This window comes from Myodes glareolus, chromosome 27 (genome assembly GCF_982192425.1).
Source record: "Myodes glareolus chromosome 27, mMyoGla1.1, whole genome shotgun sequence".
NCBI lineage: Eukaryota > Metazoa > Chordata > Mammalia > Rodentia > Cricetidae > Myodes > Myodes glareolus.
The window spans coordinates 22,497,215-22,569,303 of record NC_142052.1 but is presented as its reverse complement, the minus strand read 5'-3'; the positions used below and the strand labels follow the sequence as shown (position 1 = coordinate 22,569,303).

Genomic DNA, 72,089 nt, shown 5'->3' with positions numbered 1-72,089 from the left:
ATAGCAATAAGACAGCATAAAGAGATGAAGTGGATTTGAATTGGACAGGAAGAAGTCAAACTTTCAATATTTGCTGATGATATGATAGCGAACATAAGCAACCCCAAAAATTCTACCAGAGAACTCCTACAGCTGATCCAAAAGGAATCTATAGATTCAATGCAATCCCCATCAAAATCCCAAGAAAATTCTTCACAGACCTTGAGAGAACAATAACCAACTTTATATGGAAAAACAAAAAACCCAGGATAGCTACAATAACACAAAGGACACAGAGGCATGAGAATTGTAGGTTTGATGTCATCTTGGGCTACATGGGGAATCCCAGGACAGATTTTCAGGTGATTCATTGATGTCATGCACTGTAATGTCACAGACACCATATTAAATGAGCTATGTGACATTGAGTGTGTTCAAGAACCAGGAATCTACTTTGTTCTACTGACTAAAAATTCAGAAAAGCAGAAGAAAGCATGACTGGTTGCAGGAAGGGAACAGAAGAGATCTGGGTTTTTGATTTCTGGCTTTTGTTCTTATTCTGCTCTGTGACCTTGGATAATTTCCTCCAACTCAGAAATGGAGACATTCAACTAGGTGATCACTGGTAATCTATAACCTTCCAACTATTCCCTTCCATTGTTCCAGAAAGCTTTAACCATGATGGTTGACTGATAGTATTACTCTGAAAGGTACTTATCATGTAAGTTTCATTGATGGTAAATCTAAGAGTAACCAATTAATTCTAAAACTTTCATTATTTGCAGATGATATGATAGTGTACAAAAGTGACCCCAAAAACTCTACCAGAGAATGCCTACAGCTGATAAACACCTTTAGTAATGTGGCAGAGTAAAAGATCAACTCCAAAAAATCAGTTGCCCTCCTATACACAAAGAACAAAGATACAGAGAGGGGAATCAGAGAGACATCACCTTTCACCATAGCCACAAATAGCATAAAGTATCTTGGGGTAAGGAAGGGAAAGATCTATTTGACAAGAACTTTAAGGTTTTGAAGAAAGAAACTGAAGAGGATACCAGAAAATGGAAGAATCTCCCATACTCTTGGATTGGGAGGATCAACATTGTACAAATGGCAATTCTACCAAAAGGAATCTGTAGATTCAATGCAATCCCCATGAAAATCCCAACAAAATTCTTCACAGGCCTTGAGAGAACAATAATCAAGTTCATATGGCAAAACAAAAAAACCCAGGATAGTCAAAACAATCCTATACAATAAAAGTACTTCTGGAGGCATTACCATCCCTAACTTCAAACTCTATTACAGAGCTACAGTAACGAAAACTGCTTGGTACTGCCACAAAAACAGAGATATTGACCAATGGAACAGAATCGAAGACCCAGATATTAATCCTCAAACCTATGAACACCTGATTTTCAACAAAGGAGATAAAACTACACAATGGAACAAAGAAAGCATCTTTAACAAATGGTGCTTGTATAACTGGATGTCACCTGTAGAAGAATGAAAATAGATCCATATGTATCACCATGCACAAAACCCAAGTCCAAATGGATTTAAGACCTCAATATTAATCTGACCATATTAAACCTGATAGAAGAGAAAGAAGGAAGTTGTCTACAAGACATGAGACCAGGAGACCATTTCATAGGTAGAATCCTAGTAGCACAGACATTAAGAGAATCAATGAATAAATGGGACTTGCTGAAATTGAGAAGCTTCTGTAAAGCAAAGGACATTGTCAATAAGATAAAAAGGCAACCTACTGATTGGGAGAAGATCTTCAGCAGCCCCTCATGAGACAAAGGTCTGATCTCCAAGATATACAAAGAACTCAAGAAACTAGACACTAAAACTCTAATTAACCCAATTTAAAAAATGGGGTACTGAAATGAACAGAGAATTCTCAACAGAAGAAGTTCAAATGGCCAAAAGACACCTAAGGTCATGGTCAACCTCCTCGGCAATCAGCGAAATGCAAATCAAAACAACTTTGAGATACCATCTTACACCTGTCAGAATAACTAAAATCACAAACACCAATGATAGCCTATGGTGGAGAGGATGTGGAGTGAAGGGAACACTCATCCATTTTTGGTGGGAATGTAAACTTGTGCAGCCACTTTGGAAATCAGTGTGGCAGTTTTTTTCAGGAAACTGGGAATCAATCTACCTCAGGACCCAGCAATTCCACTCTTGGAAATATACCCTAGAGATTCCCTAACATACTACAAAAGCATTTTTCTACTATGTTCATAGCAGCACTATTTGTAATAGCCAGAACCTGGAAACACCCTAGGTGGCCCTCAATAGAAGAATGGTGAAAAAAGGTGTGGAACATATTCACATTGGAGTTTTACTCAGTGGTAAAAAACAATGACATCTTGAATTTTGCATGCAAATGGATGGAAATAGAAAACACTTTACTGAGTGAGGTAACCAAGGCCCAAAAAGAGGAATATGGTATGTACTCACTCATAAGTGGATTCTAGCCATAATTAAAGGACATTGAGCCTATAATTCGTGATCCTAGAGAACCTAAATAAGAGGGTGCACACAAAGAAAACCATATAGTCATCCTCCTGGATATTGGAAGTAGACAAGATTGCCAGACAAAACTTGGGTGAACGGGGGTGAGGGGGTGGATGTAAGGGGAGATGGGTAGAAAGAAGGGAGAAGGGGCGGATTCCGGAGAGATTGGGGGAATGGGATGTGTGGGATGGAGGAAGGGTGGATATGGGAACTGGGAAGTAAATATCTTAATTAAGGGAGCCATTTTAGGGTTTGCAAAAGACTTTTTTCTAGAGGGGTTCCCAGGTCCAAGGAGAGGTCCTGAGGTTGTTCCTTGGGCAGCAGAGGAGAGGGTGCCTGAACTGGCCTTGTCCCTCAGCCACACTGATGAATATCTTGCATATCACCATAGAACCTTCATCTGGTGATGGATGGAGATAGAAAAAGAGATCAACATTGGAGCACTGGACTTAGCTCCCAGTGTCTAAATAAAGAGCAGAAGGAGAGAGAACATGAGCAAGGAAATCAGGACCATGAGGGATGCGTCCACCCACTGAGAAGGTGGGATTGATCTAATGGGAGCTCACCAAGGCCAGCTGGACTGGGACTGATGGAGCATTTGATCAAAATGGATACTCTGAATGTTGTTGGCAATGAAGGCTGGCTGAGAAGCCAAGGACAATGGCACTGGGTTTTCATTCCACTGCATGGACTGACTTTGTGGGAGCCTGGTTTGTTTGGATGCTCACCTTTATAGACCTGGATGGAGGGGGGAGGTTCTTGGACTTCCATGGGGCACGGAACCCTGACTGCTTTTAGGACTAGAGAGGGAGAGAGAGGTGGGGAAGGGGAGGGAAAAGGGAGGCAGGGAGGAGGTGGAAATTTTTAATAAATAAATTTATTAAAGGAAAAAATAAAGAAATAATTAAGTGTAACAAAAGCTTAATCCAAAATATCAATGAAATATGAGATATCATGAAAAGTCCAAATCAAAGAATAATAGTTATAGATGAAGGAGAAGGAACTTAACTCAAAAGCACAGAAAATATATTTAACAAAATCATAGAAGAAAACTTTCCCAACCTAAAGAAATATATGCCTATGAAGATGTAAGAAGCTTACAGAACACCAAATAGCCTAGATCCATAAAAAGTCCTCTTGAAACATAAGAATACAAACACTAAACATACAGTGTAAAGAAAGAATATTAAGAGCTGCAAAGGAAAAAAGGGAAGTACCATATAAAGGTAGACCTATTAGAACTACACCTGACTTTACATTGGAGAAAATGAAATCCAGAAGGTCATGATTAAGCATTATGCAGACATTAAGAGACCATGGATGTCATCCCAGACTACTATACCCAACAAAACTTTCAATCACCATAGAAGGACAAGACAAGATATTCCATGACAGAACTAGATTTAACCAGTACCTAGACACAAACTCAGCCATACACAAAATACTAAAAGCAAAACTCCAACCGAAGAAATAAGCAACAAAAACATGATTGTCTCATAGCAGCAAATCTCAAAGAAGGGAAAAACATACAAATTAGCATCACCAACAATGTATACTAAATTAACAGGAGATAGCAATCACTGGTCATTAATATCTTTTAATATAAATACACTCTACTGTCCTATAAAAAGACACAGGCTAACAGATTGGATATAAATACAGAATCCATCCTTCTTCTGCATACAAGAAAGACATCTCAAACTCATAGACAGCCATTGTCTCAAAGTAAAGAGTTGGGAAAAAGTATTCCAATCAAATGGAGCTAAGAAACAAGTGGATGTAGTGATCTTAATAGCTCACAAAATAGACTTCAAACTAAAATCAATCAAAAGAGACAAAGAAAGTAATTTTATATTAGTCACAGGAAAAATCCATCAAGAGAAATATCATCACTGAACATCTATGCCCCAAACACAATGACACTCTCATATGTTAAAGAAACACTTCTATAGCTTAAAACATATTAAACCTCACACAGTAATAGTGGAAAACTTCAACATTCTCCTTTCACGAATGGACAAGTCTGTCAGACAAAAAATGAACAGAGAAATAAGGGAACTAACAGATATTATGACTCAAATGGACTTAAAAGGTATCTATAAAATTTTCCATTCAAACAAAAAGAATATACTTTCTTCTCAGCACCTGATGGAACCTACTCAAAAATTGACCATATACTCAGGAACAAAACAAACCTCAACAAATACAAAAAGTTGGAATACCACAATGTACTCTGTCAGATCCTCATGGTTTAAAACTAGAATTCAACAGCAATACTAATTCCAGAAAACCCACGAACATATGGAAATTAAGAAATGCTCACCTGAATCATCAATGGGTCTAGAAAAAAAATAATGGAATAAATTGAAGACTTCCTAAAATTCAATGAAAATGACCATATTACATATCCAAATTTATGGGACACAAGGAAAGCACTGTTAAGAGGCAAGTTCATAGCACTAAATGCCTACATATAGAAGCTAAAAAAAATCCCACACTAGTGAATTAACAGAACATTGGAAAACTATGAAACAAAAAGAAGCCAACTAGGTGGTAGGAAATAATCAAATTAAGAGCTAAATTCAACAAAATAGAAACAAAGAAAAAATACAAAGAATCAATGAAACAAAGTGCATGTTCTCCTAGAAAATCAACCAAACAGACAAAGTAACCAAAAGACACAGAGAGAATATCCAAGTTAATGAATTTAGAAATGAAAATGGGGACATAAGAACAAACATGGAGGAAATACAGAGAATCATCAGGTCATATTTCAAAAACTTGTACTCCACGAAATTGGAAAACTTAAAGGAAATGGACAACTTTCTGGATAAATACCACTTACAAAAATTAAATCAAGACCAGAAAAGCAAATTTAACACATCTATAACTGCTAAATAAATAAAAACAGTCATAAAAAGTCTCCCAACCAAAAAAAAAAAAAAAAACAAAAAACGCCCAGAACCAGATGGTTTCAGCTCAGAATTCTACAAGACTTTCAAAGAAGAACTAATACCAATATTCCTCCCATTATTCCACACAACAGAAACAGAAGGAAAATTGCCAAACACTTTTTATGAGGCTACAATTACCCTGATACTCAAACCACAAAAAGACATAATATAGAAAGAGAATTACAGACAAATCTCACTCATGAACACTGATGCAAAATTACTAAATTAAATACTGGCAAATCAAATCCAAGAACACATCAAAACCATCATCTACCATGATCAAGTCGGCTTCATCCCAGAGATGCAAGGATAGTTCAACATACAAAAATCTGTGAACGTCATCCATCATATAAACAAACTGAAAAATAAAAACCACATGATCATCTCAATAGATGTCAAAAAAAATCTTTAGACAAAATACAACATCCCTTCATAATAAGGTCTTAAAGAGAACAGGGATAGAAGGAATATACCGAAACATAATCAAGGCAATATACAGCAAGACAACAGCCAACATCAAACTAAATGGAGAGAAATTCCCAGTGATTCCAATGAAATCAAGAACAAGACAAGATTGTACACTCTCCCAATATTTATTCAATATAGTTCTTGAGGTCCTAACTAGAGCAATAAGACATCAAAAGGATATTAAGGGGATACAAATCAAAAAGAAGCAGTCAAGCACCCAGTATTTGTTGATGACATGATAGGTTACATTAGCGATCCCAAAAATTCTACCAAGGAATTTCTACAACTCATAAACACTTTCAGTAATGTAACAGGATACAAGATTAACTAAACAAAACCAACATCCCTCCTATACACAGATAATAAAAGGGCTGGGAAAGAAATCAGAGAAAAAACACCCTTCACAATAACCACAAGAATCATAAAATCTCTAACCAAACAAGTGGAAGACTTGTATGACAAGAACATTGAATCTTTGAAGAAAGAAATTGAAGACACCAGAAAATTGAAAGAATTCCCATGCTCTTGGATAACCAGAATTAACATAATAAAATGGCAATATTACCAAAAGCAATTTACTGATTCAATGCAGTGCCCATCAAAATCCCAGCAAAATTCTTTACAGACCTCAAAAGAAAAATACTCACCTTCATACGGAAAAGCAAAAATCCCAGGATAGACAAAACAATCCTGTACAATAAAAGAACTTCTGGAGGCACCACAATCCCTGACTTCAAACTTTACTACAGAGCTACATAATTTAAAACAGCCTGATACTGGCATAAGAACAGACAAGAAGACCAATGAAACTGAATTGAATACCGAAATATTAATCCACAGTTCTTCAAGCACCTGATTTTTGACAAAGAAGCAAAAAATATCAAATGGAAAAAGAACACATATTTAACAAATGGTGCCAGCATAACTGAATATCAACACATAGAAGAAGGAAAATAGACCCATATCTATCACTGTGCATAACAATTAAGTCCAAATGGATCAAAGACCTCAACATAAAGCCAGCCAAACTGAAACTGATAGAAGAGAAAGTGGAAAATACACTTGAACATATTGGTACAGAAAACCACTTCCTCAATATAACCCCAGCAGCACAAACACTGAAAGAAACAATAAATGGGACCTCCAAAAATGAAAAGCTTCTGTAAAGCAAAGGACACAGTCAACAACACAAAATGATAGCCTACAGAGCAGAAAAATATCTTCACCAACCACATATCACACAGAGGTCTGATATCCAAAATATACAAAGAACATAAGAAATTCCTCAACAAAAGAACAAATAATCCAATTAAAAAACTGAGCACAGAACTAAACAGAGAACTCTCAGCAGAGGAATCTAAAATGGATGAAAGACACATAAGGAAATGTTGGGAGCCACCTGGAGGCACAGGTGGTCCTGCAGTTTGGAGGTAGCCGCATGGGGCTGAGCACCCTTGCCTGCACCCTTGCTTGCACATGCTCAGACCAGCAGAATGGCATTAACCAATCAGGACAGCATTCAAGCCTCTCCACCGTTTAAAAGCAGCTGCCTCTGGACTCTTACTTCCTCTCTCTAAGCTTTCTCTTGTCCCTGCTCTATCTTCCCTTCCCCCAATTTTCCTCAAGGGAATGCTCCGAATAAAGACGTGTACAGAGAAGGAATTCTCGTTTTTAGTGGCGTTCATTCCTGCCGGACAGGAAGCGCGCCGCAACTGGTGCCGAAACCCGGGACGCTGAGGGACCCTGACAATTACGCCGGGGGACCCTGAGAAGGAAGCGCCCAGCAACGTGCTGAAAGCCCGGGAGAAAAAGCCGAGATCAGACACCAGGACACAGAGAGCCGTGAATTTCAGAACTCTGAACACGTGGAGTGGTGAGTGACGTCAGTTAAATCCTCCAGAAAGGGGAGGAAAAAGAATGGAAAAAGTATAGGCCTAAAAAGAAAAGAAAATAGAAAGAATCAAAGTTAAGGTATCTGAAAGAAGGTACAGAAGGCAACGGGGAAGAAAAATCCCTTAAGTTCAGTGCAGGAGGAATGTAAATAAAAACAACAGCAAAAAAGGCGAGGTTTACGGTTGGGCGATCCACGGCTTCCTCCGTCCGTACTCGCTGTTAGAGACCGGGGCAACAGTCTCGTAGGGAGGCGAGTTTGATCATGCTTGAAGACTGCCTTTCCTGTTCTTAAAGAGCCACAGAGCTTTTGGAGGTGATTTTCGCCTAATTTTGTTAAGAGAGCTCAGTCTCTGGCTCTCACGTACAGAAAACTTTAATTTTGATTGAGGAAGTAGCCGGTGGTGGTGGCTCACGCCTTTAATCCCAGCACTCGGGAGGCAGAGGTGGAAGCTGCGTGGTGAGCAGCAGCGCTGCTAAAGACCTAAAGACGGAGAGGGGCCAAACTCTGAACCGCGTTTCCATAGCAACATGGGCGGGTGGAGGAAGCTCACCGGCGGGGCCACGTGTTGAGTGCTCGTCACTCCCCGGCCCCTGGGAAGGTCTGAGACTGGGGCCCCCCGCGGCCCTAACCAGGCCCTCCACGGGTGGGCGGATGCCCCCCCTCGCCGGAGCTTGGAAAAGGCTCACGGCCGGCGGTGCGAGTCCGATGCCTGAGGTGAGGCAGGGTGCACAGGATAAACCGGCGAGCCCGCACACGGCCCGGGGCGGAGCCATGCCTTTGGGCCATGCGGAGCGCGCCACGGTGGGCCGCGCCTCAGAGGCGGAGCTGCTGCTGCTGCCGCTCACAGCCACTGTCGCCAAAAATTTAGTCAGATAAAAACATTTGTCGCCAAAAATTCAGTCAGATAAAAACATTTATCCCCCAAAAATTCACAACGTCCCTTTGTCAGCAGGAAGTAGTCAGATCGAATGCCGACATCCATTTTCCCTCATAAACTTCAGGCAGAACTGGTCGTGATTATCATAATAAAGGCGCGTCAACCTGGTTACCGTATCCTAGGTAACAAAGGCGGACCTTTTGCCTGAGGCAACGGGTTAGAATAAAACAATGCTACCTAGAGGTTTTTTCATTTGAATGCAGGAGCTGGAGAGATGGCTCAGAGGTTAAGAGCACTGCCTGCTCTTCTAAAGGTCATGAGTTCTATTCCTAGTGACAACTGTTTTGGTGTTAGACAATAGAGGGGGACTACCAGTGACAGCTTCCCCCAGAGAAAGGATTTCTCTTGCATTCTTTACACTTAATTTTTAATTCAAAATATTGCTGGAAAAACAGCATCAGACAGACATGCTCTGTTTGAAAGATTTGCTTTTTGAAACAGAGACCTGCAGATCTCTAAGTTCAAAACCAGCCTACTTCCAGTACTGATTGTGCTGAATTTCTACACTGAGAGTTTTTAATACTCTTAAATGTTAATTTGGGAGGAGAGTTTTGTTTATGTTTTTCTAGGAATGCTGACATACATCTGGATGCCAGCAAGACTGACAAGAGAAATAAAGAAGAGAGATGACCCAGTGGATGCTGAGTGTCCTGCTGTGGAAGATTCGTGCGGAGGCAGCAGAGATGACCTTCTGGGCGATGTCAAGAGCAGCTGTCTCACGTTATCGCCTTGAGCAACACCCTGTGCAACCTCTTATCTCTTAACAATTTTCTGACTGACTCTATTTTGCCTTTTCCTTCCTTAGGAATGGGTGGGAGCAGAGATATTCTTGGCATGCTGTGTCTAGGTGGAAATGCTGTATGTCTTTGATTGGTGTGCTACCTGCTGGCCCAAGTGAGGTGGGACAAGGTCTTTGTGGCAATGGCCTTGGCAGCCTTGGAATGTGTATCCTCACCCCAAGTTTGGCTCTCAGCCTCAAAAGAGCTCATAGGCAATTAGCCATACATAGCCTTTGCACCCTCTAGGGACCAGATAGTCCCACAAAGCACGGAGGAAGGTATGCATTGGCGGAGGGTGTGTCTTGTTTTTCTTTTCTTTAATCGGTCCACACATCATGAGGTGGGGACCAGATTGGAAAATAGTTTTGCCTTATTGCTCTTAAAGACAATAATAGGGGGAGCTGTTGGGAGCCACCTGGAGGCACAGGTGGTCCTGCAGTTTGGAGGTAGCCGCGTGAGGCTGAGCACCCTTGCCTGCACCCTTGCTTGCACATGCTCAGACCAGCAGAATGGCATTAACCAATCAGGACAGCGTTCAAGCCTCTCCACCGTTTAAAAGCAGCTGCCTCTGGACTCTACTTCCTCTCTCTAAGCTTTCTCTTGTCCCTGCTCTATCTTCCCTTCCCCCAATTTTCCTCAAGGGAATGCTCCGAATAAAGACGTGTACAGAGAAGGAATTCTCGTTTTTAGTGGCGTTCATTCCTGCCGGACAGGAAGCGCGCCGCAAGGAAATGTTCAAAATCCTTAGTCATCAGAGAAATGCAAATCAAAACAACTCTGAGATTCCATCTTATACAAGTAAGAATGGCCAAGATCAAACACACTGATGATAACTTATGCTGGAGAAGTTGTGGGGTAAAGGGAACACTTCTGCATTTCTGGTGGAAATGGAAGATGGTACAGCCCCTTTGGATGTCAGTGTGGTGGTTTCTCAAAAAATTAGGAAATAACTTTCCTCAAGACCCAGTAATAGCACTTCTGGGTATATATACAAAAAATGCTCAATGGTGCCATAAGGACATGTGCTCAGTTCTGTTCATAACAGCATTGTTTGTCATAGCCAGAATTTGAAACAACCTAAATGCCTCTCGATCAAAGACTGGATAAGGAAACAGTGGTACATTTACACAACAGAAAAAAAATAACGACAGCTTGAATTTTGCAGGAAAATGGATGGAGCTAGAAAACACTATTTTGAGTGAGGTAGCCCAGACAAAGAAAATTATCACATGTACTCACTCATAGGTGGTTTTTAAACATAAAGCAAACTAGCCTACAATCCACAATTCCAGAAAAATTAAACAGCAATGTGTACACTGAGACTTACATAGATCTAATCTACATGGGAAGTAGAGAAAGACAGGATCTCCTGACTAAATTGGGAGCATGGGGACCTTGTGGGAGGGTTAAAGGGGGTAGGGAAGAGGCAGGGAGGGGAGAAGAGAGAAATGTAGAACTCAGCAAAAATTAATAAAAAGTACATTTCTAAAAATATCATCTGGCCATAAAAATATATTAGAAACCAAGAACATTGGAGGGAGATAATAAGGGGGAGAAAATGGCTTTGAGCCTAAAAGGAAAGAAGGTCCAACTGCTCTTGAATGAGTGCTGATAATAACTGCCTCACAAGAAGTTCACAAGAAGAGTTTCTGGGATAGGGTTTATGGAATATTGAAACACACATTTGTCATTTGTGTGTGACTATGAAAGTGTGGGAGAAGGCTGGGAACTAGGCAGGCAGGCAGGCAGGTAGTTGCTATGAGAACTCCTTCAGTCAATAGCCTTTAAGATACCAATCCACTTGGGCATGGTCTCTTACATTATAAATGATTATGTAAAGTGTGTGGTTGCTATCTTGAATCCAGCTCTTGATTCTGGCTGCTAGATTTATTGGATAAAACATCCAGTGAACTGTAGATGTTCATCTGACCTATAAAAGTGCAAGATATTCTTACACTCTAACTTGATATTTTCAAAAGTCACAGATACAATTTGTATTCACATAGTTCAGGATCTGTTACGTTTTACTGGTACAGCCTTCAAAATTCATCATAAAAACATGAACTCAGTGTTGAATGATGAATTTAGAATGAATGAAGATATATTAAGTCAACTCAAACTTTTCTCTCTCATTTGTGTGTGTGTAATTATAGATTTGGGAACATGGGGAGATATGGTACAAATTTTCAATTTTCTTTTGGAAAACGTGTGGATTGTTTTTAATGAAATGTCATAAATCAGTCTGCCATAGCAAGAAGAATTATTTTATTCAGCTACAAAATTAAGCAAAGTTCCATATTTCAGCTATTTATACCCATGAACTGCTGTGTACTAAGGATTTTTTAACTGTTTTTTCCTACTACTCTCCCTTCCTCTCCCCTCCTTCCCCCATGATCCATATGCTCCCAATTTACTAAGATCTTGTCTTTCTCTATGTCCTATACAGAATAGATTTATGAATGTCTCTCTTTGTTTCCTTTTTGTTGTATATGTTCTCTGGCATTGTGAATAGTAGGCTGGTTGTCCTCTGTTTTATATCTAAAGGCCACTTAGGAGTGAGTACATATTATGTTTCTTTCTGAGTCTGGGTTATCTCAGTCTTTTATGATGTTTTCTAGATCCAGAAATTTGCCCATAAATTTCAACATGTAATTATCTTTATCTACTGTGTAGTACTCCATCGTGTAAATATAGCATAATTTCTTTGTCCATTTTTCAGTGGAGAAGATGTTTTCAGGTTCTGGCTGTGAACAAATAATGTTGCTGTGAACACAGTTGAGCACTTGTCCTTGTGGTATGATTGAGCCTCCATTGGGTACATATCCAAAGTGGCATTGCTGAGTTTTAAGATAGGTTGTTTCCTAATTTTCTTTCTACTTTTTTTTTTTAATTTTTGGTTTTCCACGACAAGGTTTCTTTGTAGATTTGGAGCCTGTCCTGGAACTAGCTCTTGTAGACCAGGCTAGGCTAAAAGTCATAGACATCTGTCTCTGACTCCCAAGTGCAGGGATTAAAGGTATGCACCACATCCAGGCAGTTTGCTTTCTAATTTTCTGAGAAATAACTATACTGGTATCCAAAGTAGCTGACTCTGCAACCCCATCAGCAATGGAAGAGTGTTCCCTTAACCCCACATCCTCTCCAGCTTAAGTTGTCATCAGTGTTTTTGATCTTGGCTATTGTTACAGATGTAAGAGGGGAATCCCAGTGTTGTTTGGATTTTCATTTCTCAAATGGCTAAGGAGTTTGGAAATTTCGCTAAGTATCTCTCAGTTATTTTAGATTCATATGTTGAAAGTTCTTTGTTTAGGTCTGTACTCCATTTTAAATTGGATTAGTTGTTCTTTTGATGACCAATTTTTTAATTCTTTGTATGTTTTGAAGATCAGTCTTTTGTCCAATGTGGGGTAGGTGAAGAACTTTTCCCATACCATAGGCTATCTTTTTGTATTGTTGAACATGTCCTTTGTTTTACAGAAACTTTTGTTTCAGTAGGTCCCATTTATTATTTCTCTCAGTGTGTGCTGCTGGGGTTATAATTTGAAAGTGATCTTCTTTGCCAATGTGTTGAAGTGTACTTCTGATGTTCTGTTTTAAATAGTTCAGGGTGTATGACTTTGTTATGGTCTTTGATACATTTGGACTTGAGTTTTGTTCATGATGCTACATGTGGATCTACTTTCATTCTTCCCCACATTAATATTTAGTTACACCAGCACCATTGTTGAATATGCTTTTTTTTTTATTTTATATTTTTTGGTGCTTTGTCAAAAATCAGGAGTAGTAGGTTAGTTGATTGATATTTGAGACTTAGAATCAGTTCCATTAGTCTTCTTGTCTCTTTTTTGCCAACACCAGGATCTCTTTAGTACTGTAGCTCTGTAGTAGCCTGAAGTCAGGGAATGTCACACCTCCAGAAATTATTTTTTATATGTGATTGTTTTGGTTATCCTGAATTTTTTTTTGCTTCTCTATATAAAGTTGAGTGTTTTGATTGTGGGGTCTGTGAAGAATTTTACTGCTACTTACATGGGAATGGTATTGAACTTGTAAAGTGCTTTTGGAAAGGTTTTTACTTTTACTATGTTGATTTGTACCTAACAAGGGCAAGGGACATCTTAACATTCTCTGGTGTCTACTTCAATTTTTTTCTTCATAGATTTAAGTTCTTTTCACACAGTTCTTTCATTTCTTTACTTAGTTATTCCATAATATTTTATATTATTTGTGGCTATTGTTAACCATGATGATTCCATCATATATTAATTCTAGCCATTTTTTTAAAAAAATATTCCTTGTAAACACCTTCTATCTACCTTCCTGATGACCACTTCCAATCTTCTGATAACCGTAATTATACCCCAACTAATAAGGGAACTTTTAAACAAAACATACAAGTAAAATTATGAGCAATTTGACTCTTCATGCCTCTCATATTTCACTTAATTGTATCCTTTGGGCTTAAAAACATTGTTGAAACTTTTAGGATTTTATGGTTCTGGTTTGAGAGCCAAATTGTATTTCTTTTACTGACCCATATTAATGTTTTGAGTGTTTTCAGGGAGATGTTGTTTCTTTACCTATTTCTAGATTCAGAAACAAAGTTCTTTCCTTTGCCTCTGGTTTTAGGACCAATGTTGGAATACCCTTTCTGTAACCCATAGTAGTTCATAAAAGGCTTTATCCATTACTTTGCAGGTTAAAACTAAAATAAAAAGTGGTATCATGATGCTTAAACAGATTGTTGACACTATCAAACTTTTTTCTACACAATAACTGCTGTTGGTTAACTCAATGTAAGTGGCTTAAAATCTTAAAGAATAATTTAAAATAAGCCCCCAGTTTTTTCCTCAGGTCAAAAAGATTATAGTAATATGTGCAAGCTTTATCAGATTGATTACACACAAAGTCTTACTACAATATGAAGCACAAGACATTATGACACTGAATTAATTTATAGAGTTTCAATATAGTATGATTTTTTCTCATGCTTTTGAAAAATACACACATTAACTTTAGAGTCTCTGCATAGGAGGACTCATATGATATATTTGGAGATGATTGTGAAAAAGAATTTACCACAGATTCCACTCACAGGTATCTCTACAGTATGTTCAGTTTTATGTATTTTAAGAGTACTGGGGTCTGCAAAGGCCTTACCACACTGATTTCATTCATATGGTTTCTCTCCAGTATGTGTTCTTTTATGCATTTGAATATTACTCTTAGTTGCAAAGGCCTTACCACACTGATTACATTCATAAAGTTTCTCTCCAGTATGTGTTCTTTTATGGCTTTGAAGTCCACTGTACCATGCAAATGCCTTACCACACTGATTACATTCATAGGGTTTCTCTCCAGTATGTTTTCTTTTATGCAATTGAAGATTACTGTAAGCTTTAAAGGCCTTCTGACACTGATTACGTTCATATGGTTTCTTTCTTGTATGTGTACTTTTATGGTTTTGAAGATTACTGTGTTGTGCAAAAGCCTTACCACACTGATTACATTCATATGGTTTCTCTCCACTACATGTTCTTTTATGGTTTTGAAGATGACTGTGCTGGGCAAGGCCCTTACCACACTGATTACATTCATAGGGTTTCTCTCCACTATGTGTTCTTTTATGCTTTTGAAGATGACTGTGCTGGGCAAAGGCCTTACCACACTGATTACATTCATAGGGTTTCTCTCCAGTATGCATTCTTTTATGCATTTGAAGATTACTCTTAGTTGCAAAGGCCTTACCACACTGATTACATTCATAAAGTTTCTCTCCAGTATGTGTTCTTTTATGCCTTTGAAGACCACTGTACCATGCAAATGCCTTACCACACTGATTACATTCATAGGGTTTTTCTCCAGTTTGTGTTTTTTTATGTGTTTGAAGAACACTGTATTGAGCAAAGGCTTTACTACACTGATTATATTCATAGGGTGTCTCTCTAGTATGTATCCTTTTATTCTTTTGAAGATGACTGTGATCAGCAAAGACATTACTAAGCAGATTACATTCATATGATTTCTCTCCAGTATGTGTTCCTTTATGACTTTGATGAGTTTCATAAAGAACAAAGTCTTTATCATCTTGACTATATTCATAGGGTTTCTCTCCAGTGTGTGTTCTTTTATGCATTTGAAGATGACTGTGATAAGCAAAGGATTTATCACATTGCCTCATTTCACAGGATTTTTCTCTGGTATGTGTTTTCTCATTCCTTAGAAGATGAGTATTATAAGACAAGGCTTTAGCATAGTGAGAATATATTGAAAACTTCTCTCCAGTTTGATTTCTTTCAATCCTGGAAGAATAATTTACACACATAAAAGCTTCACCACATTTAATGCACTATTGAACTTCATACCTATATGAATTAATTTCATATTTTTTTAAATTGTAAAAAGCAATCAAATTTTAAGGTTTTAAAACTGTTTAAAATCATGTTTTGTTCTCTCATTAGGGGTCATTTTGCATCTGGAAAAATATTTGTGATGATAAATTCCTTTGTGTCATGGTTTATCTTTTCATCTATATATAGACCTATATATTTTCTAGGATATTTGTCTAAGATAGGTTTGAAGAGAACTGTACATACTGAGTGCTTTCCAACTTTACTGCATTCATAAACTTTACTACATTGTGAATCATTATACATTTGGTAAGTGAACTAAGACACCTGGAAGTATAGGCACAGACTTAGAAATCATGGGGTTTTTTGGGTAATGTAAGTTTGTATCTATGTATTAACAATTATGGTAGAAAATAAATTAACTTTGTATTCTTGGATAAAATTCAACATGCATACTCTACTTGTTCTTAATTGTTCTTAAGGAGAGGCATACTAAATCTTTCCATATCCCCATGCTCATACACTGCTGACAAGAGCCCCTCCACCCTTGACTCTAACAGCTGCTTTCACTAAACAGCACAGTCACAAAAAGTATATGAGTAATACAAAACTTACCACAGGCTATTGTTTTAGTAGAAAGTTTTGCAGCTATATTCATCATCACTGAAATGTGTATACATTTTCTGTTATGAGTAGCAAGAAACCAATGGACAGGCAGATCTACAACACAGCTCTCATGGTGTTATGAATCAAATGGTGATATCTGTATAAACATTGCTTCCTTGACTTTTTATTAAATGAATGCCTTGCAAATGCAATTCACATACAGGAAATTGAGGTATATGGATTTGTGAGGATTTAATAACCATCAATGTATTTAAAGCTGTGCTTATTTACCCTATTGCTTTTGTTTAAAAGTTCCAGAACACATTTCAAACTCATCAGAGGCACATTGTTATGAACTTGCACAAGAGAATTACCTTGCATGTCTTCCACAAGATTGACTATGTTCTTCAGTGTTATGGTTTTCCCAAATGTATCCTAAAACACAGGACTGAAAGATGTATGTTATATCATTTAACAATGTGCAACATTTAGCTTATTATCTTAATTGCACCTAAGAACTATGACTTTGTTATTCACCTCATTCTTCTTCTTTCTAAGACAAATTACAGAACAAAATCATTTAACCAAGGAAAAGTTGTTTCTCTATTTTGAAACATGAAAGAAGTTCATTTTTACCTATAGTAGTGAGGCTTCTGAAGGTCTCCAGCATCACATCTTTGTAGAGATTCCTCTGGGAAGGATTCAGCAAATCCAACTCTTCCTCAGTGAAATTGATATGCACATCATCATAGGTCACACTGCCTTTAAAAATATATCACACGAGTACAATGTAAACATGACAGTGGCAACATCTGAAAAGCATACTTCTTTGAAAGCAAAGTTGTATGATTCTGGTGTTCCCCATTCTTATTCCATGACATAGGTAGTCACTTTAGAAGAAAATGGAAAAAGAGAGGCAATTCTGTCATTTCTCTACACTTTTGATGGGATTTCACCTTCTATAAGCAGTTTCTATTAACAGGGAGAGAAAAAGAAAGAAAGATCAACAGTACATTATACACATGAGAAAATTATATGAAAAATTACAGACCACAGAAAGGAAAAGAAAGATGGACAAACTGGGTGTATTGATGTATTAACCACAACACTCAGAAAACAGAGATGGATATATTTGTCTCTGAGTTGAATTCTAATCAAGTCTATGCCATCAGGTCCAGGAGAGGTGGTAGTACACAATAAGACCCTGTCTCCATTGCAAAACTCAATGAAAATAAGAGCAGGATAGAAAGAACTGAAAAGCTTTTTATTGAAGTTCCTTCAAAGAGTTGTTTTCACTCCAGTTCTGAATTCATCTTCCAGACCCCTAAAGTACCCTAATATAAACTGTAATACCAATAACATTTTGTAGAAAAAGAACTGCCTATATAAAACTGTTACCAGTGGACAGATGAAAACAATAGAAATATAAATATTGGTCATAAATAATCAACACAGAGCTGGAGAGAGGGCAGAGTAATACAGTGCTCTTCCTGATCTTGAATGGAGGTGGACACATTTGCCAGTACTTACATGGAGATCACAACTTTCCATTTTCCATGGTCAGGATTTCTGAGATCCTTTGATCACTCTGATGACCAGGTATCCATATGATGCATATCCATGCAGACATAGAAAATCATCATATTGACTTTTAAAAAATGAAAGCAAGCATAACAAGCAGGAAAAAGTTCATGCAACTGCAATTTAATGACTCAAAATACTCAGGCAGTATTAATGTTATCAATCCATGGCATCCTGGGAACCAGAGTGATACCTTCTGTCAAATTTTAAAACTCAAGATAAGCATGAAGCTCAGCACAGCAGCATATACTGACATGAACAAAACCTACATGTCAGGGCCATCATCCAATAACATAAAAACAAATAAAGTCAGGAATTATGCCTCCCTTTACTTTCAGAAATTGAAAGCCACACAGTTACTCAGATAAGCAAACAAAACAATTAAAACAGCAGGTTACCAAACTCCCGAGCACTGAATAACAACTGTTTCTGCTATGTTTTATGTGATTTAGAGATTGAGCCTATAATGATGACAAAAGCATTTCACTATAAGTAGGAAGTTGGCTGATTAATGTCAAACACAACCCAGTAGATATAAATGTCAGGAAATTACTTGAGGGTACTGAGACTCATAGCATACAATGAGGAATTTCATCTAGAAAGGCTTTTCCTAGTAAAGATGCACAGAAAATCGAAAGAAAATCACCCAGGAGAGAAACTTTTTCAAATACATGATATTTTCTGGGAGGTTGTTCATTAAGTCAAGTACATTGTGAACCCAGTCACTATTGGTTCATGGTCAACACTGGAAAAAGATGCATTTAGTCACTTCAATGATTCACATTTAATGATGCTTGAAGAAGGATGCTTAAAAGAAATACAACACCAGCTCAGAATTGAGCAATAAATGTTTATTCATTTAGGGATGGACTCACAAAGTAGAATCCTATGCTCAAACAGAGATCAGAATCTGAATCACGCAGCCAGAAAAGAGGCCAAACTCATGCTCTGCATTGGCAAATATAGTATAAGATGTCACATCCCAATGGGCAGGAAACCACTGGCTGTAAGACTTTCTACAGCACCTCCCCATCTTGTTTAAATAAGAGAGTTCTAAGCCCTTTACAAAGTTATATACAATAAAAAAATATTCAATAATTATTCTAACCTAACTAGTTTAATTCTTGTTTAATAAATAATTTGGACAAGTCTTGAGAGGAAAGTAACTATAACTATCTAGGCTTCAACCACATTGACTCTGAGAATGGAAATATTACTTGATTAAACAGGAAGTGCAATCAAGGAACTTTAAAAATGTGCAACAAATTACAGAAACACCTGGCTACCTGGGCAATCATGCAAAGTCTCATTTGCAATGTTTAAGGGACTAACTTTTGCTAAGACCTAGAATAACTGACAGATCATTTTCAGAGGTAGGGAATTTCTCAAAACCATCTTACCCTGTCTTGGAAAGATTTAACAGACTTGCTTATCCATTTTTGGATACCATGTATCTTGTCAGTGGTTGAGGTGTGAGCATGTATTTGCCCAAAAGACAGTTTTACCAAGAAAAAAACAAGCTCCAAGTGGAGTATTTTCGGTACTCAAATTTTCTGGGCCATAGATCAATGCTACCAGGAGCAATAGTGCCTCACTTCAACAGAACTCTCAAGTTATTTAAATGCCATATTCTACTGTTCTTTGAAGTGATTAAAGATTACCTATTTATGCAGAATATAATCTCTACTTATGTTAAGAACCGATTATTCTAACTATAAGTGTGACAAACATAGATGACTATTGATCTATAATTCTTAATACATATATAACTTAATGACTAAGAATTCATATTAGAATATTATACAACAACCAACTTGCAACTAATGAGGACAATGACCTCAAAATGTAAACAATGTATAAGTATCTTTATCAGTGGTAAAAATGTACATTGCAATATGATAAATATAATTCAATATATAAAATGTTTTATGCAGAAAACACAAACCGAGAACCGGCTGGATATGCAAAACCTAGGTAAACGAATGGAGACTACAGAATCAAGCATAACCAATAGAATACAAAAGATAGAAAAACGAATCTCAGATTCTGAGGCTACCATAGAGAAAATAAAGGCTCTGGTCAAAGAAAACGGCAAATCCAACAAATTCTCTTCACAAAACATTCAAGAAATCTGGGACACAAAAAAAAAAGCCCAAATCTAAGAATAATAGGGATTGAAGAAGGAGAAGAACTGCAGATCAAAGGCCCAGAAAAGATATTCAACAAAATTATAGAAGAAAACTTTCCCAATCTAAAAAACGATATTCCTATGAAGGTTCAAGAAGCATACAGAACACTGAATAGACTGGATCAAAAAAAAAAAACCATCCCCTCGCCATATAATAACCAAAACACAAAACATACAGATTAAAGAAAGAATATTAAGAGCTGCAAAGGTAAAAGGTCAAGTAACTTATAAAGGTACACCTATCAGACTTACACCAGACTTCTCTATGGAAACCATGAAAGCCAGAAGATCATGGATAGAGGTACTGCAGAAACTAAGAGACCATGGATGCAAACCCAAACTACTATACCCAGCCAAGCTATCATTCACTATCAATGGAGAAAACAAAATATTCCAAGATAAAAACAAATTTAAACAATATGTAGCCACAAATCCAGCCTTACAGAAAGTAATAGAAGGAAAATCGCAACCCAAGGAATCCAACATTGCCATCACTGCCTACAATAACCCAGACATCTAGCAACCCTTCACAACCACAACTCAAAGAAGAGAAACACTCAAACTCTACTACACACACACACACACACAAAAATAATAACTGGAATCAACAACCACTGGTCATTAATATCACTTAATATTAATGGACTCAACTCACCTTAGGCACAGACTAAGAGATTGTATATGAAAACAGGATCCGACATTCTCTGTTTACAAGAAACACACCTCAACCACAAAGATAGACATCTACTCAGAGTAAAGGGTTGGGAAAAGGTTTTCCAAGCAAATGGACCTAAGAAACAAGTAGGTGGGGCCATTCTAATATCTAACAAAATTGACTTCAAACTAAAATCAATCAGAAAGAAGGAGATGGACATTTCATACTCATAACAGGAAAATTCATAAGGAGGAAGTCTCAATTCTGAATATCTATGCCCGAAATATAAAAACACCCACTTATGTAAAAGAAAAACTTTTAGAACTCAAGGCAGTCATCAAACCACACACATTAATAGTAGGAGACTTCAACTCACCTCTCTCACCAATGGACAGGTCAATCAAACAGAAACTCAACAGAGAAATAAGAGAATTACTAGAGGTAATGAATCAAATGGACTTAACAGATATCTATAGAACATTCCACCCAAATAGGAAGGAATATACCTTCTTCTCTGCAGCTCATGGAACCTTCTCGAAAATTGACCATATACGTGGTAACAAAGCAAACTTCCACAGATACAAAAAAATATTAGTAACCACCTGTGTCTTGTCAGATCACCACGGAATAAAGTTAGAATTCAATAACAATTCGAACACCATAAAGCCTACAAACACGTGGAAGTTGAACAGTCAACTACTGAATCATCCCTGGGTCAAGGAAGAAATAAAGAGATTAAAGTCTTCCTTGAATTTAATGAAAATAAAGACACAACATACTCAAACCTATGGGACAAAATGAAAGCAGTGCTAAGAGGAAAGTTCATGGCACTAAGTGCCCAATTAAAGAAAACGGAGAAAGCACATATTTGAGACTTAACAGCACACCTGAAAGCTCTGAAAAAAAAAAAGCAACAGACTCTCCCAAGAGGAGTAGAAGACTGGAAATGATCAAACTGAGGGCTGAAATCAACAAAATAGAAACACAGGAAACAATCCAAAAAAAATCAATGAAACAAACAGTTGGTTCTTGGAGAAAATCAACAAGATTGACAAACCACTAGCCAATCTAATCAAACGGCAGAGAGGGAACACTCAAATTAATAAGATCAGAAATGAAAAGGGGGACATAACAACAGACACAGAGGAAATTCAGAGAATCATTAGATCTTACTACGAAAGTTTATATGCCACAAAGTTGGAAAATGTACAAGAAATGGATTGGGTTTTAGATAAATACCAAGACCAGGTGAACAATCTAAATAGACCTGTTAGTCGTGAAGAATTAGAAGCTGTTATCAAAAACCTGCCGACCAAAAAAAGCCCAGGGCCAGATGGTTTCAATGGAGAATTCTACCAGAACTTCCAAGAAGAGCTGATACCTACACTCCTTAAGGTATTTCACAATATAGAAACAGAAGAGTCATTGCCAAACTCTTTTTATGAAGCTACAGTTATCCTGATACCAAAACCATATAAAGACACAACCAAGAAAGAGAATTACAGGCCAATCTCACTCATGAACATTGACGGAAAAATTCTCAACAAAATCCTGACAAACCGAATCCAAGAACACATTAGAAAAATTATCCATTATGATCAAGTAGGCTTCATTCCAGAGAGGCAGGGCTTGTTCAACATACGCAAATCTGTCAATGTAATCCATCATATAAATAAACTGAAAGAAAAAAAAATATGATCATCTCATTAGATGCTGAAAAAGCATTTGACAAAATCCAACATCCCTTTATGATAAAGGTGTTGAAGAGATTGGGGATACAAGGATCATACCTAAATATAATTAAAGCTATTTACAGCAAGCCAACAGCTAACATCAAACTGAATGGAGAGAAACTCAAAGCCATTCCATTGAAATCAGGAACAAGACAAGGCTGTCCACTCTCCCCATACCTCTTCAATATAGTGCTAGAAGTTCTAGCAATAGCAATACGACAACATAAGGGGATCAAGGGTATTTGAATTGGAAAGGAAGAAGTTAAACTCTCGTTATTTGCAGACGATATGATACTATACATGAGCGACCCCAAAAACTCTACCAAAGAACTCCTACAGCTGATAAACACCTTTAGTAATGTGGCAGGATACAAGATAAACTCCAAAAAACCAGTTGCCCTCCTATACACAAAGGATAAAGAAGCAGGGAGGGAAATCAGAGAAACTTCACCTTTCACGATAGCCACAAATAGCATAAAATATCTTGGGATAACTCTGACCAAGAAAGTGAAAGACCTATTTGACAAGAACTTTAAGTCTTTGAAGAAAGAAATTGAGGAGGATACCAGAAAATGGAATGATCTCCCTTACTCTTGGATTGGGAGGATCAACATAGTAAAAATGGCAATTCTACCAAAAGCAATCTATAGATTCAATGCAATCCTCATCAAAATCCCATCAAACTTCTTCACAGACCTTGAGAGAACAATAATCAAGTTTATATGGCAAAACAAAAAACCCAGGATAGCCAACACAATCCTATACAATAAAAGTACTTCCGGAGGCATTATCATCCCTGACTTCAAACTCTATTACACAGCTACAGTATTGAAAACAGCTTGGTATTGGCATAAGAACAGAGAAGTTGACTTATGGAATCGAATAGAAGACCCAGATATTAACCCACAAAACTATGAACACTTGATTTTCGACAAGGGGGCTAAAGGTATGCAATGGAAGAAGGAAAGCATCTTTAACAAATAGTGCTGGCATAACTGGATGTCAACCTGTAGAAGAATGAAAGTAGATTCATATATATCACTAAGCACAAAAAATCAAGTCCAAATGGATTAAAGACTTCAACATTAATCTGACCACTTTGAACCAGATAGAAGAGAAAGTGGGAAGTAGTCTACAAGACATAGGCACAGGAGACCACTTCCTAGGTAGAACCCCAGTAGCACAGACAATAAGAGAATCAATGAATAAATGGGACCTCCTGAAACTGAGAAGCTTCTGTAAAGCAAAGGACACCGTCAGTAAGACAAAAAGGCTTCCTTCTGACTGGGAGAAGATCTTCACCAACCCCTCATCAGATAAAGGCCTGATCTCCAAAATATACAAAGAACTCAAGAAACTAGACATTAAAACTCTAATTAACTCAATTAAAAAAAATGGGGTGCTGATCTGAACAGAGAATTCTCAACAGAAGAACTTCGAATGGCCAAAAGACACTTGAGGTCATGCTCAACATCCTTAGCGATCAGGGAAATGCAAATCAAAACAACTATGAGATACCATTTTACACCTGTCAGATTAGCTAAATCTAATGATAGCCTATGCTGGAGAGGATGTGGAAAGAGGGGAACTCTCCTCCATTGTTGGTGGGAATGCAAACTTGTGCAGCCACTGTGGAAATCAGTGTGGCGGTTTCTCAGGAAACTAGGAGTCAACCTCCCTCAAGACCTAGAAATTCCACTCTTGGGAATATACCCAAGAGATGCCCTATCATACCACAAAAGCATTTGTTCAACTATGTTCATAGCAGCACTATTTGTAATAGCCAGAACCTGGAAACAGCCTAGGTGCCCCTCAATAGAAGAATGGTTAAAGAAGGTGTGGAACATATACACATTAGAGTTTTACTTAGCGGTAAAAAACAATGACATCTTGAATTTTGCATGCAAATGGATGGAAATAGAAAACGCTTTACTGAGTGAGGTAAGCCAGACCCAAAAAGAGGAATATGGTATGTATTCACTCATAAGTGGATCTAGCCATAATTAAAGGTCTCTGAGCCTATTATTCGTGATCCTAGAGAAGCTAAATAAGAACGTGAACCTGAAGAAAATCATGTAGTTATCCTCCTGGAGATTGGAAATAGACAAGAGTGCCAGGTAACCTCGGGTGCATGGGGGGAGGGAGGGTTTTTGGAAGGGGAGAGGGTTAGAGAGAAGAGAGTAGGGGAGGAATGGGGAAAGCTCGGGGGACTGGGATGGGGTGAGGGATGAAGGATGGATATGGGATCAGGGAAGAACATATCACAACTAAGAGAGTCATTTTAGGGTTTACAAGAGACTTGATTATAAATGGGATCCCAGGTCCAAGGAGGGACCCCTAGATTGTTCTCTGGACAGAGGAGAGGGTGCCTGAACCGTCCTTGGCCCATAACCATACTGATGAATATTTTGCTTATCACCATAGATCCTTCATCTGACGATGGATGGAGATAGAGACATAGACCCACATTGGAACACTGGATTTAACTCCCTAGGTCCAAACGAGAAGCAGAAGGAAAGAGAACATGAGCAAAGAAGGCAAGACCAGAGGGAACCTTCATCCGACGATGGATGGCGATACAGACGGAGACCCACATTGGAGCACCGGACTGAGCCCTCCAAGGTCCAAATGAGAAGCAGAAGGAAGAACATGAAAAAGGAAATCAGGACCGCGAGGGGTGCGATTACTCACTGATACAAGGGGACTGACCTAATGAGAATTCACCAAGGCCAGTTGAACTAGGACTGAAGGAGCACGTGATCCAACCAGATTCTCAGAATAATGCCGGATTCTCTGAATGTGGCTGGCCCGAAGTCTTTCTGAAAAGCCACTGACAATGACACTGGGACTTGTTTCCTCTGCATATACTGGATTTTTGGGATCCAGTCTGTTTGGATACTCACCTTCCTGGACCTGGAGGGAGGGGGGAGGAACTTGAACTTCCCATGGGGCAGGAAACCCTGACTGCTCTTAAGGATGGATAGGGAGGAGGAGAGGGAGTGGGGGGAGTGGGAGGGTGTTGGGAGGAGCTGCGGAAATGGATACTTTTATAATTTAATAAACTTTGAAAAAAATGTTTTAAGCAGTGGGAGAAGCATGAATGCATACTATATTCAATATAATTTCATATTATATCAATATACAGCAATCTATACAAATGCAATTGCCTATAAATTATAACTCACAAGCATTCACTCTATTACTCACTATTATTACTGTGTATAAGCTCACACTAATCTATTATTCCATCCAATTTTCCCATTTTTTTCTAAGAGATCCCTGAACCTATAAAATTTTCCTCTTCAACCCGCAATCCTATACCAATTATAATCAACCCCTAAATGTTGTACTTAACCCTGAGGACAAACTTTGTTTGGAGAGGGGATGTCATCTTTTAGAATTACTTCCAGCTTTCATGGGGGCGATGTTCTTTCTAAGGAAACCTGCGAAAGTAAAATGATGGTTAAGTTTCAAGAGTACTGTTTGGTATAATTGCAAATAGTCTCTAAGAATTTGGTAAGGGTTTTCTCAGCTTCCTATTAGGAGGTCTGTCCAGAACATTGTAAAAAGTGCACCATTTCAGCTAACCAAGTTGGAACCATCTTGAGCAGCTGGTACTCAAAACAGATCTTGTAGTAGCACCATCATCATCATGACGTAATATCAACCAGGTTGAGTTGTTGTGGGGCCCCAAATTCTTCCTGGAAACTTCAAAAATTTCTGTAGGAAAATTGATTGTTCATTGTGGAAAACTTAAATATTATTTATATAGACATATACAGACATATATATTCAATGGCATGTACAATAGAGACAAAAATAGATATGAAGAAAAGTGAAAATTTTTCTAAATTCTTTTTTCTTTCTGTCCCATGCTCCTGACATGAGACAGAAACTCTGAAATTTTATTTTAACAACATGCTTGGATGTATAGAGGGACAAAGCCAGTTTACACCTCTATATACTCCTAAATATATATCCACCTAAAAAAGCATCCAATGAAATGATAGGATAAAAGTGTAGATTACTGAATCTACTCTAAAAAGAAAAGGGGCATATAAATGTATGGTGAGATAAAAGGGTAGATCTTTAAAATTAATTTTTAAAAGTAACTACTTATTTATATATTTTACATTGATATAGATATGGATGCTTTATTTTGAAACTAATTTGACATTTTTGTTAAAACATATTGTTATATTCTTACTCAAGATATTTTACCTAATACAACTCACTTAAACATGTAATGAAAATTTCTAGTCCTTGAAAGTTATTATTCTAAACAAATTAGGATATAAAGTACTGCAAGTTAGTATTCTGTTACTTATTGCAATTGAAATTATGCTCAAGTTAGGTATGTTTTTAACATTATACAGAATTTTATTAGATGATTCAAATAAACATACTTTAGAGAAAATGATTACTGAAGTAAAGCAAACTTTGTCTCCTTGGGTATTAAAAATTACTTCTGAAAATATACAAAAAGGAAATTATATTAATTATACAGCATATAAAATACTTTTCCAAAAATTTGAGCCCAAAAGTTAAAAATTAGGAGAGATTATTTGTGGAATCTTAATAATTTTCAGAAATTGCTGCAAGACATTGACCATCTATATCCCACTGTTGGAGTAAAAAATTCAAAACAGTAATTAGAAACAAATTATAAAAGGTGACAAGGACTTAAATAGTCAAAGGGAATTATCGTCTAAAGCAGAGAAAAAATTGGTTTGGTGGAAATAAAATTATAGTAGGCACATACGGATTGTTTGGACCTGATGTTTGGTTACATTCAAGACTTTTTTTTATATAGGCTTTCTTTTTAGCTTTGGAATGTGTACTGGTACTAGCTCTTGTAGACCAGGCTGGCCTCAAACTTCACCTCCCTCTGTCTCCCAAGTGCTGGGATTAAAGGAATGAGTCACCACTTCATGGTCTTCATTCTAGACATTTTACTCTCTATGCATTCCCCTATAGGAATTTTACTGCAGAGGAAATATATTAACTTAAAAGTCAATATTTTTAAGATGTAAACAGACTAAAAGCTATAAAGTTATGTGGAAAAAAACTGAGTTGATTTTAAAAAGAATATTGAAACTTCATCTATTAGCAAGAATTGACCAGGGTTAAACTGTAGTATGTTTTACTAATGTCAAAATTGAATCATAATGGACAGAAAGTAAACACTGGCAAAGAGTTTGCAGTAATTTCTTAGGAGAGATTAGCAACAAATTTCCCTTTTACCATATTAATTAATAATCATAATGATCATCTGGAGTCATGTCAAACTTAAAGGAAGCCCTTTGAGGTCAAGCATGCCTGCTGTGCTTCTTCCAGTAACACTGAGGGCTGTGAGTAACATCTGTGTTAGCCAACAGAAAAAGCATTTTGCCCAGTTGAAAGAGTCCATTTTTTCTATTAAGATTTGTGCTAGTGTAGGCCAGCCAGGGGCACTCCTTGTTAGTGATTAGAAGCTGCTTAGCTGAATCAGATAATGCACAGGTTTGAGCTGCCTCCAAGCACAGTGCAGGAAGTGGTGAGCTGACTGTACTGCTTTTTATCTGCCTTTTGACTGTATTTAGTATATATGCTTGCTGAGAAATAAACTCAGGCTGTTTTCTATTGACCTTTCATCCTCTCAGTCTAATCTAGGATTCTGTCTTCATTTCTCTTAATTTAACTTTTCCTTAGCCTCAACATCCCCTCCAAGGGAACCCCTAGATGTATTTTGCTAGAATGACCAAATGGGGTATCCTGTCTCTATAAGTCCTCAGACTGAATGTTGTTTCTACAAACACTCAATCCTCAGCTCCTCTCTCCTCCCACCTTATATTCCTCTCTCTGCCCAGGCATGCCACTTCCTATCTGCAACTCCTTAGTGATAGGATTAAAGATTTGAGACACCAGCATTTGACTGTACAACAAACTAGTGTGACTACTGGGATTAAAGGTGTCTGTCAGTATTGTCTGGGGTGTAAGGCTGGCCATGGCATCTGTTTTACATTATGATCTTCAGGCAAGCTTTATTATTAAAGTATAAATAAAAAATAAAATAAAGTAATTAGAAGCAAGCATCTGAGATCAAGAAGAGAAGAGTAAAATTGATTATCACCAAAGAGTATATGAAATATTCTGGGTAGAAATTGGTGAAAGTCCATCATTTTCAAAAACAATGAATAATATAATTAAATTATGGTTCACAAAATCAACAATATAGATGACATCATTGACAAAACAAGACACAAACACAAATCTACACACACACACACACACACACAAATTGTTTCTTAAGGAAGAACTACAAGATTCTAATCAAAATCAATTCCCAAGAAATCACTGGCCTTCAAGCATCCTGTACACTCCAGTTCTCTCCTTTACCAATAATGGAAAATATGTTTGGTGAAAAGGACTGTTTCACCAAAATTTATAATATTCACTTGAAGTCTTTTGATGTTTTTACTTTACAGAAAATAGTTTTGATTACTGAAAGCATCTCATTCTCTTATGATGAGGAAAATGATGTCTGTTAGGATCACTTACCATGTTGATTCCTACAATTAGTGATTGAATCCAAGTCTGCATCACAGTGAGGAAATGAAAACTTTTTAAATGAAATTTCAAGAGAAGAGATTTTTTTTATTAATTTATAAAAGTTTCCACTTCTGTCCCTCCTCCCAATACCCTCCCACTACGCCCACTCCCTCTCCTCCTTCCTCTCCAGTCCTAAAAGCAGTCAGATTTATAAAGAATCAGTGTACATGGAAAGCAACTTAATTTACTCCGACTGTTTTATAAGTTCCAAGCACTTTTGAAAATGAGGCTACTGCTATATTTTGTGTATGTTTGTATATGATAGAGAATATCTTACATACACACACACACATATGTATGTGTATGTATACATGGTATACACATACATACATACATACATACAGGTGACTTACGGAAAGGGAGGTTGTCAGATCTGCTGAATTGGGAATAGTAGAAGTTTTTTAACCTACCCACATGCATGTAGGTATTTGAACTCAGGTCATCCACAAAAAGACTATGTGCTGAGTCACCTACCCAGATACATAAAACCTTTTAACCAATAGGTCAAGTGTTTCTCAGATTAATAAAAACAAGAAAAACAAAATCTAAAGAAAAAATGATCCTTATGAAGATGATCATAAAAATTATGATTTTGTGTAAGGTAAGTTTCCGCCATTGAATGAACACAAATAGCTTTGCCCAACAATTTATAACTGACAGCTGATAACAAACCAATATTCACAATGGAAACACTCAGAAGGCTCAAGGGATTATGCATTGATAATACCAACACTTTAAGTAGCAAAGATTCAAATATGAAGATAGAAACAACTGGAAAACCAGGCAATGGAAAGAGGCAGGCATCTAAGGAGAAAAAAAAGCAGTCTTTCAACAAAAAATTTGCAAAAAACAATAATGACCTGATAAAATTAGAAATTTTCTGAATAAAATTAATGAAGGTCTGTCATTTAAGATAATCAATAATATATTTAGATTACAGTTAGATTACAGAAAACATAGTATACCCACTTATGTAATATGACTTCTATACTTTCCACAATGATACATAAATCAAAAAGGTACACAATTATTCTGAAAGAATTAAGGGGAAGGAAATAAAAAGGCAAAAGCAGAGACAGAAATATATAGTCAGCTTTTAATCAAAAGACCAGAGAAAACTTAGGCAAGGAAAAGTGTAATCTTGACCAATGTCACCCAGCTACCTTTGATTATGTGTACAAAAATTAAATAAACAGAAACTGCACAACTTTCACAGTTATCTCGAAGTGGCCCTTAATCTGTTGTTTCTGACCTCCAGTTACTGATCTGTCTTCCAAAGACAAAAACCTCAAGATACTGATGTTCTCTTAGCAAACAGAGGAGATCTCTTGTGATGGCTCCCCATCCCTTTGTGCTTTCTTCTGGTTTCAGATAAATGCTGCTCCACTGATGCCCAATCCCAAACAACCTAGGAAAAATGATATAAGGAGCAGTGGGGGAAGCAGGTGGTTGGAGATTCGTGCCTGAGCAGTGGGCCTGGGGCCTTTGGGGAGGCTGGGAGCGAGACCAGGGGGTTCAGAGGACTATGGGAACAGTCTGCCCAAAGAGCCCCAGTCCTGTGCCACCTCCACCCTCCCAGCCCCCCCCCCCCACTATAGGCTCCGGGTCCCCCTGGGAAGTCCCTGGCAGCCAGGAGGAGGAGGAAGAGCCTGGACTGGTTGAGTTGAACCCCAGGAACAGCATCATTGAGGGTGCAGAGCTAGAAGTGATCAAAGCTTCAGGGAGTCAGCAAGATAGAGGAAGAGGCTAAGAAGTTAAAGGAGCTACAAAATGAGGTAGAAGAAGCCCATGAATAAGAGTACAGCCCCAGGCAATGCTGGCTCAGTGATCACTTCTCTTGAGGAGAAGATGCAGGCTGATGCCAGTTCCATCTATGTTGTCAATGTGGACAATGGTGCAACAGCAGAAGAGCAGGAAGCTCACTTTCATGGCTGTGGTTCTGTCGACTGTGTTACTACAGTCTGTGACAAATTCAGTGGCCTTGCCAAAGGGTTTGCATATATAGAACTCTTAGACAAAGAGTCAGTGAGGACTTCCCTGGCTTTAGATGATTCCCTGTTTAGAGGGAGACAGACCAAGGTGATTCCCTTCAGCACAACAGATGGATTTCCCATGTGCCCAATACAGTGGCCAGACTTCCAATTACAACAGCTCCCAGTCTCGATTCTACAGTGGTTTTAACAGCAGGCCGTGGGACCAAGTCTTCAGGGGCTAGGCTAGAGCAACATCATGGTATTACACTTACTAAAAAAAGTATTAGAAGGAGAGAGAGGGCAAAAAGAGGAAAGAAGAGGAAAAAATAAAAGAAAGAAAAACACAACATAACCTTGATGGAAGAGATATTTTTTTAAAAAGATATACTGCCCATCAAAATCCCAGCAAAATTCTTCAAAGACCTCAAAAGAACAGTACTCAACTTCATTTGGAAAAGCAAAAAACCCAGGATAGCCAAAACAAAACTATGCAATAAAAGGACTTTTGGATGCAACACAATCCTTGACTTCAAACTCTACTACAGAGCTATAGTACTGAAAACAGCCTGGTACTGGCATAAGAACAGACAGGAGGACAAATGGAACTGAATAGAAGACCCAGATATTAATCCACACAACTTCAAACACCTGATCTTTGCTAAAGAATCAAAAAATATCAAATGGAAAAAAAAGCACATTTAACACATGGTGATGGCATAACTGGATATCAACATGTAGAAAAATGAAACTAGACCCATATCTATCACCATGCACAAAACTCAAGTCCAAATGGATTAAAGACCTCAACATAAAGACAGCCACACTGAACCTTATAGAAGCGAAAGTGGGAAGTACACTTGAATGTATCGGCACAGGGAATCACTTCCTAAATATAACCCCAGCAGCACAGAAACTTAGAGAAATAATTAATAAATGGGACCTCCTGAAACTGAAAATCTTCTGTAAAGCAAAAGACACAGTCAACAAGACGGGAAGAGATCTTCACTAACCCCATGTCAGACAGACCTCTCATCTCCAAAATATACAAAGAGCTAAATAAATTGAACACCAAAAGATCACATAACCTAATAACAAAATGGAGTACAGACCTAAACAGAGAACTTTCAACAGAGGAATCTAAAGTGGCTGAAAGACACTTAAGGAAATGTTAAACATATTCTAAGTATCCCTTACGTTTATGGTCCAGATTACACTTTGAACAATTGAAATACAAACAGGCAACTTTCCAGTCTAGACATTTAGGGAGATGGCAGAATTACACAGCAAACATATTCCCAGAATATTATAAGTACACCAGTGACCTGTTACATCAGGTCATTCTTCACTGACAATGAAGGTCACAGGGGATGAGAAAGATAGGAAAACTAAAAGGTAAAAAACAGGGTGGGGAGGTGTTGCAGAGGATATGTCCCATGCCTAGTGAGCTTCTGAAGAAAAATAGCATTTTGCCAGGTGGTGGCGGCACACACCTTTAATCCCAACACACAGGGGAAATAGCCATGAGCTTCTCTGTGAGTTCAAGGCCAGCCTAGTCTACAGAGTTCAGAACTGTCCCAGAGGATCTCTGTCTCAGAAACCAAAAAATAGAAGACATCAGCTAGCATTTTATACACTACTTCCAGAGGAAAAATGAAAAAAATTATATGAAGTCAGTAGAAGCTATCTTCCAATGAGACAAATTTAGGAGGAGGCTAATCCAACAATTCTACACAAGGGGAACACAGGGTATTTCAAAAAGTTTGTTTAGTGCAGAGTGGCCTTAAGACTGAAATCCATAGCTCTGAGTTGGGTTCTCCATAGCTGAGGAAACCCCTCCACAAAGGCCTTGGCACCAGACCATTACCAGCTCCAAAGCATATTTCTGCTTTTAGAGAAGGATCTATGTTTGATTATCAATACATCATGTCATTAGGGAAACTCAAAAGGTTTAGGTCCCAGGCTGTTTCTAGATCTTCCAAGAGCATCCCTCCTCCCTGCCTGAGGTCATAAGTGAAAGCCTTGATTGATCAGGTGAGTCCTTCACACAACAGTGTTTTACATTTCAAATAGAAGTCACCTGGTGTCATATTGCCCATTTGGCAGAACTGTGCTTTTCTCAAAAAGAAAACTAGAACTTTAAGGCACACCAGGCCTTAAGGATGGTTGTGACTCTGTAATGCCTCTTTGAGCAGCTTGGTAAGAGGCCTATTATTTGATATTTGGATAGGCCTAGTGAATTTTTTTAAATCAGTGATGGCTTCTTTGAAACGGTTTGGAGCCAAGTATCTGGGCAATCCTGGTGATCAATGTATACTCAAGCATTCTAATCTCTACCAGATTAGCATATTCTTAGCTTATGGGTGTTTTAGACACAGCCCTCCCTCTGCTAAATTCTACTTCGTGAGACTTAATTACTCACTAAGCATTGGTAAATCCTTTGTATTACCAATTCTCCTCTTCTACATTATGGTACAGTAGTGGATTGTTACTCAACACGTGAGATGCCTTTGATAACCTCCACAAATTTAAATATAAATTCATATTATTACTAAGTTGGGGGCATAGCCCCAGCCCCTGACCTGCTCTGGACTCCAAATCCCAATTTGCAAGGACTAGTCCCACGGGGTATTTAAGGGGCCTACTAGAGGAGGAACATATGGTTTTGGGGGTCTACATGAACTCCTTGCTGTCCTGTCTCCCCACCATGTGCTCGGCCACCTGAGATCGTCTTACTTAACAAAACAAAGGGCATTTTGATTTGGTTTGATTTGGCCTAATTGAATTTCTTGCACTGGCAAGGCTTCTCTTATTCTTAACAGTTATATTTAAAGGCTAAATGCAAAGTGCTCAATATTAAAAAGATACTGGAGAATCTAGGCTTCTCTGAGTTTGACAACTTGTTTTTAATGGATGCAACAAGCCTGTAGAAGTTGACTAGAAAGGTGTTTGTACACACAGCTTAATGTTCCCAATACTTTAAGTCACAGAGCAAAGTTATTAAAAAACCTGCCCCTGGGCCAATGAGTTAGCAGGGACCACGTGGGACTCAACAATACAGGGAATATGGCGGCAGGTTCCCACCCAGCTCCAGGGAGGACACACCACAGTGTCTCCCGCATCTCACTCTCTGCTCGTCCCCACCTGGAGACAGCATTCCCTCGCTCACCATGTCATCATTCTCCAGGTCGCCAAAGCTCTCAGTTCATCATGGCCCAGCAGCAGTCACTGCTCCACAGCACAGGAAACCACTGACGCCAGCTCCCCTTCAAAGTCAAGCCTGCAGACTGCTGCCCGGAAGAGACCTGCCCTGCTTTGACTGGCAGGTCACCTGGACGGTATGATTGGCTAGTAAGGCCTGAGTGGAGGAAACACCTCCCATAGGGCTACAGTGTGCTTAAAGAGACAGCACATTGGTTCTTGGTCATTCCTCCCACCCCATCAAATATTCTTTTCCAGATCTGAGAACATATGCATGCACTTGCCCCTGGCTACAAAAGCAGTCACTGTCATCTTCTTGCACTCCATAGGAACTTTCCCCTTTTCCTCCTGGACGCAAAGTAGCTAGCTAGTTTGTACAGTTTACCAAGCTAGCTGGCTGGAGTAACTTCCTGTCCCACAGGGGAAAGGATGTCCAGAATATTAACAACTAGGGAGAGTTTTAAAGTTACAGGAGGAGATGCTTGTTCTGTGGATTCATGCTGAGGTCATATGAAATAAAGGTACTTTTAACATGGCTTTCACAGGGACTTCCAACAGAAAAAAGAAAAGCAGGAATCAGATCACATACAAGATGATAGGTCTTGCCAGGTGGTGGTGGTGCACGCCTTTAATCCCAGTTTTCAGTGGGGAGGTGGGCAGGAGGCAGATGCAGGCAGATCTCTGTAAATTGGAGGCCAGCCTATTCTACAAGAGCTAGTTCCAGGGTAGGTTTCAAAGCTGTAGAGAAACCCCATCTCAAGAAAAAAAAAAAGATAGATCTTTCTCACATTGAAAAGTTGGATGATGGCTTCATTGCTTTATGGGTTTTTTTTTCCAAAAATTTAAAACAACCTCCAGGCAAATGAATAATAATAAAGAGGGTAGTATTTGAAGAGTCCAGGCATAAGAAAATAAAAATGTAGAAATAAAGAAATATAAAGTTATAAGTCTAGGAGGATGAGAACAGACTATCAGCAGCTTTCTCAGCAGATCAAGGATCATTCATTCACAGTGAGCTATTTTCTCAGATGCTTGGGAAGCGTAGGTCATTTTACTACTGGCTGTTTTATTTACAAGGCCAGAGTATCTCTCTACAAATTAAGAGCAGTGTCCTGACCATCCTTGATAAATGGCAGATGTTAACTGAGTTAACCTTTAGGAGACAGAGATGTGTGACCTCTGGGTTAGACATTGTCTCTGTTATGGGAAACTGGCTACACCAGAGGAGAGGCATAAGACTCCAGTTTACATTCGGAGGTACCAGGAGACAGTGGATAAATACAAAGGTTTAATTAATGAGCTCTGATAATGGAGGTTATAAAGTATGGCAGTCAGTATCTGAAGATTTACCTGGAAACAGTGTGAAAGGCTTTTCTTCTAAGTTCTCAGCCCAAGAACCAGTTAATCCTAATTTATTATCCTTCTAGTGTTACAAGCAGCCCCTTTTCTGACGAATTGCTAAAGATATGTTTTCTCGCAATTAGTGACTTTCGTTGTAGTCTCCCCTAAAACATATTTCATGATGGCTGCCTAATTACTCATTGACATTAGCACTCACTTCCCTCTTTAGGGTCTCCGCTGACCAATCCAAGGGTCAGGGCAAGGTTGTAGAAATTCTTTTGTTCAGAGATAATGCCTGGTGCCCCTACTATAAAAAGTAGGTTCAAAAACCGGCATTTTGCCACAGCCTAACAAACACCACCTCTGGCTGTGGTCTCAGCTAGCTGATAAGCTTCTGCGCCCCGTGGTGTTTTATCTTATTTTTTATTTTTAAGTTTGCTTCTGGTTTTCCTAGGATCTGGTTTCTGGAATAAAGTTTGTTTCTGGTTTATTAGACTTGGTGGTGTTCTCATCTTTGCGCGACCCCCCTGGACCCAACAGTATTCATGAAAATCTGAATACATAGAGAATAATGGAGCTAGGAAAAATGTCTTCATGAGCACTATTGTAGCTAGCACATCTCCCTCCAAGGTCAGGTGAATAAAATATACAACTGTAGTTTTCAAGATTCTCTACATGAACAGGATTGATAGAATGAATCTCACCATTTAAGTAGGAAGTGGGCTTATTAGAATGTCTCACAAGCTGTAGTCCTGGTCACCTAAAAATAGCTGCCTACCAATGGCAATTGAAGAATCCAGTAGATTACTACTCAGCCTCTTGTCTAAGATCAAGTGAAGAATTCAGTTGTTTTTCAGTCCATGAGGCTCAATGTTTAAGCTGGTTTTCAGTATCCACCAAAATTCCAATGGACTCTAATGCTAGTAAAGGAATGAGCTTGGTAGGCAGAGGTAGGGCAAGAAGCTAAAATAAGAGAATTTTCTTCTTCAGTATACTTTATATGTGACTGCTGATACCAGATTGTGAGATCCTCGTTAAATTTAGATCATAGTCTTTGTATGATTTGGGTTTATTTTTATTTATTTATTTATTTGGGTGATTTTATGGCAGGATTTATCTGTGTAGTTCTGAAACTCATTATGTAGGCCAGATTGGTCTCAAACTCAGAAAATCCCACTGCCTCTGCCTCTTGAGTGATAGTGTTTAAGTGTGCACTGACAGCAAGCAGCTAAAGGTCGGTCCTATCATCGCAAGTTTTCCAGATTAATGGAGGGTTTTCCCATTTCAACACCTTTAAGTAAAACCTCTCAGGTATAATCAGTTCTATGTGTATTAGTTAATCCCAGATATAGTCACTTTGACTACCAATAATAAACATCTCAAAAGCCAAGACAGAAGAAATGAGAAAAAAAATCTAGCCTGCATGAGGCAGGAAGAGTAAGGGAGTAATTTTCAAAATAGTGTTTTTCCTCAACAAAGGAAGCATGGAGATTTTACTTAGTAAGTCTGAACATGCTCATGTAATGTTCTCCCTATTTTTAAGCATGCTCAGTTAACAAATCCACTTCAAAAAATGATCACAGCATAAAAGCAGAGACATTTAGGGACATTCTTACCTCAAAGTCATGTAAGAACATATACAAATTAGACAAACGATGGAAAGAACTGCTTCTGGCATGTTCATATTGTATCATAAGTTCTTAGCTGAAAATCAAGAAAATGACACTTTGAAAAGTCAATTGTCAATCTTGATGTTTCATCTAAAAGATAGGTGTACCAACACCATAATTCTCACAAACACAAAAGATAAAGAACACAAAACAAGAAAACTTTAAGAGTCACCTAACAGTCCTCCATACAGCACTCCTGGAGGAATAGTTATGATGATCTTTATTAATATCAGAGCAAAGCTGCTTTTGCTCTGAGCAGGCTGACGAGGCAAAAGGCCACAACTGCTCTCATGCAGACAAATAAGAGTCCATTTTAACTAGCCCTGGCTTGTTGTCTCAGGATTTTACAACACCGTAGGCAATTTCATTCTTTCTTCCATTTTTACAACATAGTTAGCTATATGGTGTTTTGCCTTCATGTGCCTGTGCACAATATTTACAGAGGGCAGAAGAAGAGAGGAGATAGCTGGGACTAAAATTAGAGCAAATGGTTAGCTAGCTTCCAGGGTCCTGGAATGGAATCAAGGTCCTCTGTAAAATCACGCAGCACTCTTAATGTTGAATCATCTATCTAGCTCCTCTTTTTAATTTAAAATTAATCTTCAAAAATTGTTAATAAAAAGATATCACAAAACTTTTTCTTTTTATCTGTTCATTCCTTCTATGCCACAAATCCCTTCTAACTTTATCCTTGTTAAGAGTGGGTGAATAAATACTGAGCCTATAGTTGATGATCCTAGAGAGGTTTCCTCTAAGTCACAGAGATCCTCCTGCCTCTGCCTCTCAAGCGCTGGGATTAAAGGCATGTCCCACAACTGCCTGTTTTTTTAGGGGTTTTTCAGACAGAGTTTTTCCTGTGTTACACTCCTAGCTATCCTGGAACTTGCTTTATTGACCAGACTGATTTGAAACTCACAGATATCTGCCTGCCTGTGCCACCCACATGCTGGAATTAAAGATGAGGTTAAAGGATCTTCTAAACTCAATGCAACTGTATCTGGAATTGATCCCTTTTTTAAAAACTCAGCTAATAGCAAGAAGTTGGCCCCTGAATCAAGAAGAAGTCTAACAGAAGAGCAGCAGCAGAGGATAGAGAGAAATAAACAACTGGCCTAGAAAGAAGGCAGGTAAAACTACTGAGTCATCACCAGATCCCAGACAATGATGTCTTAATGAGCACACCCTGGGCACAGACAGTTGAAGAGAGCAGCACTGGTGAGGATCAAGAAGACTCAGTGGATTAAGCGCAGATACTGCAGATGGTCCACACGTTCCTTCTGCCAGTACAAATGAAGAGGAACAGTTCAAAGCAGAGGAAAAGCAGCTAGAACATGCTAATTTAGATCAATCCAAAAATGTTTCAAGTAACCAGAATTCCACAACAGAATCCTGCAAAGTTTGGGGTTATTTGTAAATTTTTCTACTTTGTATAAGTTTAAGTCATAAAACTTCTATGGACTCCTGCTTAAAATAAATGCCTATTTATATTTGGGAAACCAAAAGAAAAGAAAAAGAGGCTTGCAACATAAAATTTATTTCTCAAGCTGTATCTGATAGTACATTCTTTAGTATCTCAGTAATCTGGACACAGAGACCAGAACATCAATGTGCATATTGTAGCTTGTGCTAAATAGTCTGCACACAAACACACATACACTCAGAGGAGAGAGAAAGAGAGAGAGAGAGAGAGAGAGAGAAAGAGAGAGAGAGAGAGAGAGAAAGAGAGAGAGAGAAAGAGAGAGAGAGAGAGAGAGAGAGAGAGAGAGAGAGAGAGAGAGAGAAAGCTGAATAACATACAAGAAAAGGAGCACTGGAGAGCTGTAATAATATAGTACCTCTTAAGTTCATCTAAAGTATCTGCCACGTTTGCCCGTATAATCAATTTCAAACATGTGAGCATATGCCATTAATTCCAGTCACTAGGAGAAACTGAATATTTGACAGAGGGTCACTAGCTTTACATGTGTCCTGAAATGCCCATTATGAGCTGGGTATTATTGGCTCCATCAAGATATAAATTAGAATATGTACAGCTGTACTCTGTTATCAAATCGAAGTGGTATGCAGAGGCCATGGGGGTTACCCCTCAGGGCTTGTTCAATCTGATTTCTTATAGCACCCAGGGTCACCAGACCAGCAATGGAAGCACTCACAATGGCCTGGACCCTTCTGAGTCATTATTCAAAAAAATGCCCTACACAATTGTTTACAGTTCATCAGATGCAGATGTTTTCTCAATTAGGTTTCTCTTCCCAGATAATTCTAGCTTAGGTCAAGTGGATGGACAAATAATCAGAACAAAATTCTACGCAGAATTTCTATTTTCTCTGGGTGAATTTGAGTGTACAAAATGCTTGCACGCATGTGCATGAGTGTGATTGTGTGTATGTGTGAATGCTGATGTGTATGCACTGCAAGTGTTACAGCTCCAGAGGGGAAGGTGTCATGACATGTCAGGAAGTCAGGCTAAACTTCAAGTGTTACAACTCTGGGGGGGGAGTATTCTAACATTTGGGAAGTCCAGATATACTTACAAGTGTTATAGCTATGGAGGTAAAGGTATCTTAACTTCTCAGGAAGTCAGGCTCTACCTCCAGGGTTTTTTTGTTTTGTTTTTGTTTTTGTTTGTTTGTTTTTGGATTTTCGAGACAGGGTTTCTATGTAGTTTTTGGTGCCTGTCCTGGAACTAGCTCTTGTAGACCAGCCTGGTTTTGAACTCACAGAGATCCGCCTGCCTCTGCCTCCCGAGAGCTGGGATTAAAGGCGTGTGCCACCACCGCCTGGCTTATACCTCCAGTTTTGAAGGTAATGTAACCTGGTTACATACAGTAATGAGAAAAAAAGGTATCCTGACTAGATGGGATGTCAGACTATACCTGAATCTGGGGTCTTGTATGGAATGGTCAATCACAAAATAAGGCAACCCTGCTCTTCTCTGAGAGAGAGCCATTAGAGCTGATTTCTTGTCTGCTTCTAAGGGAGATTCACAGCAGAAATATCCTTTTAATCTCAACTACTGCGAAAGTTGTTATTACTTCTGCTTCACTCTGCTAAGGAGAAACCCTGCAGAAATGGGCCAATCTGCTGTGTATAAAAAGAAGTTATTACTTTGACTATGCTACCCTATTGGAGTTTCCAAGAACAGACTCTGATGTGTGTCAGCAAAAGATCTTGACCCAAAATTCTTTCAAGATACATTACAGAAGGAGGAATCCAGGAAACTGGCTGGCTCAGCAAAAGTGGAGAAGGACAGTTCCCAACTGAACGTGAGCAGGGGCTTTTCTAGGGCTTCTTAGGAATGGAGTTTTCCAGGGAGAATTTCTATTTTTTCCTGGGTGAGTTTGAGTGTGTACAAAATCCTTGCATGCATGTGCATGAATGTGATTGTATGTATGTGTGAATGCTGATGTGTGTGCACTGCAAGTGTTACAGCTCCAGAGGGAAATGTATCCTGACTTGTCAGGAAGTCAGGGTTTACTTCAAAGTGTTACAAATCTGGCAAAGGAGTATCCTAACTTCTTGGGAAATAAGGCTATACCTACAGTTCTGAAGCTAATGTAACCTGGTTACCTAAAGTCATGAGAAAAAAAGGTATCTTGACTTGAGATGATGTCATGCTATAGCTGAATCTGGGGTCCAGTATGTGATAGTCACCCACAAAACAAGGCATCCTTGCTCTTCTCTGAGAGAGAGAGTCATTACAGCTGATTTCTTTTCTGTTTCTAAGGGAGATTCAAAACAGAAATATCCTTTTAATCTCAACTACTGCTGAAGGTATTACTTCATCTGCTTCACTCTGCTAAGGAGAAACCCCGAAGAAATGGGCCAATATGCTGTTTATGGAAAGAACATATTACTTTGGCTTTACTACCTTGTTGGAGCTCCCAAGAATAGACTCTGATCTGTGTCAACAAAACCTCTAACCCAAAAATTCTTTCAAGTTCATTACAGAAGGAGGAATCCAGGAAAGTGGCTGGCTCAGCAAAAGTAGAGAAGGACAGTTCCCTACTGAACATGAGCAGGGGCTTTTCTAGGGCTTCTTAGGAGTGGAGTTTTCCAGGAAAAAGATTTTCAGGGAGGGAATTGGTCAGGTTCCAATCCCCTTGAGCTTAGATAACCTCACATTGGTAAGACTTCATAATTGGGACTTAGTTGATTTTATAATTAGCTATTGGTTGGTTTTCCTGCAAAGGGATTGTTTAGTTTTATGTTCAGTTGGTCAGAGGCCAATTTGGTTCTGGTTCCAGGACCAAAGTGAATTCTTTGACTCTGGTTTTATGTGAGGTTGTGTCCCTTTTGTTCTGCTTTCAGGGTTAGGGTGTGTTTCTTTCTCTGAATCAGCTCTCCCCTCCCCTTCTACCTTTTCTCATGATCTGTGTGCTCCCAATTTACTCAGAGATCTTGTCTTTTTCTACATACCACAGAGATTAGATCCATAAATATCTCTATTAGGGTCCTCTTTGCTGTCTATGTTCTCTGTGATTGTGCATTGTAAGCTGGTTGTCCATTGCTTTATATCTAAAAGCCATTTAGGAGTGAGTACATATTTGTCTTTCTTGGTCTGGATTAACTCATTTTATATGATATTTTATAGATCCAGCCATTTGCCTGGAAGTTTCAAGAGGTCATTATTTTTTTTCCACTGTGTACTACTCCATTGTATAAATATACAACAATTTCTTTATCCATTCTTATGTTGAGGGGTTGTTTTTAGGTTCTGGCTAGGACAAATAATGCTGCTGTAGATATTGATGAGCACTTGTTCTTGTGTTATGATCGAGTATCCCTTGGGTAAATATAAAAGTGTGTTATTACTAGGTGTTGAAGTAGGTTGTTTCTTAATTTTTTTCTTTTTCATTCCTTTTTTTCTTTTTGATTTTCAAGACAGAGGTTCTCTGTAGCTTTGGAGCACAGAGATCCACCTGTCTTTGCCTAAAAAGTTCTAGAATTAAAGGCATGCACCACAACCACCCAGTTTGCTTCCTATTTTTCTGAGAAATCACCATATTGACATCCAAAGCAGCTGTACCAGTTTGCTCTCCCATCAGACATGGAGGAGTGTTCCCTTTATCCCACAACTTCTCCAGCTTAAATTGTCATCAGTGTTTTTGATATTGGCTATACTTACAGATGTAAGATGGAATCTCAGAGTTGTTTTTATTTGTATTTCTCTAATGACTGAAAATGTTGGGCATTTCCCTAAGGGTCTCTTAGCCATTTTCGATTCATTTGTTGAGAGTTTCCTGTTTAGGTCTGTACCCCATTTGATATTGGATTATTTTGATGACCAATTTCTTGAGTTCTTTATAAGTTTTGAAGATCAATCCTACATCCTATATGGGGTTGGTGAAGACCTTTTCCAATTCTATAGGCTGCCGTTTTCTCTTGATGACAGTGTTCTTTGCTTTACAGAAGCTTCTAAGTTTCATGAGGTACCATTTATTAATTGTATCTCTCAGTGTCTGTCTTACTAGGATTATATTTACCAAGTGGTCTCCTTTGCCAAAGCAAAGTGAACTTTCTACTTTGTATTCTATGTGGTTCAGTGTGTTTTTTTTATGTTGAGGTCTTTTATACATTTAGACTTAAGTTTTGTATGTGACAATAGATATGGATATTTTTATTCTTCTACATGTTGATATCCAGTTATGCCAGAACCATATGTTGAATACGCTTTGTTTTTTTCCATTTTATATTTTTTGCTCTTTTGTCAAAAATTAGGTGTTCAAAGGTGTGTGGATTGATATCTGGATTTTCCAATAAGATCCATTGATCCTTCTGTTTGTTTTTCTGCCAACATCAGGCTGTTTGCAGTACGCTAGCTCTGTAGTAGTTTGAAGTCAGGAATTGTGGTGACTCCAGAAGTTGTTTGTTGGACAGTACTCTTTTGAGTATCCTGTGATTTTTTTTTTTTTTGCTTTTCAATTTGAGGATGAGTATAAGATTTTTCAAGTTCTGTGAAGAATTTTGCTGGGATTTTGATGGGAATGGCACTGACTTTGGAGATTGCTTTTCGTAAGATTGCCATTTTTACTGTGTTAATTCTATCTACCAAAAAGAATGGGAGATTATCCCATATTCTGTTGTCCTCTTTAACTTCTTTCCTCTTCAACTTCTTTTTTCAAAGACTTAAACTTCTTGTCATACAGGTCTTCTACTTACTTGGTTAAAGTTACTCCAAGATTGTAGGGAGCCACCTGGAGGCACAGGTGGTCCTGCAGTTTGGAGGTATACAAGTCCATACCTGGCTTAGCCACGTGGGGCTGAGAACCCTTGCCTGCACATGCGCAGACTAGCAGAATGGCATCAACCAATCAGGACAGCATTCAAGCCTCTCCACCGTTTAAAAGCAGCTGCCTCTGGGCTCTGCCTCCTCTCTCTAAGCTTTCTCTCGTCCCTGCACTCTCTCTTCCCTTTCCCCAATTTTCCTCAATCAAGTGCTCCGAATAAAGACGTGATCAGGGAAGGAATTCTCGTTTTTCGTGGCGTTCATTCCTGCTGGTCAGGAAGCGCGCCGCACAAGATATTTTATGTTATTTAAGGATATTGTGAAAAATGATGTTTCCATGACACTCAGGTTCCTTCTGTAGTCTTTGATCCATCCTGTACCTCCTAATGCTCAGACCCTTACCAGTGCTTTAGCCAAATCTTCTTATGGTCTGATGAGCTTGGGGAACTCCAAGTACATAAGTCAAATTTTTAAGGTTCATCTGCTCATACTTCTCAGCTCCCACAGTTCCAAATCCAGAAAATCAATTGGAATTCTAAGTCATTTTCTTTAGGTAATGGAAGAGTTATACTGCTATGGCAATTCATGCTGAGTTTCAGGGACAACTTCCAAGAAGGACAGTAGACTGTGATAATTGAACATTGTTTTTGGTGTTTATCAAAATCTTGCAAATATCTTGCTAAGAAGCAAACTTTCATCTGTCTGCCATCAATGTTTCTCATACCAAAAGGGTGTCTCATGTGACTTAAATTCCAGGGAATATCCTGACTTTATCATAAATAAATAAAAAACATATTGCTCAGTATAGACTGTAGAACAGGATTCAGAGTCCTTAAGAAGGAGGCAGATGTGTGTTGGATTTCCTCTATCTTCTAGTTTCTCTGCAGCTGCACCTGTGATACTTTGGAGGAGACCAGTCTACCTTCTTCTGGACAGACATACTTTTATAGGATACTCAGCTATCTATGATTCTTGAACACTAAGTGTGTACTCTATCATACTAACAAGTTCAAATGTACTGATATTTCAAAGTGTTGTTCAAGAAAGTTAATATTTCTGATCTAAAGAAATCAAACCATATCCTCAGCTAGACAGTTACTGTGATTCACAGCAGCAGAAATCATCTGGTGTTCTCTTCTCCACATTGGCTTGGCCTAGGATTTTAAGCTGACTTCAGTGAATGTTGGATTCATCTTTGATTTCAACAAAACCGAACACAGTTTGGAGCACTAGGTATGAAGTGTGTTTCTGCCCAATAATGTGCCATTTACTTTTTTGCCTCTGTGATATAATTTACTGACATCTGGAAATAGAGAATTTCTACATAGAAAAGTTTCCAGTAGATTTCACCTAGAAGGGACATTTTATGATTAATGATTTAAGTGGGAACACACAGACCACAGTGAATTATGACACTGTTGGGCAGGCTAAGCAAGACAGCAGGAGCAAGGCACTAAGCAACATTTCTATTCTTTAGTTAGTGCTATCATTTCCTCAATGATGGATTGTGATTCAGAAATTGAAGTCAAATAAGTCCTTTCGTACTCAAGCTGCTCTGAACATTGTGGCTGAAATCACAACAATAGAAAACAAACTGGCACAAGTAGAAGTAAAATCAGAATCACATTTGATGCAATTTGGCAGCATAACAGAAATACAGAAGGAAGAAATATGAATAACTCCAATATTGAAGTTAGATTTTGTTTTCTAAGTGTACTAACTTTGATTACTAAGCTTTGGAGTAAAGAGAGCACACAGTACTCAAAGGATCTCAACTGAATCAAGCTGTCTCCTTAATGATCATGTAGTTAAGAGCTGCAATATTGGGGAACATAAGAAGTTTCTCCTTGCCTATTCACTTTTCAACAGTTACCTACTTTTCTTTTAGTTTTCCCTATATTTTCTTTCTTTCTTCCTCATTCTTTCATTTCTTTCTTTTTTTATGTATGCATGAAACTTTTCAAATATAAAAAAAACCTAAAGATAAATCTACAATAAATAGCTCTGTTGGTTCATTTACAGTAACTATGACTAAAATACCTATGAGAACAACTCAAGCATAGAAAGAGACCAGTGGATCATTAGGTCCAGTATGATCATGTCAATGCAAAATACAACCCACCATGAAAAAGAAAGAGATGGTTCATTCTAGAGAAAAATATGATCAATTTCCTAGGTACAGGTTTACCACATCCTCTGTTGCAGAAATATAAGTTTTTTGAAGTTTTGTAGAAACAGAATAAAGGACATACATTAAGATACTTTTTAAATACTTTGGTGAAACTGTTGTTATGAGTAATGTGTATTAGAGAACACTTTGGAGAACTCTGTTATAGGCCATTTGATTAGTTAAAATAAGGGTTTGTAAACTAGTACATTCCAAAGATTTCTATTTACAATTAAAGGATGTTAAGAAGACATAATGGTGTGTAAAGAATGTCATGGTTGTTTAAGAATTTCTCAATTGGTATATATATTTGAATACTTAGTTCTCCCAGGGATTGGCACTGAATGAAAGGCAATAGGTGTGATATTATTAAAGTGGGTGTGGCCTTGTTAGAGGAAGTATGTCACTAGTGGTTGGCTTTGAGTTTTAAGTGCCCAAGCCAGGCCCAAGGTCTCTATTTTCCTTCTGGCTGCAGATCTGGACATAGAAATTTCAACTTCTTCTGTAGCACCCTGGCTACCTGTGTGCTTCCATTCTTCCCACCATGACAATAATAGACTAAATCTCTGAAACTATAAAAAAGTCACAATTAAATGTTCTTTTAAAAAATTTTATAAAAGAGTTCCCATGGATCTTGTGTCTCTACACAAAATAGAACACAAAGACAAATGGCTATTAAAGGCTCTAAACAATCAAATAATCAAATGTCAAGATAATCAACTGTAAAGTAGAATTATGATCTGATCCTATATAATTCACACTGCTCCACAGGCATTGAAGTACTAATAAATTAATTAGTCTTGTAGAAAGCCCAGTACAGGTCTAAATTTCTTCTGGGTACAACTGTTCACAGTTGCTTAGTCCTGTGCCCTTGGGCAAAAATCACAGTGGGGGGAATCAGGTTGTTGAGAAACTTTTTATGACAAGGCAACCAGAAAGCCGAAGGAATACAGAAAAGTCCAGGGAAATATATAACTTTCAAGTCACATCTCCAGTGATCTATTCTTCCACCTAGACTAAAATGATCCCACAATCGCCAAATGGTGTCACCATCTGGGAAACTAGTCATTAAGCACATAAACTATGAGGAAATTTCATGTTCAAAATGTAACAATGGCAATACACTCCTAAACACCACATATAGACTTCATAATTGATAGGTATTTAATGTTTGTCTTCTCATATATCAATCTGTTTATCTAATATCTAACCATCTGTTCACATTGTTAAAGACCTGTGTGCAAGAATTGGGTACTTGATCTTGTATTCCCAGTACCCACATAAAATATCAAGTTGTGAATGGTTATGCTTGTGATCCCAGCTAAGGTAAGATATAGAAAAGAAGATACCTGGGATTTGTTGATTAACTAGTGTAGGAGAATCAGAGAACTCCAGTGTTAGATCCTGTCTCAAAACAGGATATAGATAAATATATATAGAGAGACAGAGGCAGAGAGACAGAGACAGAGAGATAGGCATAGAGAAAGAGACAGATTGAGGAAGCCCATTCATAACAACTTCTGGACTTCACATACACATGTTATACAGCACTTAGGGGCCCAGACTCTAGGTTATATGGAATTGTATCAAATACTAAACCAAAACCAAACAGTGAGGACAAAAAACCTGGAATTGAGTGGGGCTGAGAAGACAGTCGAACTTGTCTTGTGAGCTAAGGAACTCAATTTGAGGCCCAGAATCCATGCTGAAGAGAAAAAGAAAAAATAATGGCCACAAGGACTTTTAACACAGTCCTTTGACTTGGAGAACAATGGGTATCTAGGGCTTGTTTGGCAGCTAGCCTAGTCTACTTGTAAAGTTATAAAGCAGTCACAGACCCTATCTCAAAAAAAAAATAACAAATAAGTTTGGAAAAAACAGAGAAATAACACCAGAGTTTCTCCTCTGTTCCACATACACATACACAATCACACAATACATACATCTTCACAAATATGTATACACACTCATGCACATACACACATAGATATACACTGGCACATACAAATATACACATACAAATCACTATTAACTTTGCTTGTGAAGCTTTCCAAATGTTTATTTATGCTAGTTTATATTTGTAATATGAACATTCCCAGGTATTGGGTAGGTTTTACATAAAAATGAAGTCATAGTTTTATGAGTAGCCAGGTTTTGAATATTTGGTAAGCCAAATCCCATTTCCAAGTAATTCTCTTGTATATTCTAGAGATTTGTCACTCAAATTGGTTTAATAAAACATTAACTAGCCAGAAGCTGGGCATGAGGCAGAGAAAGCATGACATGAATGTGCCATGCTGATAAATGTTCTACCAGTGGAAGATACTAAATGGGTAATATGGGTTAACTTAAAATGTAAGAGCAAGTTAGTAATAACTATGATCTTTTGGGTAAGCATTTTCAATTCTTAAAAATCTTTAAAGCCTCTGTGTGGTAACTGAGCTGGCAGTTAGGAAAAAAATGTCTGTTCACAAATGGCATTCCAATGTGTAGCCAAATTTTCACATAAAATCTGAAATAAATTGGAAAAAATTCTAAAGACCCAAGAAAAACATAGTCAAATGCAGCATCTTTGTAACGGCCTTTTCTTTGATGGGCTATGTTTGCTAGCAGTGACCAGAGGCTTGCCTCCTTCAATCAATGGCTTCATGACTCAGCATTAGCAACAAATCTAGCAGCTCTCTTAAGAGATCCCAAGTTTACTGTTTGTGTGTCTTCTTTCTCTATCTGATCTGAGGGCGCAGGTCAGGCACTTGCTGGCCACTCTCCCAGTACTTCTGTAAATCTAAGAATGTGTGGAGCCCTGATTTCATTCTCTAGGACAGACACCCACAGGTGTCAAGGTGTCATTTGTTTGTGGCTCCAGCCCACTTCCGGTCTGTTATTCTACATGGCTGCCTCTTTAGTAGTTTCTGGGCAGCATTACTGGGAATTACCTCCAACTCCTTCCCAGAAATGTCCTTTCTTAGTCTGTACACTGATCTACTTTGCTAACATGCAGTAGACCCTATAGAAATTTGCCACAAATTTCTTGACCCAAATATGATTGCTGACTGGTACTTTGGAATACTATTTTCCTATTTTCAATTCTGTGTCAAATTTATTGATAGTTCAGAATGATGCAATAGCATGATGGTTGATTGTGGTCTATAAACAAAATTTAGAATAAGAGAAATTTGTGATCTGTTAAGCATACAAAAGTGATGTTATTTTTACTGTAGCCACTAGGTGGTGCCACCAATAAAAGAAAACAATGTGGTTGTTCTTGCTGGCCTTTGAGGTACATGAATGAACAAGTGCGTATATCCAAGAATGTGTGCACATGAAAGAAATGATTTCACTAGTCCTCACAATGTAACATAAAATGAACTTGTACATATAAAGACATTTGTTAAGTTGAAACACTCTGGAAAGCAATGAATTGAGGAAAGACAGCAAGAACTTGCAAAGACTTGCAAATCATCTGGTAGTCTGAAATGACTGCATAAGAAAACTTCAAGTGGAATACTGCAAAAGATTTTAATGTAGGTGGAAATGCAATCTTCTGAAGCATGTTTGTTTATGAAACATGTGGAATGTTATATCTTTGCACAATTCAGCAATGTGAAAGTTAAATCATACAGAAAACAATCAAGCCATTTTCTTGTGTTCTTTTACTAGTTTGAGCTGTTAGAGTTCAAACTAGAGGTCCCTGTTCATTTAATTCCAAAAGAATGCTTTTGCTTCTCTTTAAGGAGAAATAACATCTGAGTAACTATTTAAATAATATGAAAACGTAAGTAATGTCATAATGTTGTGCTATGTTAATTATATTAATTATATATTAAGAGATATATTAAAATATTAATTGCTTAAGCAGTATGCAAAGCAAAAATGAAAGTGTTATTGTCAAAAATGATTTATTCCAGCAAAAGAAAACACTCAATTGTCTAAGACTATCACATTTTTGTCAAACTACCATGTAGTGTCATTATTTAAATACAAACAAAACAAGGCTGTCTATTTCTTTTCTTTAATTTTACTTTTTGTGTAGTATGACTCATTGCAAAAAGTTCTCAGACTAACCAAATAAAGCTATTCTTCTGCATTTTTATGCCATAATAGCACATTTTGCTCTCTTCTTCATAACAATCCTTGCTTTAAAAAGCTTGATGTTTTTGTTCTCCACATATCAACTAAATGAACATTAGAAAAACCCTTTAAAAGCAATTACCTCAGCTAGATTCATTTTTGTCCTTCATTTTTCATTGCTACCTTAGTTAGATTAATTATATCTGCTCCTCATTTTTTATTGCTGAAGCTCTCACTTTCACATGATTTATGAGCACAATAATGATTAAAAACAGATGGGAGATAAAGGTGAGTTGACATACCCTAAGCTGTAATTACATTTTATTTTACAATGGACACAGTACTGACTGTGACAGTCCTTTATGAGTTCATGAGCTTTTGACCATTGTTATTGTCCTCATTCATTTTTAAGCACAGTGGCCTCATGAGACACAAAACTTTTTCTCTATAAGTGAGCATTTAGGTTGATTTTATACTTAGAACACCATGAATATACCTGCCATAAGCATAAGAATCCAATACTTCTTAATTATAATTTTAATAATATGGAAAATTTACTGAGGAGATTGCTGGGAACTATAGTAATTTATGTCATTTTATTAGTACTACTCTGTATATTATGAAGATACATAAACACATGGATATAAAGAGAATGTCTGAGCACTTTACACTTTACTATGCATCAATTACATCAAAATACACACACTAAATATGTGTAATTTTACATCAACTATAACAATGCAACATGTTGTTATTTAATGAGATGATATCTGTGGGAAATCCCAACCTATTGCTACCAGAGTTTATTTACCATAATACTACGCAATCTCATGTCACATTCAGAGTTGTTGTTAAATTCTGGACCATACATTATTTTCACTGTTTGTTTTCTCATTTAAATCATACTGAGTGTTGAATCTTTCAGGTAAAAATAACAATGTATTCTTTGTCACTATTCTATACTATACTGCAGTTTTCTTTCTATGTCTCTGTACATTATTTTCCAAATGCATACTCAAGAATGTTTAGAGTTCTGGGTCAACCCATAAATGAACAGAACCACAGTCTATCATATGGTCCATCAAACTTCCAGAAGATCTGACAGCTCAGCCAACCTGCTCCTCCTATTCAGAAGGCAATGTACCTCCACTTCTCATGGCATGACTTATGGTCTCCCTCCCAATGTTGCCCTGTGGAATCACCCAGCTGGGCCTCATGCTAATAGCAGTCCCCTACTAGATGACCAAAGATCAAAGATTAGACTGCACAGGCTTTCCCACATATGGCTTTCCACTCTAGAGGAAGACAAGACTCTCATCAAGGAAATTTGTATTTTAGTAGGAAGTCTCTCAGTGTACTTCCTGTTCCTCCTCCAAGATACTGTGTCCCTTGTGTGCATATTTCATTACACACTCGATGTCCAGAGCAGACAAGCCTCTGCATTACAACTCATAAATTTTGCTGCCAAAGAAAGATCACATTTCAACAGTAATTGCTTTTAGAGCAAAAAGAGTCCATGAATTAGAAAACAATGAAGAGTCTATGGAAAGGCTTAGAAGAAGAATAAAGAAGATGGAAATTAAGCAATTGTTATCCCCAAAAACTATTTTAAAAGGTTGAAATAGATTTTATGGCCTTATGCTCCAGAGCCAAAAGTTTAATAATGGAGTACACCAAGTTTCAGTCATTTTCTCTCAGAATATTCATCTCTTTTTGGATAATGTTGTTTAATCACACAACGGAATACTGTACAAACATGAGAACAATGTACAACTGTTGAGAATAAGAATCTCATGAACACTGACAAGTGAAAGCTAAAAAATGTAGTTTTAATTTTATTCTCATATTTCCAAGCTAGATGAAAGAAGATTTTTGCTTAGAATAGGATGGTGGTTGTGGATGGGACAGCAGTGAGTGGAAGGGAGTCTCCAGTTTCTGGCTTATGAATTCGTGAATGTTCTGTGAGGAATCTGACTGCCTGTATAGATATAACACTTCAGCAGAGGTTAAACAAGAAAATCTACAAAATTAGGTCTACATACTTAACTGACACTAAAGCAATATTTCTGTATCTTCTCTTAGAGACTCTTGTACTGATTCATCCACACAGTGAGGCTGGAGGAACACCATCACCTGCAGTGTATACAGATCCCACAAGTTTGGTTAGAAGACCAGTCTCTACACTGTGAGGATGAGCTAGTCTGTTTTCTACCAGGCACCCTATTTACCTGGGCACCTTACTGAGGAATTAACAAACCTAAATGTCTCAATAACTAACAACCCAGGCTGCAGGACTCACCTGTTCCACCCTTGGAAGTGAGTATGTATGTTATGTTTTGGTCTTGAGAAAGTTTGTATCCTCTCTCTGACATTCAATCAGCATGCATAATTGATTCTACTCAGTCATAGCCTTCTCTTACTGATGAGAGTCAGTCTGTAAAGTGCTCAGAGGCAATGAAGAGGTGTATTAGTCAACTCCAGCAGGCTTGAGGCTCTCTGTATAGGTTAAGCCACCAGAGGATGGGAAGGGACTGGCAACTCCTCAACTTCTCTCCATCATTACTATATACACTAAATGCTTCCCCAAGTAAACTCTAGACCCAAATAATTGCATGTCAGCATTGGGTCCTACTACAGTGCAGATTTGTCCCCAAGCCAACTATCTCCACTTCAAGTTGTGTCATTCTCACAAATAGCCCACGTGATCTTCATTTCTAAAGATTTATTTTATTTAGATGTGTCTGCATGTTTGTGCATGTGTGCAGGTACCAGCAGAACCCAGAAGAGAGTGTTGGAAGTCCCTGCAGCTGGAATTACAAGCAGTTGTGGGCCACCTGATGTGTATGTAGGGAACCAAAGTCCAGTTCTCTGAAAGAGTAGCAAATATTCTTAACCTCTGAGCCATATCTCCAGCCACTGATGTTCATTCTGAAACTCAACCTTGGAGGCTACCCTGTGTGGCAAGCCTGGGAGTCTCTGCACTGCTCCTCTGAACTAGTCTCACCACTGAGCCCAAAATAAGGGACTCTTACTGGACTTTGTAATGAAAAGTCATGCCTTTCTCATGAGGTACTACAACTCCTGACAAAATTAAGCATCTAGGATCCAAGTTTTCCGGGAAAAAAGTTTCATTTGTTGATAAAACAGTAGAAAATGCCACCTTCCCATTCTTGTCCTCAGGAATAATCCTGAGTCATTTAACTTCAGCAAGGATCAGAGATGGTGTTGAGGCTTAACAGATAAGAACAACACAAAAAGAAAAAGGCGGCTGCCAGAACTGTTTCCTATAGAGTGGCCTCATGGGAATCTCCTATGTCTATGTCAGTAGGTATAATGACTAGATCCCGTCTCAGACCCAGTCCAGTTCTCTATGATTCCTCATCAAAGGGCCTAGGATCTCCACATTTCTCTTCTTGTTGCTTGGGATAGCCATCAATTACTCCACCCTTTGAGGAATTCTTCCCTCCTAAAAACAGCTCATGGAATGGAATGGAGTGGAATGGAATGGAAAGGACAGAAAGAGACTAAAAATTGATGCATTACCTATTAACTAAAATCATGAATAGTGACAAAACTTTCCCAACCTGCTAAACTATCAAAATACTTAGTAGCATCTTTCCTAGGAATAAAATGAGCCTAAATTTCTTTTTTTTTTATATATACAGTATATTTTATTTTATTTTATTTTATTTTTTTTTTTTAGTAAATTTTATTAAATTATAAAAGTTTCCATTTCCACCCCCCCTCCCAACACCCTCCCACTCCCCCTACTCCCCCTCCTCCTCCCTCTTCGTCCCCCAGGGCGGTCAGGGTTTCCTGCCCTGTGGGAAGTTCCAGTTCCTTCCCCCTCCCTCCAGGTCCAGGAAGGTGAGTGTCCAAACAGACTGGACCCCCAAAATCCATTATATGTAGAGGAAACAGGTCCCAGTGTCATAGTCAATGGCTTTTCAGAAAGACTTCGGGTCAGCCACAGTCAGAGAATCCGGCCAAATTCGGAGAGTCTGGTTAGATCACGTCCTCTTTCAGTCCCAGTCCAACTGGCCTTGGTAAACTCTCATCAGATCCGTTCCCTTGTATCAGTGGGTGATGGCATCCCTCGCAGTACTGACTTCGTTTTTCATGTTCTTCCTCCTTCTGCTCCTCATTTGGACCTCGGGGGGCTCAGTCCCGTGCTGCAATGTGGGTTTCCGACTGTATCGCCATCCTTCGTCAGATGAAGGATCTATGGTGATAAGCAAAATATACATCAGTATGGACATGGGCCACGGCCGATTCAGGCACCCACTCCTCTGTCCAGAGAGCAATCTGGGGGATCTCTCCTTGGACCTGGGATCCCATATATACTCAAGTCTCCTGTAAACCCTAAAATGGGTCCCTTAGTTGAAATATAATCTTCCCTGATCCCTTGTTCATCCTTCCTCCCTCCCCCCCCATCCCAGGCCACCAAGCTTTCCCCTTTCTTCCCCTACTCCCTTCTCTCTAACCTTCTCCCCTTCCATCGACCCTCCCTCCCCCCCATGCACCCGAGGTTACCTGGGACTCTTGTCTATTTCCTACCTCCTGGTGGATAGCTAAATAATCTTCATCAGGTTCATCTTCTTATTTAGCTTCTCTAGGATCACGAATAATAGGCTCAAAGACCTTTAATTATGGTTAGAATCCACTTATGAGTGAATACATACCGTGTTCCTCTTTTTGGGTCTGGCTTACCTCACTCAGTAAAGCGTTTTCTATTTCCATCCATTTGCATGCAAAATTCAAGATGTCATTGTTTTTTACCGCTGAGTAAAACTCTAATGTGTATATGTTCCACACCTTTTTTAACCATTCTTCTATTGAGGGGCACCTAGGCTGTTTCCAGGTTCTGGCTATTACAAATAGTGCTGCTATGAACATAGTAGAACAAATGCTTTTGTAGTATGATCGGGAATCTTTAGGGTATATTCCCAAGAGTGGAATTGCTGGGTCCTGAGGGAGGTTGACTCCCAGTTTCCTGAGAAACCGCCACACTGATTTCCACAGTGGCTGCACGAGTTTGCATTCCCACCAACAATGGATGAGTGTTCCCCTCACCCCACATCCTCTCCAGCATAGGATATCATTGGTGTTTTTGACTTTAGCTATTCTGACAGGTGTAAGATGGTATCTCAAAGTGGTTTTGATTTGCATTTCCCTGATCGCTAAGGAGGTTGAGCATGACCTTAAGTGTCTTCTGGCCATTCGAAGTTCATCTGTTGTGAATTCTCTGTTAAGTTCAGTACCCCATTTTTTAATTGGGTTAATTAGAGTTTTAGTGCCTAGTTTCTTGAGTTCTTTGTATATTTTGGAGATCAGACCTTTGTCTGATGAGGGGTTGGTGAAGATCTTCTCCCAGTCAGAAGGCAGCCTTTTTGTCCTACTGACAGTGTCCTTTGCTTTACAGAAGCTTCCCAGTTTCAGTAGATCCCATTTATTCATTGTTTCTCTTATTGTCTGTGCTGCTGGGGTCCTGCTTAGGAAGAAGCCTCCTGTGCCTAAATCTTGTAGACTACTTCCCACTTTCTCTTCTATCAGGTTCAAAGTGGACGGATTAATGTTGATGTCTTTAATCCATTTGGACTTGATTTTTGTGCATGGTGATAGATATGGATCTACTTTCATTTTTTTACAGGTTGACATCCAGTTATGCCAGCAAAATTTGTTAAAGATGCTGTCCTTCTTCCATTGTATACCTTTAGCTCCCTTGTCGAAAATTAGGTGTTCATAAGTTTGTGGGTTAATATCTGGGTCTTCTATTCGATTCCATAGGTCGACTTCTCTGTTCTTATGCCAATACCAAGCTGTTTTCAATACTGTAGCTCTATAATAGAGTTTGAAGTCAGGGATGGTAATGCCTCCAGAAGTTCTTTTATTATATAAGATTGTTTTGGCTATCCTGGGTTTTTTGTTTTGCCATATAAACTTGATTATTGTTCTCTCAAGGTCTGTGAAGAAGTTTGATGGGATTTTGATGGGGATTGCATTGAATCTATAGATTGCTTTTGGTAGAATTGCCATTTTTACTATGTTGATTCTCCCAATCCAAGAGCAGGGGAGGTCTTTCCATTTTCTGGTATCCTCCTCAATTTCTTTCTTCAAAGACTTAAAGTTTTTGTCAAATAGGTCTTTCACTTCCTTGGTTAGAGTAACCCCAAGATATTTTATGCTATTTGTGGCTATCATGAAAGGTGATGCTTCTCTGATTTCCCTCTCTGCTTCTTTATCCTTTGTGTATAGGAGGGCCACTGATTTTTTGGAGTTGATCTTGTATCCTGCCACGTTACTAAAGGTGTTTATCAGCTGTAGGAGTTCTTTGGTAGAGTTTTTGGGGTCACTTATGTAAACTATCATATCGTCAGCAAATAACGAAAGTTTAACTTCATCCTTTCCAATTCGAATCCCCTTGATCTCCTTATGTTGTCTTATTGCTATTGCTAGAACTTCAAGCACTATATTGAAGAGGTATGGAGAGAGTGGACAGCCTTGTCGCGTTCCTGATTTTAGTGGAAAGGCTTTGAGTTTCTCTCCATTCAGTTTGATGTTAGCTGTCGGCTTGCTGTATATTGCTTTTATTATATTTAGGTATGATCCTTGTATCCCCAGTCTCTCCAACACCTTTATCATAAATGGGTGTTGAATTTTGTCAAATGCTTTTTCAGCATCTAGTGAGATGATCATATGGTTTTTTTCTTTCAGTTTATTTATATGATGGATTACATTGATAGATTTGCGTATGTTGAACCAGCCCTGCATCTCTGGAATGAAGCCGACTTGATCATAATGGATAATTTTTCTAATGTGCTCTTGGATTCGGTTTGCCAGTATTTTATTGAGAATTTTCGCGTCGATGTTCATGAGTGAGATTGGCCTGTAATTCTCTTTCTTGGTTGTGTCTTTGTGTGGTTTTGGTATTAGGGTAACTGTAGCTTCATAAAAGGAGTTAGGCAATGACTCTTCTGTTTCTATATTGTGGAATACGTTAAGGAGTATAGGTATTAGCTCTTCCTGGAAGTTCTGGTAGAATTCTGCATTGAAACCATCTGGTCCTGGGCTTTTTTTGGTAGGGAGATTTTTGATAACAGCTTCTAATTCTTCGCGACTAACAGGTCTATTTAGGTTGTTCACCTGTTCTTGGTTCAACTTTGGTATATGGTACTTATCTAAAAAAATGTCCATTTCTTTTACATTTTCCAACTTTGTGGCATATAAACTTTCATAGTAAGATCTAATGATTCTCTGAATTTCCTCTGTGTCTGTGGTTATGTCCCCCTTTTCATTTCTGATCTTATTAATTTGCATGTTCTCTCTCTGCCGTTTGATTAACTTGGCTAGGGGTTTGTCAATCTTGTTGATTTTCTCCAAGAACCAGCTTTTTGATTCATTGATTCTTTGGATTGTTTTCTCTGTTTCTATTTTGTTGATTTCAGCCCTCAGTTTGATTATTTCCAGTCTTCTAGACCTCCTGGGTGAATCAGCTTCTTTTTTTTCTAGATCTTTCAATTGTGCTGTTAATTCTCCAATGTGTGCTTTCTCCGCTTTCTTTAATTGGGCACTTAGTGCTATGAACTTTCCTCTTAGTACTGCTTTCATAGTGTCCCATAGGTTTGAGTATGTTGTGTCTTTGTTTTCATTAAATTCAAGGAAGAGTTTAATTTCTTTCTTTATTTCTTCCTTGACCCAGGGGTGATTTAGTAGTTGACTGTTCAGTTTCCATGAGTTTGTTGGCTTCCTGGGGGGAGCATTGTTGTTGAATTCTAATTTTAGTCCATGGTGATCTGACAAGACACAGGTAGTTACTAATATTTTTTTGTATCTGTGGAAGTTTACTTTGTTACCGAGTATGTGGTCAATTTTCGAGAAGGTTCCATGAGCTGCAGAGAAAAAGGTATATTCTTTCCTATTTGGGTGGAGTGTTCTATAGATGTCTGTTAAGTCCATTTGATTCAATACCTCCAATAGGTCTCTCAATTCTCTGTTTGGTTTCTGTCTGATTGACCTGTCCATTGGTGAGAGAGGAGTGTTGAAGTCTCCTACTATTAGTGTGTGTGGTTTGATGACCGCCTTGAGTTCTAGAAGAGTTTCTTTTACATATGTGGGTGCCTTTATATTAGGAGCATAGATATTCAGGATTGAGACTTCCTCCTGATGAATTGTTCCAGTTATGAGTATGAAATGTCCATCTCCATTTCTTCTGATTGATTTTAGTTTGAAGTCGATTTTGTTAGATATTAGAATGGCCACGCCTGCTTGTTTCTTAGGCCCATTTGCTTGGAAAACCTTTTCCCAACCCTTTACTCTGAGTAGGTGTCTGTCTTTGTGGTTGAGGTGTGTTTCTTGTAAACAGCAGAATGTTGGATCCTGTTTTCGTATCCAATCTCTAAGTCTGTGCCTCTTTATAGGTGAATTGAGTCCATTGATATTAAGTGATATTAATGACCAGTGGTTGTTGACTCCGGTCATTTTTTTTTTTGTTAGGTAGTAGAGTATATGTGTTTTTCTTCTTTAATTTGTGCTTGTGAATGGTCGCTAGATGTTCGAGTTATTGTAGGCCGTGTTGGGAATGTTGGATTCCTTCGGTAGTGATTTTCCTTCTAATATTCTCTGTAAGGCTGGATTAGTAGCTACGTATTGCTTAAATTTGTTTTTATCCTGGAATATTTTGTTTTCTCCGTTGATAGTGAACAGTAGCTTGGCAGGGTATATTAGTCTGGGTTTGCATCCATGGTCTCTTAGTTTCTGCAGTACCTCTATCCAGGATCTTCTGGCTTTCATGGTTTCCATAGAGAAATCCGGTGTAAGCCTGATAGGTTTACCTTTATAAGTTACTTGACCTTTTTCCTTTGCAGCTCTTAAAATTTTTTCTTTAATATTTATGTTTTGTGTTTTGATTATTATATGACGCGGGGATGTTTTTTTCTGATCCAATCTATTCGGTGTTCTGTATGCTTCTTGAACCTTCATAGGAATATCGTTCTTTAGGTTGGGAAAGTTTTCTTCTATAATTTTGTTGAATATATTTTCTGGTCCTTTGATCTGCAGTTCTTCTCCTTCTTCAATCCCTATTATTCTTAGATTTGGTTTTTTTATTGTGTCCCAGATTTCCTGAATGTTTTGTGAAGAGAATTTGTTGGATTTGCCGTTTTCTCTGACCAGAGCATTTATTTTCTCTATGGTATCTTCAGAATCTGAGATTCGTTCTTCTATCTCTTGTATTCTATTGGTTATGCTTGATTCTGTAGTCTCCGCTCGTTTACCTAGGTTTTCCATATCCAGCCGGTTCTCGTTTTGTGTTTTCTTCATTGCCTCCATTTCAGTTTTCAATTCTTGGACTGTTTCCTTTACTTGTTTGATTGTTTTTTCTTGGTTTCTCAGGGTATCACTCACGGATTTACTTATTTCTTCAAACTTTTTGTTATATTTCTCATCCATTTCTATACTCATTTCTTCAAACTTTTTGTTATACTTCTCGACCAGTTCCTTAAGGGAGTTATTCATATCCTGTTTAAGGGACTCTATTGCTTTCATAATGGCACTTTTTTCCACTTCATCTGGGTTAGAGTGTTCAAATCCTTCTGTTGTAGGGTCGTTGGGATCTGATATTTTCATGTTGTTTTTCAGATTGTTGGAGGAGGTCTTGCCTTGGCGTCTGCCCATCTCTTCGATCCAATGCTCTCTATTGGAGCTTCTGGTATCGGGTCAGGTTCCCTTGTTGGGCAGGGAGTTCACTGATAGAATGCCTACCTTTCCCCAGGCAGGGTATTGAAGCACAGGCACTCCCTCTTTCCGGGATGCCCCTACAGAGCAGGCCCAGTGTGCAAGGCAGCTGAACTGGGGAAATTTTATGGCCTCAGTGGGAGGGGAGAAATATAGAAATTTGTACCTGGATGGAAGCTGGGATGGCAGGCGGGAGAGCCTAGCAGTGTGGACACAGCACTGCAGGCTGACCTGGGAGTCTATGGGGTCGGGGAAAGTCCTAGCTCCTCCTCGCCGGGGCCCCTGCCGTGGCCCGAATCAACTCACCACTCGGAAGGCCCTCTGGATGGAAGCAGGAATGGCTGGCGGGAAGCTAGCAGGGTGGAGCCAGCAGGGCAGGCTGACCTGGGAGTCTATGGGGTCGGGGAAAGTCCTAGCTCCCCCTCGCCGGGGCCGCTGCCGTGGCCCGAATCAACTCACCACTCGGAAGGCCCTCTGGATGGAAGCTGGGATGGCTGGCGGGAAGCTAGCAGGGTGGAGCCAGCAGGGCAGGCTGACCTGGGAGTCTATGGGGTCGGGGAAAGTCCTAGCTCCCCCTCGCCGGGGCCCCTGCCGTGGCCCGAATCAACTCACCACTCGGAAGGCCCTCTGGATGGAAGCAGGAATGGCTGGCGGGAAGCTAGCAGGGTGGAGCCAGCAGGGCAGGCTGACCTGGGAGTCTATGGGGTCGGGGAAAGTCCTAGCTCCCCCTCGCCGGGGCCGCTGCCGTGGCCCGAATCAACTCACCACTCGGAAGGCCCTCTGGATGGAAGCTGGGATGGCTGGCGGGAAGCTAGCAGGGTGGAGCCAGCAGGGCAGGCTGACCTGGGAGTCTATGGGGTCGGGGAAAGTCCTAGCTCCCCCTCGCCGGGGTCCCTACCGTGGCCCGAATCAACTCACCACTCGGAAGGCCCTCTGGATGGAAGCTGGGATGCCTGGCGGGAAGCTAGCAGGGTGGAGCCAGCAGGGCAGGCTGACCTGGGAGTCTATGGGGTCGGGGAAAGTCCTAGCTTCCCCTCGCCGGGGCCCCTGCCGTGGCCCGAATCAACTCACCACTCGGGAAGGCCCTCTGGATGGAAGCTGGGATGGCTGGCAGGAAGCTAGCAGGGTGGAGCCAGCAGGGCAGGCTGACCTGGGAGTCTATGGGGTCGGGGAAAGTCCTAGCTCCCCCTCGCCGGGGCCCCTGCCGTGGCCCGAATCAACTCACCACTCGGAAGGCCCTCTGGATGGAAGCAGGGATGGCTGGCGGGGAGCTAGCAGGGTGGAGCCAGCAGGGCAGGCTGACCTGGGAGTCTATGGGGTCGGGGAAAGTCCTAGCTCCCCCTCGCCGGGGCCCCTGCCGTGGCCCGAATCAACTCACCACTCGGAAGGCCCTCTGGATGGAAGCTGGGATGGCTGGCGGGAAGCTAGCAGGGTGGAGCCAGCAGGACAGGCTGACCTGGGAGTCTATCGAGCCTAAATTTCTAAGAGCAAAAACTTTCATTACCAGACCCCAAAACCTGCACAAAAGATACTCTCTAAAATAATGAGCAGTGACAATATATAAACTGATCATACTTTTAATTTTTTAATAATTATTTTATTTTGTATGTATGAGTGTTCTTCCTGCATGTATGTATGTGCACTATGTGCATGCCTGGTATCATGGAGACCAAAAATAGTGTCAGATCCCCAGAAACTGGAGTTAGAGACAGTTATAAACTGCCATGTGGGTGCTGGTAACTGAATATTGATCTTCTACAAGAACAACCAGAACTCTGAACTGCCGAGCCATATCTCCAGCCTGAAGCTTACTTTTAAGGCAAGTACTATAGAGTTTTATAGAAAGCATGATCTTTGTGAATTGTCCTTTAAATAAATGTTTTTAAAAGAATATGTAATTGCATTTGCTCTCAACTATCTTGATGTATCTAAAGGCTGTCAAATGTCTTAAATGTAACACAGTGGTTCACGCAGACATCAGTTCTAGAAGTCAATTCTGTAATTGACAACATAATGACAATTTTATTGGTTGTGAGACAGCAAGTAAATACTTGGAAGGCAGCTGTGCCAAACTCTATATGATATATGCCTCAACAAATGCATGTCTGAATGACAATCAGACAGTGGGCTCTGCTGTATGAATACCAATGGTGGAAGAAAGAACATGGCTTGCTTGTTTGGGATTGGGAAGGATATTGCATCTAACTGAGGTCTCCTATTGGTGAGGATCCATCTAAAGTCTACCTCTTTTCCTCACAGCATACCTCCTGCTGCATGTGCATACATGCACTAAAGAAAATATGTAGCAGGATTATGACATGGCATTTTCACAAATCTTTAAAAAATCTAACCATTGAATCATTGTCCAATGAAGAAAGCTAAAAGTACCTTAATTAATCTCAGTGAATGGATATATTAATTTCTATGTAGGAAATTCTTAACACAATACCAAACCATTTCATAATATCTCTATACTGCCATCTAAAATTTTTTATAGAGTCTCAGAATTTCATAGTAGTAGCAAACAGTTATTTTATTGAAACACAGTCAAAATCTAGCCAGGTAATTCTTAATAACAATCTAAAATCAAGTTTTAATCTTATAACTCTAGCAATATATAACTGAACACTTACATTCAAATGTATAGAACACGATTCATTTCATACTGAAAAACACTGTAACAAAACTTGGAGTGCACAGTGGCAAGCTAACCCTCCTTTGCCAATTCTACAGTTGTAAATTCAACTCTGTAAGCACACTCAGCAAATCACCACACTGGGGAGAGGTCAGGTGCCCTGACATGCTGTTATAGTTTTTGATAGCCGAGGGAACTAATTCTTAGACTATTACATAAAAATAGATCTTAAAGACACTCCTATGTACACACACACATAATGCTAATCTGTCACAGACAGTGTCAAATCTATACACTGGACTTGTTGACAGCATCCTACACATTGAGAACTTACTAGTAAAATTAACAAACATATCTGAGATGGTCTGTTTCATCTGTAAGGATGAAGTGCTGCTCTGCGGCAACTAACTGCTCACTGCTGCTTCTCAAAGACAAAGACCAAGTAGATACTTGTAGCTTCCCATTTTGACTTTCTTAAGGTTCCCAGAGGTAACCTTATGTGACTGTTCTTCATGTACTCGGCAGCATGTGCGTAATCTCTGACCTTTTCACAGGCCAGTTTAGAGTTATCATTTGCAGAGTATTGCTCAAGGGCCTGCATTCATTTTAAGAGCAGTTTGTTTTCATTGTTCTTAATCTTTTCTTCACAGAACTCTTGAAATGTTTTTAAAATATATTTATTAGCTTCATATTGTACTTCTTTGCCATTTCAGTTAGCAATGGAAAATAAACCAAGAATTCAGGGTCATTCACAACACCTTCCAAATTGAAGTCGTATTTGCAACCAAATAAAGGATAACTTTCTTTCTTCTGGAATTTCACAGTGTATATTTCATTTCCAAATGATTCTGTTTCTGAAGCTTCAAGGCGTCTTATCAGTTCGAAGCTATTGGGGGTGGTACCAATAAAATAGCCCCCAGGGTTAAGCCTTCCACAAGCATTTCTAAGCATCATATCAGCTTGCCTCAAGGACTCAAAGGAGTAATGGCAAGCAAACTGGCAACTGCAGACATCAAAACGAATTTCTGGATCATGGAATTTTTCAACCAAAAGTTCCTTTGAGCAGTCAGCAGTTATAAGTTCTGCCTTAAAAGTATATTTATTGTCATGACGACGTTTCATGTCTTCATAACGCTGTTGACACTGTTTCATAGAAACATCAGCAATATCAGCACACACCAGCCTGCTAATTCTCCCCTTCCTCCACTTGATCAAATCTCCACCTTTTCCACATCCTAGGTCCAAAACAGTAATGTCATGATTTTTACTTTGCTGTAACCTTTTCTAAAAATTCCCCTATAAGGATACCTTTAATTCAATTATTAAAGATTCTTAGGTAAAAAATGCAACTCCGACAGCAGTTCTCCAAACTCACTTCCTCCAGCTTTTTCAGCTTTTCTGCAACATCTTTGGACTGTAGTTTTCCCTTTCCCTGGGTGGGCCCTCCAGAGGAAGGCTCGTGTTTGGAAATATTACCCCCTTCCAGTTTCCCTTTCTTTGAAAAACCTCAGTCATCACCAGAGCATTTTCCTCGTTTTCAACATCGAGTTTTCTTTTCTTGGATGGGGAGTCCTCCACACAGCTTGAATTTTTCTCTATGAGATCACCTTCCAACTCTCCTGAGTTTTGGTTTCTCTACTTGCTGGCACGTAGGAGTCTTCTCAGAAGGCCTTGGCCCAGATGCAGCCATGGTTTCATTAACACTTGAGGAGATTCTGTTTCAGCATCTATGGACACTTTTGCCTTGTTAAAAGACATCTTTTCATTATTTTTCTGTTTTTGCAGAGCTTTCCATTTCAGGTTACTTGAACTGACAACAAAACCACACAAACATCCAAGATTCTAGGATGTTCATCTTTAATCTATCAAATAACAGTTCTTTTGTTAGGAAAATACCATTTTATTCAGTTATAGTTGGTTCAAATTAGTGTGTCTTCTGTAATTTGGTTCCATAATAAGTTCTATTCTTTATCCAGATTCTCAATTTCCTGGTCTGTGGATGTGAGAAATGACCAGTCAAGACATTTATCAATTATTACATGATTTTTTGTGTTTGTTTCAACAAATAAAGCTTGCCTGGAGATTAGAGGTGTGTGGGGAGGTTAACCACTGTCAACCAGAGAATCTGGCAGGAAGGGGCTCATGTCTTTAAATCCAGCATTTGGGAGATGAAGACAGGAATATAAAGTGGGTGGGGACAGAATCTCATCCCCCATTTGGTCCAAGTGTTTGGAGAGCTGGAAAGTGAATTTGGCTGATGTTCTGTCAGATTTCCCCCAATATCTTACTCTGGAATTTTATTCATAACACTAATTAAGATCATGCTTCAATCAATGCAGTTAAATGCTTATTTTTAATGTGGCTGCTTGATTACTTCTATGATCTCTCAGTTTTACCCCAATACTTGACTCTGGAATTTTTCTAACAATACTATTTCCAATTACACTTCAATCAATCAACTTAACTACTTATTTCTAATATGGACTACTTTCAAAAGAGGGAAGTTTTTTATGCTTCTTCTTGTCTATGCCTTTTTCTGGTGGGACTACATATGCTTTAAATTTGGCCACTGAACTCAATTTTTACAAAGGAATGCACTCATTTACTGGTCTATTTTCCTTCTCACTGCCCAGTTAAGGCCCAGCCTTGAAGCAGTTGCAGGTCTTTATGTCACTGGACAGCAGAAGCAGGGTTATGAGTTCAATGGAATTCTCAGCTGCCTCGTGTAAGACAAACCTAACCTACAGGAGACAGTGTACTAAACAGACATAAATAATCAATATAACTTTGAGAAAACAAGAAAAAAATCTTAATGACCTGAAAGCAATGGGGAACAGAAAGAAATAAGAGATTAGAGCAAGGATAAGTTTAAAGAAAATCAAATTTAAAAATTGAAACTCTGTAACATGATGGGGCTGGCTTGTTGGGGTATCTGTCCCATCCAGTACCCCAGAGCCAGCAAGCGCCAAAGAAAAATCACACACAGGACTCCATAAGATTATAAACTGATTGGCCCATTAGCTCAGGCTTCTAGTTAACTCTTATAGCTTATATTAACCCACTATTCTGATCTATGTTAGCCATATGGCTTGGTACCTTTTTCAGCTGTCAGCTCACATATTGCTTCTTTGGTGATCTGGGCAAGAGTGGAGGAATGGGCCTCTTCCTTCCTAACCTTCTTCTGTTCTCATTGCCCAGCCTCTACTTCCTGTCTGGTTGACCTGCCTATACTTCCTGCCTGGCCAATCAGCGTTTTATTAAAATACATGATTGACAGGATACAGATAATTCTCTTGCACCAAAACTCATAATTGTTTTTTTTTTTAAAAAAAACAATATAACTGAGAAAAGCACATAGCTATACTGACTTTGCAAAAGAGAAAATCATTCCCTGGCACAGGGGATGGCAGTAATAAGATATTAATTTATTCTGTTCTTATATGTAATGTTAGCTGCTGAGACCTGTCACCAGAAATATTCAGTTACAGCTAATGGATATATCAATGAGAGCAAGATTGAACATAACTGCATATGAGAGTACATTCTTAGAAATTCCATGTAAATTGGTTCAATTAACCTTCCCACATTTTATACAGAAATCTGCCCTGACTTAATTTACATGACATGCAAAATACACACTGGGAAATAACAGAATCATGTATCCATCTAAAATCATATCTTATTTTATAATGATGACTCCACAACTGTAACACGAGGGCTGGCTTGTTGAGGTTTCTGTCTCACCCGGTACCCCAAAGCCAGCAACTCCCAAGGAAAATCACACACAGGACTCCATAAGATTATAAACTGATTGGCCCATTGGGTCAGGCTTCTTATTAGTCCTTGTAACTTATATTAATCCATTATCATTATCTATGTTAGCCATAATGGCTCAGTACCTTTTCCAGCGGGGGCAGCTTACATGTTGCTTCTTCAGTGATCTGCGCAGGAGTGGCTGAGGAAGTTTCCTCCTCCCTAGCCTTCTCCTATTCTCATTGCCCTGCCTCCACTTCCTGTCTGGTTGACCCACCTATACTTCCTGCCTGGCCAATCAGAGTTTTATTAAAATATGATTGACAGAATACAGACAATTCTCCCACACCATTTCCCTCTTTTTTTTTAAACAAAGGAAAATACCCATAGTCTATTTGTTGGGAATGTGGGCGTAGTATTTCAGGCTACTTCCTGCTGGTTGGGGGCGCTGATAGTCTTATGGGGACCTAAAGAAAACTTAGAGTTATAATCAAGTTCTGACTGGAGTATCCTGTGAGTCTTGATCATCTCAGGCAGCAGTTTTGAACCTGTTCTGGATGAAGAACTCAGACATCTGGGCCATCTATTCCTGTCGGAGATTTTTCAGGTGGCCTCCCTTGGTCAAAGGTGATTTTTCTTAACTCTGAATAAATCCAGAGCCTCTCGTTTTCTGTGGAAACAAAAGCAGAATCTCTTCTCCAAAGTAGCATACCTTTTGACTTCAATTTTGAAGCCAAGGTATTTTCAAAATACCTATCTTGGGTTAGTTCAGCAGCATTTATAAACAACAGTCCTTTAGCAGCTGTTGCTCCTTCCTCAGCATTCAAACAATTCAAAGAGAGCATAATGGCATACAGTATCAAGATTCTCTGTGTATTTTCCATCTTTATGCAGCTTTATTTCAACCTCTATTTTATTTTTTCTTTTATCTTTTGGCTTTTTGAGACAGGTTCTCTGTATATATCTTTGTCCTGGAATAACACTGTAGACCAGGCTGTCCTTGAACTCAGAGATCCTCTGTCTCTGCCTCCCCAGTGCTGGGATTAAAGGTGTTTGCTACCACACCTTGAACTCAGAGATCTCTCTGTCTCTGCCTCCCAGGCATTGGGATTAAAGGTGTGAGCTACCACACCTTGAAGTAACAGAGGTCAACGACCTCTGCCCCTTAAAGTCTCAGAGGTCAATGTACCTCTGCCTCCCAGGCATTGAGAATAAAGGAGCGTAACACCATACCGAACTCCTCTCTTTTTACTTTAAGAACTTTAACTTTTATCCTGCATTTATTTTTAACACACTATAAACCATTTAGAGGTTTTCTTCATCTTTGAATCTCTCTTTACTGTATATCTCTCTTTTTCTGACCACATGAGTCTTGAAGGAGAGGACTAAAACTGTGGCTTTTTCGGCTGGAATTAGTCCATTTCTTAGCTTTCCAGCCTCAAGGCAGAGGTACCAGTCAGAGCTGTGTTCATTGCCACAACTCTATGGCGTTTCAAGGTCCGAAGCAAGCTGCAGCATTCTGCTCACAGACCACACTCAGTCGGACTGCCTGCCTGAAAGAGTCAGAGTTTGCCCTGGCAGGACAGCCCAGAAAGCCAGCATTTTAAAACAGCGCAGCTTTTTTCCTGCTACAACTGAAAACTGAAAAGCATGCATTCAGCTTTTCATCAACACAGTTTAAGTGTTTCATGGCAGGACCTCTTAAAAGAGCTGCAAGGTTTTGCAGCTAAAGCTGAGTCAGGAAGCATCTAAGAGCATTTGCTTGCCTCTAGCAAGCAGAGCAGACCTGAGAAATTGCTGCTACCAAGAAAACATGCTTTATTCTTTCCCAAGCTTTCTCAAGCTTTCTGTGGATTCAGTTAGCCACGTCTGGGCGCCATATGTAACATGAGGGCTGGCTTGTTGAGGTTTCTGTCCCACCCAGTACCCCAAAGCCGGCAACTCCCAAGGAAAATCACACACAGGACTCCATAAGATTATAAACTGATTGGCCCATTGGGTCAGGCTTCTTATTAGTCCTTGTAACTTATATTAATCCATTATCATTATCTATGTTAGCCATAATGGCTCAGTACCTTTTCCAGCGGGGGCAGCTTACATGTTGCTTCTTCAGTGATCTGCGCAGGAGTGGCTGAGTAAGTTTCCTCCTCCCTAGCCTTCTCCTATTCTCATTGCCCTGCCTCCACTTCCTGTCTGGTTGACCCACCTATACTTCCTGCCTGGCCAATCAGCGTTTTATTAAAATACGTGATTGACAGAATACAGACAATTCTCCCACACTACACAACTGTTTGCTAAGGTTTCCTCTATTGTGTACTCAGTAAACTGTTTCAACTATTAAGGTTTGAAGGCAGAAACCATGCTTCACACACAAATCCTTTTTCTATTACTAAAAGGGAAAGTTGACTACATGACTCAAATTTTTAATTTTATAACTGAGTAGTGATTGAGTTGTTTAATTTAAGAATTTGGTTGGTTTAATCATGAGAAGAACAAGGTTATTTTCCTGGGGAACAATGGAGTGGGATCAAGGCTACATGATCCACCATAAGAACTTTTGGTTCAGGGCTGGAGAGATGGCTCAGTGGTTAAGAGCATTGCCTGCTCTTCCAAAGGTCCTGAGTTCAATTCCCAGCAACCCCATGGTGGCTCACAACCATCTGTTATGAGGTCTGGTGTCCTCTTCTGTCCTGCAGGCATACATGCAGAAAGAATATTGTATACATAATAAATAAAAATAAATATAAAAAAACCAAAAAAGTTTCAGAATTTAAAAAAAAGAACTTTTGGTTCAGAAACATTTTTCTAGAAACTGGAGTTACTGATGTTTTAGAATTAATATGACTTCCTCTGCATTAATCATTCCATAAACTTAAAAGTTTAATAAACAAAATCTCTGTAATAACAGCATGCTTCTGGGGTGGTTAATTTTAAATGAGGAGCCAGCCTGGAACAGATTTTTCATTCCACATAGACTGTCATCTTGAAGTTTCTTTTGTGTTTAGTCCCAAGATTATACTGTGAACAATTTAAAAAAAGTTTAGAGAACCCAGGTGGTAGTATTGCATGCCTTAATCCCAGCACTTGGTAGGCAGAGGCAGGTGGATCTCGGTGACTTCAAAGCCAGTCTGGTTTATAAGAGCTAGTTTCAGGACAGGATTCAAAGCTACAAAGAAATCTCATCATGAAAAACAAAACAAAACAAAACAAAAACAAGTAAAAAAATGGGACAGGAGAAGGCATGTCTAACCACTTAGGTAGATGGAGATTTAAAAAGCAAAACTATCTTGTTGTAATGTCCCTTGAATTTCATGGGTATCTGCTTTGCAAACAAATTTCAACTACTTGACTGTCTACTTTCTTCTTTGCTTCTAGATATCTACTATGGAGTTTCATTGAGTACAATGTAAAGTGAATATATTGTCCAAAATTGTTCAAACATGTAGATATACTATTCTATACATTATTCATGTGCTTCACTACATGAATATGAAAGAATATTTATTTACTAAAATAAGGAATAAGACTCTGAGGATATCGCAGATTGGAAGATTATGTGGGCTTGGGTCCATTGACATTTCTTTGAGTGAGAAAATATTTTTAATGCCCTTAAATTAGAGTCTAAACATGGGAACAATAGACTAATTCACTATGAATATCTCTAGTTTCCAGCTGCTCTTGGACAAAGTGAAGTTAATTAAACTATAGTTGAAATAGAACATAGTGTTTAAAAATAATAAAAAGTAAAATAACAAGTGACCAAAAGACCCTTCTCAATAAGATATCTGCTAATGAATTAAAGTAAATAATAATTAGTGTAAGTGTTCAGAAACAACCCTAAATTTATTTGAGTCTCTTGCTAAATCAAAATAATGAGTAAGTTCAGCTAAGTTTATGTGTGTGTGCATGGACTTTTACACAAACAAACATGAACTTAACTCATAAGAATTTGCTGTAATTGATTTAACTTTAATCACACATCAACAGCAATGAACATCTTGGTTACATAGATATAGTTACTTTAAAGCACATAATTTCAAACAGTTATTTCTTTATCTATGCAGAATGTGTCCTTGAGAGATAATTGAGGTAAAAAATTTCAAAACTAATATTCAGCTATTTCCAAACGCCAGAAGCAGTAGGTGCCCTTTCAAGGAAAAGGAAATTGTAATTTATCATCTGTCTGTGTTATATTATGCTACTTAATAATTGTATTTGTCAATACAGAATTTACAGTGCATCATTCTGCATTTCATCCTCCATTAATATAATTTGCGTTTGAGGGATCAGTAATTTTCAGGTAGAGCCAAAGGCATTCTATTTTGTGCACATACAATTTTGCCACCGAACTGTCTTCAAATGATTGGAGCAGCATGAACTTAAGTTAGGTGTCATAGATGCTCCTGCTTTTTCTTTTCCTGTCTTGGAGACTGTAGATTCTATCGTACAGAAGATTAAGTTATTTTACTTAGATCTTAAAAATCACATAATTTATATTAATTTTTAGGCCTTCATAAAAATTGTCATAGGTCTGGGTGACTTAAAAGAATAGTAAATTTTTTGTTACCTAATTGTAGGGGGCAGATACAAAGTTATTTATGAGGCCACACTTTCCTCAAAGGCTCTCAAATCTCATCTGGTGACACTATTATTAATCTTTGGTGGATATTTGTCTGTTTAGTTGTATTGTTTTATTTTTTCAGATGTGACTGAATTCTTTAAAAGACATCCTCTTTCTCTGTATTTATTTATCTTTGGATTATAGCTCTTTTTCCTTTTTGGGGGGGTGCTGTTTTTACTGGGTTTTGACTGTCGCTTATTTTGATGATAAAATAATTACTCTAAAATCAAGGTGAAAAAACCACTTTTGCAGATTATTTTGCTGGTTTAAATCACTATAGTACTAAAATAGTCCTGTGATAGAGGTAATCACGATCTCACTTTGAGAACAATAAAGTAAATCATTTAGAAATATTCACTTATCAATGCAATATACAGAAAATATATACAACCTACATACATATATATACATATGTAGTATACATATATGCCCTCACTGCCAAGACATAATGAATAATCACATTTACAGATTAAAAAGTTTTCTAAGAAGGGTTTTTTTTTATCCCAGAGAAGTCTCTTTCTCATCACTAGCAATGAATAATAAGCTTCACGATAAGTAAAGAATATGTTAAGTAGAGAAAATAGAAAAGTTAACAAACTCTGGGAATAGAATTAGAGTTAGAATTCTCTAACTCTAAAGTAAAACCTTTCATAGCATTATCCATAGGGACCTTACTCTTCACAGCCGAATGGTAGAAGTTGGCTAAATCCCTAATAAGCTTTAGTAAGTAGTGCTTTCATATAGTATATAGTTATTCTAAAACTGTGAAAATTTGAATAGTTGTACATGGCACTAAAAGGATGAATACTTAAGTCATTTTGTTTAAAAAAAAAGTAGTCACAAAAACCACAAACTGGGATGGGGGGGAGGGAGGAAGGATGGATATGGGATCAGGGAAGTATATATCTCAACTAAGGGAGTCATTTTAGGGTTTACAAGAGACTTGATTATAAATGGGATCCCAGGTCCAAGGAGAGATCCCCAGACTGTTCTCTGGACAGAGGAGAGGGTGCCTGAAGCGGCCTTGGCCCATAACCATACTGATGAATATTTTGTGTATCACCATAGATCCTTCATCTGGCGATGGATGGAGATTGAGACAGAGACCCACATTGGAGCACTGGACTGAGCCCCCAAGGTCTAAATGAGGAGCAGAAGGAGGGAGAACATGAACAAGAAAGGCAGGACCATGAGGAGTGCGTTCACCCACTGATACAAGGGGACTGATCTAATGAGAGTTCACCAAGGCCAGTTGGACTGGATCTGAACGAGCATGTGATCCAACCAGATTCTCTGAATGTGGCCGGATTCTCCGAATGTGGCTGGCACGGGGTCTTTCTGAAAAGCCATTGACAATGGCACTGGGACTTGTTTCCTCTGCATATACTGGATTTTTGGGATTCAGTCTGTTTGGAGGCTCACCTTCCTGGACCTGGAGGGAGGGGG

At 38.7% G+C, this 72,089-nt stretch overlaps 1 protein-coding gene and 3 pseudogenes across 1 annotated transcript; 2 read left to right on the top strand and 2 right to left on the bottom strand.

Annotated features, from left to right (window-relative positions):
• The first annotated feature begins 8,367 nt into the window (after positions 1-8,367).
• LOC148117608 (Nuclear RNase P) lies at positions 8,368-8,580 on the top strand (annotated as a pseudogene).
• A 6,139-nt stretch (positions 8,581-14,719) lies between these two features.
• Positions 14,720-18,368, bottom strand: LOC125401747 (uncharacterized). The gene is made up of 4 exons (XM_087902232.1): positions 18,356-18,368; positions 17,142-17,267; positions 16,880-16,940; positions 14,720-15,851 (listed from the first exon to the last, which is right to left on the bottom strand). Exons 1-4 carry the CDS (start codon positions 18,366-18,368, stop codon positions 14,720-14,722), a joined length of 1,332 nt encoding a protein of 443 aa, XP_087758358.1.
• Positions 18,369-30,778: 12,410 nt separating this feature from the next.
• Positions 30,779-31,501, top strand: LOC148117607 (polyadenylate-binding protein 2 pseudogene; annotated as a pseudogene).
• A 31,180-nt stretch (positions 31,502-62,681) lies between these two features.
• Positions 62,682-64,064, bottom strand: LOC146889370 (mRNA cap guanine-N(7) methyltransferase pseudogene; annotated as a pseudogene).
• Positions 64,065-72,089: the final 8,025 nt, after the last annotated feature.

Coding starts and splice junctions, on each gene's coding strand:
- LOC125401747 (XM_087902232.1), bottom strand. Junction 16,941..17,141: donor CAGAAGCCTCACTACTATAG/GTAAAAATGAAC, acceptor CCTGTGTTTTAG/GATACATTTGGGAAAACCAT. Junction 15,852..16,879: donor TCTTGTGGAAGACATGCAAG/GTAATTCTCTTG, acceptor TTATTCTTCCAG/GATTGAAAGAAATCAAACTG.